This window comes from Eumetopias jubatus, unplaced genomic scaffold, assembly GCF_037043125.1.
Source record: "Eumetopias jubatus isolate StellerSeaLion01/CBP00866 unplaced genomic scaffold, mEumJub1_p1.0 scaffold_16, whole genome shotgun sequence".
NCBI lineage: Eukaryota > Metazoa > Chordata > Mammalia > Carnivora > Otariidae > Eumetopias > Eumetopias jubatus.
The window spans coordinates 84,555,681-84,614,650 of NW_028274822.1; the positions used below are offsets into that span (position 1 = coordinate 84,555,681).

Below are 58,970 nucleotides of genomic sequence, written 5' to 3' on the forward strand. Positions count from 1 at the left end.
TCCCTCATTAATTAATGAGTAAAGTTTTGACCTATCTTATTTTATATTTGTTCAGGAGTCATGTTTTTAACTTGTGAAAATCAGACTTCTGATGTACTTTTTGGAGTGTGTTGTTGGGGTCCAGAGCTGATGGCTAAGAAAGAATTCTCGAGAGGTCTTTGGTGCCAAAAAGGTGATTTTATTAAAGCATGGGGACAGAACCCCTGGGCAGAAAGAGCTGCTGCCCCGGGATTGTGAGGGGTGACTGATTATATACTTTGGGGTTGGGGAAAGCTAAGGGAAGTTCCAAAAGGATTTCATATGCTAAAGAAGACTCACAGTATCCTGGAAGTCTTGTTATGGTCAAGCTAAGGTAGGTCATCCCTCTAGCAAAGCATTAACGTTAAGACAGTTGGGAGTTTCCTGGAGGAAGGTCATACTCCGCCTGCCTCAAGTATTTGTCAGTGGGCTGCAGGTTATAAGGACATTTACTTTTTTTAAAAAAAAAATTATTGTTATGTTAATCACCATACATTACATTATTAGTTTTTGATGTAGTGTTCCATGATTCATTGTTTGCATATAACACCCAGTGCTCCATTCAGTACGTGCCCTCTTTAATACCCATCACCAGGCTAACCCATCCCCCCACCCCCCTCCCCTCTAGAACCCTCAGTTTGTTTTTCAGAGTCCATCGTCTCTCATAGTTCGTCTCCCCCTCTGATTCCCCCCCTTCATTCTTCCCTTCCTGCTATCTTCTTTTTTTTTTTTAACATATATTGTATTATTTGTTTCAGAGGTACAGATCTGTGACATTTACTTTTATCTACATTTCCTTCTGCCTTTGTTTCCCACATTATTCCCTCAGAACAGTTTTGACCCTTAAATCTTTAAGGTTGCTGAGGGTGGAAGGTCTTCTCTTCTGTAACTTCTTCCTGCTAAATAGGGGCGTAGAGATGTCTGTGCCTATGGGTCAACCTTGGTCAGTTGGGGAATTATTCTTTATAGGAGTTACCAAAGGCAGAGGCAGCCAGTCCAAGGTAGGCAATATATGTGAACCTCCTTGAGTAGAAAGGATCGTTTGTCAGCTGGAAGTTATGGCAGTGACAAAGTCTTGGCACCAGGCAGGGAGACACCAGAAAAGACAACAAAATAAGATTAATATTATAAAGAGAAAAGAAAAGCCTGAATAAAAGACCTTTGATAGTTGACCATAATTTTCCTCCCGTCCAGGAGTTTTAACCAACCACTAAAAGAAAGAGAGAGATCGTTTAAAGCGCCAATTTGAATATGCATGTCAGTTAGAAACCCAGAAATATTTTTGTGGTAATCTGGAATGTATGTGCAGCATTCTGTTTTTATGATAGCACCTTGTGCAACAGTTAAAACATCTAATGCCATTCTCTTTCATAGAATTGCTTTACACTTTGTGTCATTTCGGTATTTAATAGAGAAATGCTATTTTGAGTGTCATTTAGGGCTTTGACTGTGTACTTATGAAGAGTTTCCATGTGCCAAATGACATCCCCCAGACCTAAAGAAGGAATAAAGGTGGTTGCTAGGTGGTCATACCAAATGAACACAGAACGTGTCAACCATCATTTTAAATTTGGAAGGTTGGCTGGGTTGGTAAATGGCTTTAATAATGCGTCCGTGCATCCAAGGAAAACCCAGAGTACAGCGGCCTATCCATCCTGGGAAAAGCCATGGCCACAAGATAGAGCCGGTTGGATCCCGTTAGGAGCCAGTTGTCTAATTCTGGGCCTCCTTGAATTGCAGTCAGGATATCAAAGCTATTCGGTTTTGGAGGGCCACCTTTTGAATTTGTGCGTGAATGCATGGCAAGCTTAGTTAATGGTGGTCACTGTATGCTTTGCTAATGCCTCTACTGGCAATTTTACATCAGTAGAGGTGGCTTCTAAGATAAATATTACTAAGGAATAAAACCATCATGAAGCCCTCTTTGTTTGAAGTCTAGCCTTAACAATATCCTAATCACAAGGAATTCCTGGCAAGTGGGACAAAACTTGTCTCAGGAGTTAAGGGGATCCCCAAGTGCATCATCTAATCCAGTGATAGGGAAAATGGGGCCATCCATTATCTCCACAGGATAATAAGCACAAAGATTGTCTATACATGAGCTGTTGTGGCAGTTTCTCTTAAGTTTATCTCAAGTTGTCCAGTGTCCGTTTTTAGGACTTTTAGGAAAAAGGCAGTTTTAGTTTTTAATGACTTTTAAGTCAAGAGAATGGAGTTCCAAGTAGATTGGAAACCTTAGTTGGAGAGCTGTAGTCAAATGTTTGAGGAAACCAGAAGAATTCAGGATCTAATCTGGTTTATAAGAAATAGTATTAAAAGTTAATATTTACAGGGGCGCCTGAGTGGCTCAGTCGTTAAGCGTCTGCCTTCGGCTCAGGGCATGATCCCGGGGTCCTGGAATAGAGCCCTGCATCGGGCTCCCTGCTCGGTGGGAAGCCTGCTTCTCCCTCTCCCACTCCCCCTGCTTGTGTTCCCTCTTTCGCTGTGTCTCTCTCTGTCAAATAAATAAATAAAATCTTAAAAAAAAACAAAAAAGTTAATATTTACAAAGATGTGTTATTGAAACATTTTTTCTCTATAATAACCCTCATTTTTAATCAGTAGCAAATCAAGACTAAATTTATTTGAAAAACAAGTCCAGTTTATCACATCATGATCCCGGGGTCCTGGGATGAGCCATGCATAAGGTTCCCTGCTCAGTGGCGAGTCTATTTCTCCTCCTGGCCCTCCCCCTCCCCCTGCTCATGCTTGCATGCTCTCTCCCCCCCAAATAAATAAATAAAATCTTTAAAAAAGAAAAACAAGTCCAGTTTTAACAAACTTAACCTAATTATTTATATAAGCTCAGCAAGAATAGTGGATTGATCATATAGATCTTCCAAATTTGCTTTCCTGGAACTTTTTTTTTTTAAGATTTTATTTATTTGCTAGAGAGAGAGAGAGAGTGAGAGCACAAGCAGGGGGAGCGGCAGGCAGAGGGAGAGCAGGCTCCCCACCGAGCAAGGAGCCCGATGCGGGACTCAATCCCAGGACCCTGGGATCATGACCTGAGCCGAAGGCAGACACTTAACCGACTGAGCCATCCAGGCATCCCTTTGCTGGAACTTTTCATAAGGAATCTGGATTGAACAGATTCTTATTGAACTTATGCAAATGACTATAATTGCCATAGAAGAAAGACTACTTACCAAGACCTTTTGAATTTCAGAGGGTTCAGGTAGGGAGAAAAGTTAAAGGCTTCATTTTGTTCACAGAGGAATATTTTATCTTCTTTTTGTATATCATGGAATTCTTAAAAGAAACTTTCCTTAATCTGGAAGAGCAAACTTTAGGGAACCAATAGTGTTTCAAACAAAAATCACAAAAATTATAATCTTACTAAGTTTAGTTTAGTTATTTTAAAGATATCGAATACCTAGTTGTCAAAAGCCCTTTTTATGAATCTCCTTGAAGATGAAATACACTTCACAAGAGAATAACAACAATAACTATAGATGACAAAGAGACTCAAAAATGAACATGGTTAAAGATCTGATGAGGTTACAATATAGCCGGCAAGGAAATCCGGTTATTTTTGTGCCACACAACTCTTCAACAATCAGAATAGCAAGTGATGACCTTATACCAGAACATATTAAAACTTTAGGAATTGCATACAATCTCTAGAATAGTTATAGCATTTACCCAAATGGAACCTAAGGCTTAGTATTGTTTGTTTGACAGTGCTTTTCAAGTAACTTAACATACCAAATAAACAAGCCCCGTTGGTCAAAAAGACTCCATTTACAATTTAAATCTTGAGGAAGTTTGTTTAAATCCCTCAGGAAAGGGGCGCCTGGGTGGCTCAGTCGTTAAGCGTCTGCCTTCGGCTCAGGTCATGATCCTGGGGTCCTGGGGTCCTGGGGTCCTGGGATCGAGCCCCTCGTCAGGCTCCCTGCTCAGCGGGAAGCCTGCTTCTCCCTCTTCCACTCCCCCTGCTTGTGTTCCCTCTCTCACTGTCTCTGTCAAATAAATAAAATAAAATCTTTAAAAAAAAAAAAATTCCTCAGGAAATTTTACAGCACATGCCTAAATAGGATTACAGATCATTATAAAACTAAAAATTGGGGGCGCCTGGGTGGCTCAGATGGTTGAGCGTCTGCCTTCGGCTCAGGTCATGATCCCGGGGTCCTGGGATCGAGTCCCGCATCAGGCTCCCTGCTCCTTGGGAGCCTGCTTCTCCCTCTGCCTCTCTCTCTCTCTCTCTCTCTGTCTGTCTCTCATGAATAAATGAATAAAATCTTTAAAAAAAAATAAAAAAATAAAAATAAAAATTTATTTAACCAAGGTGACAGTAAGAGATTCCAAAGACACATATGTAGAGTTATATAGTTGTTAGCAAAATTTAGCTCTTTTAATATTGAGAAATTTTAAGTAATCAAAGACCTGAAAAAGACAAAACATAGAAACTGCTTTTTTTCTGGGCAGAAAAAAGGGGAAAAAAAAACCTCTGTTTACATTTTATTTTTGAGAGCAGACCAATAATCCAAGAAAACTTTGTTTTTTGAACAGAGAGAAAAGCAGACTTTTAATCTTATACCAGTGTACTTTTAAAAAAAGATTTATTCATTTGAGAGAGAGAGAGAGTGTGCATGAGCAGGGGGTTGGGGGTGGTGGAACAGGGGAAGGGAGAGACAGAAAACTTCAGACTCCCTGCTGAGCACTGAGCCTAAAGCAGGGCTCCATCATACAATGCTGTGATCATGACCATGACGGGAGCTGAAATCAGTAGCCAGCCACTCAACGGACTCAGCCACCTAGGCGGCCCCCCAGTGTACTTTTTAGAGTCCGTTAATTTTAACTTTAGTCCATCCTAAATACGTATAAAATTCCTTTCCAAAGATTTCCCTTCACAAACCTTCTACAACTTTCTTTTGTATTTAGATTTTGTCCCAAGCCATTTCTCTCCAAACAACCATTCTCATTTTAGGACAAAATTACCTTTTACCTTCAACAAAAAATGTATTCCCATTTCTTATATTTTTCTTACATATCTCCGGCTTTCCTTTTTTTTTTCCCCCAAGAACTTTCCTTTTTTTTTTTTTGTTAAAGATTTTATTTATTTATTTATTTGTCAGAGAGAGAGAGAGAGAGAGAGAGAGCGCGCGCACAAGCGGGGGGAGGGGCAGAGGGAGAAGCGGACTCCACGCTGAGCAAGGAGCCTGATGTGGGACTGATCCCCAGACCCTGGGATCATAACCTGAGCTGAAGGCGGACTGAGCCACCCAGGTGCCCCTCAGGCTTTCCTATATACAGAGTTGCTTCCCTTATTTGCATTAGTCTTAATTACATGTAGTAGAATTTTAACTCTTAGAAACCTTAGTCTCCAGTGAAAACTAAGTAGTAACCAATTATAAACTGTTACACCAGAATTCTTTAGATGGCAAATTTGTGAATCAGTTAAGCACAAAGCTTATTTTCCAACAGACTCAAATATTGTTTCTCTGCAATAAGTCAAAAGCACAAACCTATGCTCAGTAATGAAAGCTTTAGCACTTTATTCTATTTGAAAAAGACCTACATGTCCAACGAATTTAATCCCATTTGTCATCCAAGCAAAACTTTAAAGTTTCAGGTTACTAAAGACTTTGAAAGCTATCTTAACAATTATCCATGAAAACTTTGAGACAGACAAAATTAACCATTATTTCTTTTAAGATTTTTTTTTTTTTTAAAGATTTTATTTATTTATTCATGACAGACAGAGAGAGAGAAGCAGAGGGAGAAGCAGGCTCCCAGGGAGCAGGGAGCCCGATGCGGGACTCGATCCCAGGACCCTGGGATCATGACCTGAGCCGAAGGCAGACGCTTAACCATCTGAGCCACCCAGGTGCCCCTCTTTTAAGATTTTATTTGAGAGCGGGGCGCCTGGGTGGCTCAGTTGGTTAAGCGACTGCCTTCGGCTCAGGTCATGATCCTGGAGTCCCAGGATCGAGTCCCGCATCAGGCTCCCTGCTCGGCAGGGAGTCTGCTTCTCCCTCTGACCCTCTTCCCTCTCGTGCTCTCTATCTCTCATTCTCTCTCTCTCAAATAAATAAATAAAATCTTAAAAAAAAAAAAAGATTTTATTTGAGAGCACATGCACATGCGTGAGCACGTGCAGGGACGTGCTCACATGTGCAGTGGGGAGGACCAGAGGGAGAGGGAGAAGCAGATTCCCCACTGAGCAGGAACCCTGACATGGGGCTCAATCCCAGGACCCTGAGATCATGACCTGAGCTGAAAGGCAGATGCTTAACCGACTGAGCCACCCAGGCATCCCAAAAGTAACCATTATCTTAAGTCATCTTTTTGCTGACAAATTGCAACAGAGACAACACGAGCTTATTTGACCTTCAGTAAACCTTGGTAGAATAAAAGTTTCATATTTAATGCTGACAACTCTAAAGACATGTCTATCTTAATTAAACCAACAAACTTAAATTAGTTTAAATACTGAATTAGGTTCCACCTGGATCTTCTTTTAAAAGTCAGTCAGCTTATTTCCCATTGTCAATTTTTACCTGAGACACTGGTAGGGAAATCTGAAGTGGCCGGTGTTAGGTCCAGGGGCTCCTCTTCTTAGCTCCTTGACATCAAGGGTAGAAGGAGCCAGTGGTACCAGAGTCACCGAGGATGGTCTAAAAAGAAGCCAGTTATGCAGGCCGCACCCAAGGTGGGGGAGACAGGTGAAGTGCTGCCAGAAGGCAGAGACAGGGTTCCTGGTTCTAAACCCGGTCAGGTTGGGCAGATGAGCAGATGCCATGTGTTTTTTGTTGTTGTTTTTCCACCAAAGTGGAAATAAGCAGTCCATGTCAGCCTGGAGAAGACAGAATTTCCCTGAAACAAAGTTTTGGCAACTGTTTGGGAATATTCCTTAAAGTCCTGTCCCGAGGTGGGCTAACCACAATTGGCTCTAATTATAGCCATTAACCCCCGGGAAATGAGGGAGAAGCCCCCACATCTATTAGGATGAACAGTGAGAGAGAGTCAGTGTCCCCTTCATCAGGGATGGCCTGTGTTTCCTCCAGCAACCTGGGTTTATTCAGTGGCCTATTTAGATCATTATCATCCAGTATATCAGGAGGGAGTTCACATTCTGCAAGAGGCCCTTCGGTTGGGGTCCTGATGTGGAGCACCAAAGGACTGGACCTAGGAGGGCACCTCTGTCCATTTGCCCTGTTTCCTGCAGAAGAGACCTGATATGTCCTACTGAGGCCATGTAGTATTACAGGAGATCAATCCTCTTTTAAATTTTGCAATCGGAATGGTTTCCAGTGGGTTAAAAGGCATCCCAAGGGAGAATCCTTGGGGCCCTGAAGAAGCTCCCCTGCTCCTTGGGAACTGAAGAAGAGAGAAAGTCCATTACCAAAAAGGCTAACTCCCTGGGTGACGTCCCACACAGGATATGTCAGAGGCTCCAGGTGTCAAAAGTGAGTGGAGGCATCCCTCAAATGAAAATTGCTACCTGCCTTGTCATGAAGGCAGGCCTGCTATAAAAGGACCAGTAGGAGGGATGCTAGCATCCCACTTCTCCATTGCATTCTAGGCCTGGCATATGGACTGAGTAACCTGCCATTTTTTAACCCATGGAAATCATTAGAAAAGTTTTACAAGGGAAAATTACCCAATTTTGTAGTTTAGTTAGTAGAGAACATTGACAGAAAACAGTAAAGACAGAAATCCACCATGATCTAAGCAATATTCCAACACATGTAGTCTTTAAAGCCAACTTCTCTAGGAAGTGGTCCCCGGTTGGGTTTTAATTCAATTGGATACTGGTTTCAGCCAGCTCTGGGTGAAGGCCTCATGGCCAGAAGCAGCTAGACCAGAGTTGTGGAGGGGATCACAATAGACCAATGAGGAGGAAACCTCACACGGGAATCTTCGGATCGGCAGCTGTCTAGTCACTTAGGTGACTGTCCCGTGCCCTAGACAGACAACTCTGTATAAGGATAGGAATAAAGAGAAAGCATCAAGTTTCTGCGTCTTACTACAATCCTGGCCAGAGTACTAACTTCCAGCCAAAAGGCAGGCTTTTTTCCTCCCCGTTGAGTAGCCACAGGCTAGAGGACTGCAGCCTGAGTGAACCACATGGAAGTGTTCCAATAAGACCATACTGCTTGAAAAGCCCCTGAAATGAGAGTAAAGGAAGAGGAGAGAAAGTGCTCATCAAGTTAGCACCGAGGTTCAGAGTCCAGATGAAAAGACTCAAAGCCCCACATTGGGCACCCAATGATGTAGTTTCTGAGTAGTGTGGTGTTGGGATCCCGCCTGAGCCAACAGCCAAGAAAGAATTCTTGAGAGGTCTTTGGTGCAAAAACAGTGATGTTATTAAAGCATGGGGACAGAACCTCTGGGCGGAAAGAGCTGCTACCCCAGGATTGTGAAGGGCAACTGATTATATACTTTGGGGTTGGGGAAACTGAAGCTAAGGGACATTCCAAAAGGATTTTCCAATGCTGAAGAAGACTCACAGCATCCTGGAGGCCTTGCCATTGTCAAGCTAAGGTAGTTTTTCCCTCTAGCAAAGCATTAACGTTAAGACAGTTGGGAGTTTCCTGGAGGAACATATTCCACCTGCCTCAAGTATTTGTCAGGCTTCAGGTTAGAAGGTATTTAATTTTATCTACATTTCCTTCTGCCTTTTTGTCCTACATCGCTTTTACATGCCTTTATTATAGCTTCGGGTAAATATTAAGAAGATAGGAGTGGTACTCCCACTTACATAAGGGGCATAAGTTATAGGGAAATAACCCGGGTTCAAGACTTCAGGAACTGAACCTCTGGCAAGAAGCCTGGAAAATAAAAGACACATGAGTACCCTCTAGGGAGCCTTCTTCTGTGTCTGCAGTCAGCAGGGGCCCTTCTTGGCCTTCCATTATGCCATTACCTTATCACTGTCACTGCATGTGGCACCTATATTGTATTATAATCACCTCTTTTGAGAGTCTGACTTGCCTCACCAGATTCTGAGCTTCTGAAGGTATAAGTGTGCCTGATTCATCCTTGCATCACCAGTACCTAGCACTCAGTAACCTCCCAAGAAATATTTACAATGGATGAAGGTTAAGTGTGAAGGGGTGTGATCTTTTCCTCCAGCTGGCCAGCTAGGGCCAAGCATCCCCCTTTTCACACCCTCAGAACACCCTCTTCCTTTTTTTTTCTTTAAAATTTTTTATTGTATTGTTAATCACCATACATTACATCATTAGTTTGTGATGTAGTGTTCCATGATTCATTGCTTGTGCATAACACCCAGTGCTCCACGCAGAACGTGTCCTCCTTAATACCCATCACCAGGCTAACCCATCCCCCCACCCCCTCCCCTCTAGAACCCTCAGTTTGTTTTTCAGAGTCCATCGTCTCTCATGGTTCGTCTCCCCCTCTGATTTACCCCCCTTCATTCTTCCCCTCCTGCTATCTTTTTTTCTTAACATATATTGCATTATTTGTTTCAGAGGTACAGATCTGTGATTCAACAGTCTTACACAATTCACAGCGCTCACCATAGCACATACCCTCCCCAATGTCTATCACCCAGCCACCCCATCCTTCCCACCCCACCCCCACTCCAGCAACCCTGTTTGTTTAGAACACCCTCTTCCTTTTATGTCCCTGTTTACTGCCACTTCCCCCAGTAGATTGGGTATGTGTGCCCTGAGGACAGGGACAGCCAGGTTCCGCTGACCAGCCCATCCCAGCTGCAGTGGGCCACCCTCAGCCCAGAAGGCCACCAAGCAGGATGGGAGAACAGGGGCGGGTTCAAAGCTTTGCTAGCCTCATGTGTCCTGACACTGTTGTTGCTGGTTAGCATCAAAACTAAAATACAGAATCATTTTATTGGCAGTGAACCCCATCTCATCCTGAAGCAACGAGAAGGGGAATGTTTCTGCTCACTGGTCATAAAATCCTAGACTCCTCATTGTGGCACACTGATTTCAGGTATGAACAACTGTGGAATGAGTAGATTTATTTGTATACATAACAATATATGCATAATCTAAATGATTAAGTTTATTCGTATTTTCTTAAATTTAGTAACACTGTTTTGCTTTCTTCTTTTTTACGATGCCTTCTATTTATGGCAGTTAAATGCAGTTTTTTTATGTATGGCAATAAAGTGCTTAATTTTTTTATCTAAATAAGAGTCGATTTAAAGAAAAAATTAAATGATACAGGTATACGCATAAATGATAAAAATTATGAAATTTATTCAAATAAATCAGATTAGTCTTTAATGGAATAGGGATTGTTGACCAAGATGTGGCTTAGCCTGGGTGAAGTAAGCCAGGGGTCAGCCAGCGTGCTCCACAATCCCTGGACACTGTCTGCAAAAATGATACAGAAGGTGGATTTTCCCTAGGAGAGGATCAGACTTTTCCTCAAATTGTTAATCTGTGACCCAAACATGATCACGACCTTCACAAACTCCTACAGCTATTCAGCTTTTTGCTGATTCCATTGCTCACCAAGGAATCTTCAGATTCCTCATTTACTAATAATCCTTTTTTTAAAAAAGATTTTTATTTATTTGAGAGAGAGAGAATGAGAGAGAGCATGAGAGGGAAGAGGGTCAGAGGGAGAAGCAGACTCCCCGCCGAGCAGGGAGCCCGATGTGGGACTCGATCCCGGGACTCCAGGATCATGACCTGAGCCGAAGGCAGTCGCTTAACCAACTGAGCCACCCAGGCGCCCTACTAATAATCCTAATTACAGGTCCCTTAACTAAAATAAGGCAGTGTTCTGGACAGGAGATTCACCAGGTCTGGTTACAGGAATACAGACCTCACTTAAGATGAATAAATAGACAGCTGGTTTCCAAATTAATCTCATGAAATTCATCAGCATGAACCTGTCATCAGTCTGACCCAAGTTTTTTAACTTAAAACAAGAACAAACCTTGGACGTGAAGTGTGTCTTTCCTGGTTGACCGCCCCCTCTCTGAGGGCAGGGCCTGGGAGTCCTATTTTGGTGACTTCCCTAGGGCCTAGCATAGGGCCAGCCACAGGTAGATGGGACAGAGATAGGAAATGAAAGCTATTTCCCCACAGGACAGTAGCCACAGTGTGACACACACACACAGAGGGGACAACATCCCTATGTGGTGGTATTTCCTTGGGTTACTGAGATGGACAAAGAGTTAACCAAAAAGTGAACAGCAGCATTGTTTTTAATGAATTTTAGTCCAGAGTACAGAGGAAGGCGCCAGCTGTTGCTCTCACTTGTTGGTACAAGTGTAAAAAATGGCTTTTTGTTCCCCCATAAAGGCAAGTTACAGAGATCAGATGGAGAGGGTAAGACATTTGAATCTAATTTTGAAAAATCAGCCTGGAAGCTAGTACTGTTGGCATGTAAAAGGCTTTCCCAGTACCTTTGCTTCACACTCACCCCCATCTATCAATTAAAGTTCTGAGACTTTCTTTTTTTAAAAGATTTTATTTATTTATTTATTTATTGAGAGAGAGAGAGAGAGAGAGAGAGAGAGAGAGAGAGAGAATGGTAGAGAGAGAGCACGAGAGGGAAGAGGGTCAGAGGGAGAAGCAGACTCCCCGCTGAGCAGGGAGCCCGATGCGGGACTCGATCCCGGGACTCCGGGATCATGACCTGAGCCGAAGGCAGTCGCTTAACCAACTGAGCCACCCAGGAGCCCCTGAGACTTTCTTGATCAAGAGATTTTGTGAGAGAATTTCTCTTTCGAGACTTCTAGTGTACAAGTGTCATTTTTCTTGGTTTTGCTGCTGATGTCAACCTCCGCCAGGAGTCGGCACAGTTCTTCAGGAGTTCTTCTGAGGCACTTTGACCGTGACCTGTAAGAGGGGTGTAGAGCAGCTGTTAAATCTTCCTGCTTTCCTGCAATCTGTGGGCACTTTCAGCTGGGGTGCTGCCGAGTACGAGCACAAGGGCTTCCTTTACTGGCCAATCCCAGGGACACAGCTAGGGCCCTGTTCTGCATGAGAACATTCTCTGCCTCCCCTTAATCCAGTCATTTTTTACTGTCACGGGGCAGAAGAGGGCGGGATTGCTATGGCATCTAGTAGGTAGCAGGAATGCTGCTCACGGAACGTCCCACGCTGTACAGGACAAACCCCACAACAAAGAATTACACAACCCCAAATGTCAATAGTCTGAGCTTGAGAGACCCTGACCTACACCCATATTTTCCTCCGAAAGAATCAAAGTAAGGGAAAAAATAACATGCTGAAGCTTACAGGTGAGTCAGTGTGTCAAGTGGTAAGATTCCAGACTCAGATGGATTTGGAGTTAAATCCCAGCTTTACCCCCTACTGGGCAAGGACTTCACCTCTGTGTGCCTCACTTCCTCATCTGCAGGATGGGATAAAGACAGAATCTCCCTCCTGGGGTTGTTGTGAGCACTGATTGAGATAACCTGCATAAGGAAGTCTAGCAGATTCTGGCACAAAGTAAGCTCTCAGTAAAGATGAGTTCAAAAGAAGACATTTTCTCAGCAGTACCCCCTCTTTTGCAAACTTGATTTCTTTTCTGAAAAATTTTTAATCCTATTTTTGTTAGGATTATCACTCAAGTTCCCCAAACTCAACAGCTTACACTTGGATTCCTGCACGAACCACCCCAACTCAAGCCTCCTCTTCAGGCTCTCCCTCCCACTGCCCTCCAGGCGATCCGGATACTGGGACTCCTGGGCCTCAGTCCTAGCACTGCCCCCCCCCCACGCCTAAATAATCTCATCACTGTTTTGATGAACAGTTATAGGCCAGTGTCAGGTTCAAATCTGGGTCGTGCCTCTTGTATGGGACAATTTTATTTATTTTTTTAAAAAAGATTTTATTTATTTATTTGAGAGAGAGAGAGAGCACACGAGCAGGGGCAGAGGGAGGGGGAGAAACAGACCCCCTGCTGAGCAGGGAGCCTGACCCAGGGCTCTATCCCAGGATCCTGGGACCATGACCCGAGCGGAAGGCAGAGGCTTAACCAACTGAGCCACCCAGGTGCCCCTGGCACAATTTTAAATAAACAAGCAAACAGGTTTATTTTCTTCCAACGAGCTTCTTGAGAACACAGGTTATGGCTTAACACTGAGTACTGAATGAAGACCACGTCCACCCTTCTCACCCTGCTCCCCCTGGCTGGTTTGCGTGCCCTGAGCCTTCTCTTCCCCAATCCTGGGAAAGCCCAACTCAGCCCATTACTCTTTTCTTTAAATATCACTAGTGAGTTTGTTGCCTGGTTAAACTGTAATTAGTGTCCATTGTAGAGAAAATTCTTTTCACTTTGGTGTCCTTCTTTCCTGTCTTTTCCATAGTTATAAATAAAGGTACCTGAGTATACATATGTAGGTACAGCCTTTACATTGGGTTTATACTGCATGTATTACTTTGTATCCTGTCTTTTCACTTTAAAGGATGATTTTCCATGTCAAATATCCTACAAAAATATATTTTTAAATATTTATTTATTTATTTATTTATTTATTTATTTGAGAGAGGGAAAGAGCAGGCCCATGTGGGGGGGGGGGCGGAGGCGCAGAGGGAGAGAGACAATCCTCAAGCAGACTCTGCGCTGAGCATGCAGCCCAATAGTGGGGCTTGATCTCACAGCCCTGAGATCGTGACCTGAGCCAAAACCAAGAGTCAGATGCCCAACCGACTGCACCACCCCAGGCACCCCCTACAGAAATATTTTTTTTTTAAAGATTTTATTTATTTATTTGAGAGAGAGAATGAGATAGAGAGAGCACGAGAGGGAAGAGGGTCAGAGGGAGAAGCAGACTACCTGCTGAGCAGGGAGCCCGATGTGGGACTCGATCCCGAAACTTCAGGATCATGACTTGAGCCGAAGGCAGTTGCTTAACCAACTGAGCCACCCAGGCGCCCTACAGAAATATTTTTAATGGCTACTTAGTAAACCATGATTTGGGTGTTCCATAATTTATTGGGCATTTAGGTTACATTTGACTTTTTCATCTTTGAGAGATAATGCTGTGATGAATATTTATGGAATAATACTTTCTTTGTATTTCTGATTTGTCCTCCAGGCTATATTCCTTCCTATCACTGACATTAGGATATTGGTATATTTGTGGCCCTTGGTCTCTAATGCCTCATGGCTTGATTCTTATTAGGAGCTTTTCCCCACTGCTTCGGCCCACTAGGAACTTTCCTTCTTCTCAAGTCTTACAGAACTTGGCGTATAACAAAGCCTAGCAAAAGACTGTGTAGGCACAGTGGTGGCCAGGTCCCAAGTCATTTCTCATGAGACAGAGCAGAGACTGGGTCCTCGCCCTTTTCTGTAGATTCTGTGGCTTAAAACAAGAAACTAGTAATAAGTACTGATGGGGCCCCATGCGAAGGAAAGCTGAGAAGGCGCCCATACTCACGGTTTTCACTTCGGTGTATGCCTGCAGCCCATACTCTCCTAGCTCCCGACCACTCCCGGACATCTTGTAGCCACCGAATGGGGACTGGGCCCCAAACACATCATAGCAGTTGACCCTATAATATGAAACAAGATTCAGAAGTAACCTGTAGGAGATGTGTGTGTCATGCCCCTCCGGCCTCCTGAATGGCTCTAAAACATTACTGAGGATAGGTCGGACCATAGTTATAACCTGCCACGCAGGGGCCAAAAGCAAACTACATGAAATAAAGCCATCAGTCATCGCCCCTCATGATGTGGTCACAGATGACTGTTAGTAACAGGGTGCACCCCATCATAGCTTCCCATTTTAATGAATCGTTTTTGCTAACTAGGTACTTTTTTTGCAGTTCTTAAAAATTATTAAATTTTTTAAAAAATTTATTTGAGAGAGCGAGAGCGCGAGAGCACAGAGGGAGAGTGAGAAGAAGGAGACTCTCTGTTGAGCAGAGAGCCCGATGCGGGACTTGATCCCAGGTCCCTGAGATCATGACCTGAGCTGAAGGCAGACACTTAACCGACTGAGCCACCCAGGTGCCCCTAAAAATTATTAAATTTTAATTGAATTTAAAATTCACAACTTTCAGGTGCACAATTCAGTGGATGTAGCAGATTCACAGTGTGGTGCAATCATCACCTCCATCTAATTCCAGAACATTTCTATCACCCCATAAAGAACCCTGTACCCAATAAGCAGTTATTCCCCACTCCCCCCCACCTCTAGCCCCTGGAAGCCCCTAATCTACTTTCTGTCTTTATGGATTTGTCTATTCTGGACATTTTATATAAATGGAATCACACAGTATGTGGCCTTTTGTGTCTGGCTTCTTCCACTTGGTATCACATTTGTAAGGTTCATCTCTGTTTGTTGAATGCATCAGCACTTTCTTCCTTTTTATGGCTGAATGATATTCCATTGTGTGGAGAGACCACATTTTGTTGATCCATTCTTCAACTAATGGACATTTAGGTTGTCTCCACCTTTTGAATATTGTCAATAATCTGGTATGAACTTCAGGTACACTTTTTTGTGCAGATGTAGATTTTTATTTCTCTTGGAAATATATACCTAGGAGTAGAATTGCTGGGTCCTATGGTAATTCTACATTTAACTTGCTGAGGAGCTGCCATACTGTTTCCCATGATGGCTGCAACATTTTACATTCCCACCAGCAATATGCGAGGGTTCAAATTTCTCCACATCCTCATCAACACTTGGTGTTTTCTGTTTGTTTGTTTGTTTTTTAATTATAGCCATCCTAGTGTGTGTGAAGTAGGTGCTAAGCTCTGACGACCAGTATTACACAAGCTGTAGACCCTCAGCTCTGGTCTCCTGCTGTTGTTCACTTGGTAAGGAGCCCCCACCCCAGTAATCTGTTTGCCCGAGAACAAAGCTGCATGGGCATATGTGCTGGAGGGAAGTTTAATCGCCTAGAGGAGAAGGGATGGGAAATCTCTATTATACCACACCCTGACCCAAGAGGAACTAAGCCCAGCACCCCAAATTCTAGGGTGTGAGCACTAGATTCCAGAAGACCCTGGCTTGGGGATGCCTGCCTAGGCTGTGAGGGGTTGCCAGGAAGCTCTTACCACACAGTGCCAGCCTGGAGGGCTTGGGACAGATAATTGGCCTTGTCCAAGTCCTTGGTGAAGACAGCTGCAGCCAGCCCATAGTTGGAATTGTTGGCTCTCCCAATGACTTCCTCTATGGTCTTGAACTTCAGGATCTGCATCACTGGCCCAAAGATCTGGGGTAAGAGAGTGCACAGTTGGGAGGCTGTAGCAGACACAGGAACCACCTGCCATCCAGCTTTCACAGTGCAGAGCAGATCATTCCAGATCGAGCCCCCCAGACATACCCTAAGAGTTCCACAGGGAGACAAGAGCTCCCAAGTTCAATGAAACACAAAGGGAAGGAAGCTAATGGGGACCAATTACGTTCTATAGGCCACGTGCTTTATATAGCTGATCTTATTTCTGAACAATCCTGCAAGGTAGGGGTTTCCGGCATGTTACACGTAGATTTAGTTTCAAAGAATTTACATCAGTTTTTTCAGCAAGGCACACACTAAAAGCTGAAGAAGTAACTGAATGAAACAGGGTCTCTGCTCTCAAGACATCAGGGTTTATTTAGTACTTTCCCTGTCTTATTCCTGGCATGAGCCATTTCTTCAAGGAACCCTGGTTCTTTTTAGTGGAGAATGAGATTCAAAAGCCAAGTCACAGGGGCCAGATGTGCGGATGCTGTCAGGGTGTGGCCACTCTCAGCCCTGTCAAGGCACAGCCCTGAGGGGAATGCAGTGTTGGTGGTCCTGATGTAATCAGGGCATTAGAAGGAACCATTACAAGCTGTGTAATGAGTGATGGGAGCCCACAGGAGCTCCTGGACCAATGAGGGGAGAGAAGGGGTGAGGCTTTGCAGAAGTGACAGCCAAGCTGTGATACTGGCCAAGCCAGAGCGCAGGTGGGGAGCAGGGAGGAGGGAAACAGAGTTCTAGGCATAAACACACCCAGCACCCATCCTCATGAAATCCCACTCTCCCCTAAAGGGAAGCAGGACTTCTTGAAAAAATGGCTGATTCCAGGACTGCCTGGGGAGTGTCGAGGCAGAGGCGGGAGAAGAGTGCCAGAACTCATCATGGTTGCAGCAGGACCGTGGGGTGGGGTATCATGTGCTGCGGGCACTGGCAAAGCAGAGGCACCCCCCACCCCTCTGGAAAAGTGATATTTGAGATTTCAAAAAAAGCATCAAAGTAGTCATGATGGGGAAAGAGGCAGAACTCTGTTGGACTTTCTTCCCCTGATTTTGCATTTTCATATTATTTTATTTTGAATTATACATGAATGGGAAATATTTTCTGTGTATAAGGCTGCTAAAGGACTAATCCACTGGGGAAGGGTAGCGCATGTGGACCCCATGAGGGGAGGGAACACATCTTGCATACCTCTGGATCTCCAGGGTCTGTAGAGAGCCTGGCACATAGCAGGCATTCAGTAAGTATTTGTGAAATGAATGAATGAGTGAGCCAGAGCTGCTGTCCTGCATTCATAACGAGTGCTGAGAGGGAGAACATCAGGAACCTTGCCATGTGGGGAAGTCACAGCCCTTCGGTCTAGTCCAGTGTCCTGCTTATATGAAGATCATAAAAGGGCTGAGCAAAACCATTCCTTGACTCATGGCTCGCAGGGACCACAACACAAAGGGCCTGGAAACCGCACAAGGGAATTTGGAAGTTCTCCCCAACAGTGGGTAGCCATAAGGGGTGGAAGAGGGGAATGACCAGATCAGATAGAATTGTAAATAATTTGTCTTAGGCACAGAGCCAGGATTTGGCCCAAAGCCAAGGGTTTGGGTCATGGTATGAAGACGCCAAACTTAATTGTCCACTTCTCCTAAGAACATTCCCCAGAGTGCTGGCCCCATGCTAACCTCCTCCCTGGCGATAGTCATGCTGTCTTGCACATCTCCGAACACGGTGGGCTGGATGAAGTAGCCACGGTCAGCAGCCGCCCCTCCACCACACAGCAGCTTCGCCCCCTCCTCCTTCCCAGATTTGATATAACCAAGGATCTTCTTAAACTGAGTTTCATCCACCTGCAGGAAAAGAAGTCCCAAGTTTCTGAGATGCTAGAGCCAGACCTCTAGTCCTAGCTTTAGGCTTAGAACCACACAGGCAATGAATGAGATAACTGAGCAACCACTGAGGCTTAGAAATAAGCAGGGCTCAGAAAAGGAATTACAAAGGGCCAATAAACGTAAGTAAAGGGTCAACCAACCTCATTAGCCTTCAAAGAAATGCATATCAAACCCATTGTTATTTTCCAACTATGAAGAACTAAGAATTCAAAGTAGTGAGAAAATAAATGTGCTTGCTTCGGCAGCACACACACTAAAATTGGAACCATACAGATATTAGCATGGCCCCTGCCCAAGGATGACACAGATTCGTGAAGCATTCTAGATAAATAAAATAAAATAGTAATAAGAAAATACACTGATGGCAAGAGTATGTTACATACATTCTAATATTCATATGCTCTCAGAAGGACTAATACAATGTCATACGTCAGTTGTATCTTAATTTTAAAAAAAGGCCTATAAGCTGGTACAGCCCTTGTGGCAGTTACTTTATTAATATTGGTCAAAAAATGAAATACTCATACCCTTTGATCCAGGTATTTAACTTCTAGGAATTTATTCTACATGTCACAATGGGACCTAAACAAGGATATTTTGAGCTCTGGAACCTGGGGAGTGGACACCAGCAGCAGACACCCTCAGGAGGATGGAGCCTGTTGAGAGGCACCCATGGGTCCCAGAAGTGGGACTGGTGGGAGCTGGGAGCACCCCTGACCATGTGGACTCCTTTCTTCTTGAGGGGGTGGCTGGGGGAAGCCAGCATAGGACCCTGTGGAGAGAGAGTCCAGGATAGGCGGCATCTAAGAACAATGCTGGAGTAAGGCTCAGGACATGAGAGGAAACGGTGGGCAGAGACACTGTGTTTCTTCTTGTTGTAATTACTATTGACTGTTGTTTTGATTAAAATGAGTATGTGCTCATGGTAAGAAAAAAAAAATATATATATACACACACACATATATATATTTTTTATTTTTATTTTTAAAGATTTTATTTATTTGACAGAGAGAGACAGCGAGAGAAGGAACACAAGCAGGGGGAGTGGGAGAGGGAGAAACAGGTTCCCTGCTGAGCAGGGAGCCTGATGCGGGGCTCGATACCAGGACCCTGGGATCATGACCTGAGCCGAAGGCAGATGCTTAATGACTGAGCCACCCAGGTGCCCCTATCTATATTTTAAATCAAACATTTCAGAATAGCATAAAGTGAAGTAAAGTCCCTCTGCTACCCAGGCCATGGCCCTCTGCCCCACTCCCCAGAGATAACCATGGTTAACAGATATGTGTGTGTCCTTCTGGAAGATGCATTTTTATGGATGGCCAAGCTCCAGAAAGCACGCATTCCTTTCTACACAGATACTCCTAATATTTATTATGTGTATGAAATTTACAATCTGGTTTCCATTATTGATTTCCACTTCAAAGCTAGCCTGTGAGTTCAGGAAGGTGGTTATTACAGATGAGAGAAGAGTGGCTCAGAGAGGACATGTGGCTTCCCAGGAACACACAGCTGGCACATGGCAAAGCTGAGACTTGAAGCCAAGCCTGCCTGCCTCTGAGTCTGAGACCCCCTCTGCTTCTCCATGCTGGCTCTGGACACCCAGACCCATCTGCAGCAGCCGCGCTTACCTGCGGCCCCTGCTCAGTCTGGCTGTCAAAGGGGTTCCCGACCACACGAGACTTGGCCCGGGCAACGCTCCTCTCCACAAACTCGGCGTACACATCTTCTTGCACAAAGGTCCGGGAGCCCGCACAGCAGCACTGGCCCTGGTTGAAGAACAGGGCGAAGTGGGCCTGCTCCACAGCCCAGTTCACTGGGGAGGCAGAAAGGCAGCCATGAGAAGAAACGGAGGATGAGCCTGGCCCCAGTGTCTGCTTACCCTCTTAACCCGTTTATGCCACCAACAGTGCCGGCCAGGACAGACCTGGTCTCTCCCTTCTTGCGGTGTGGACACCCAGCAGACAGACACAAAGAGAGAGGAGGTCATGGCCCTCCGTGGTAACAGACACAAGGGTGGCAGCAGGATCCACCCAGCCAGCCCACAGCAGTCGGGAAAGGGCAAATCAGGGGGCGCCTTGGCAGGACCAGGAAAAGGGATATGAATATGAGGAGGAGGAGCAGTCTGCCCCGAGAGACAGCGTGCAGTATGGCTGGGCAGCTAAGTAGCACAGCCTGGCTGGATGGTGGGGAGCAAAGAGGAGAGAAGCCAGGGAGAGACCAGGTCATACAGGCTGGAGGGCCATGCTGTGGACTCTGACCTTTGTCCTGAGGCCCGGGGGGCAGACACTGAGTCCAGAGGTTGCTGAAGCTCACAGAAGTGAGTGGAGCCACAGTATGGACAGCTAGTGGCTGCCTTCGTCCCACACCTCCTCCCCGCAAAAACCTTACTATCTGCATCTGACATGATGATATTGGGGCTCTTTCCCCCCAGCTCCAGGGTCACTCTCTTGAGGTTACTGCTCCCTGCGGCAACCTGGACTAGGCGGCCAACCTGTGGGGAAGGAGAAATACAGACAAGCTCTCAGGAGGAGGAAAGAAGAACGAAATGCTCTTTTAGACACAGGACAGAGGACCCCACAACATGAGGGAGCAGCTGGATTACAAGAGAGCTGGAGAATTTCACCCAATCTAGCTATTCACTTACCACTGCTGCCCCAGCCCTCTGAGCTCCCAGGACGAGAGTGACCATAACCACATGAGCAACATGGCCTCTATATACCAGACACTGTGCCAAGTGCTTCGTGTTCATTTAGTTCAATCCTTGCAAAGACCTCAAAGATTGGCATGACTCTTTGCCTTGCTTTAGAAATGTGGGAGCTGCTGCTCAGAGTGGTCAAGTCACTTGCCCAAAGTCACACAGCTGGTGAATGTGGAATCAGAATTCACACGTGGGCAGCGTGAGTCCATCACCAGGTCAAACGACTATCCTGCCCCCTTCCCACAGTGTTGTGAGTGTGGTCCCCCAGCTCAGGGCACGCTCCGTGGGGGCAAGGGTGGGCTGCTCTTCACCTCTTTATTCCCAGAGCCTGGCACAAAGCTGCCTGGAACCTATCTGAACGAACACATCTGTCTCTGTCAGGAAACCATCCCCTCTGTGAGATTCTCAACATCACCTCGAGGCATTGATTTAGGCAGCAGCAAATCAAGGAAAGAGCTGGGACTGTGCTATCTTGGGCTCTGTTCCTGCCCTCCTGGAGCCGCCATCACGGTGCAAAGACCGGACGCTAGATGGTATCTATCTCCGGGGGAACGGCTTGAAGAGTTACCGTAGTCAGTGTGCTTTCTCTGGGGCCATGTGAGGAAGCCTCCCAACAACTGAAGGAGAGGAAAAGGTTACTCTTCAGAAGGAATTCTGTCCCTGCTTTGAAGGAGATGATGTTGAAGGAATCACCAGACATCTTACTTGTCCTTGTTCCTCCAGGGCCTGGCACATAGCAGCAGGATACTCCTCATTCATCGTTCATTCCCTCCCTGAGCACTTACTCTGAGCTAGACCTTTGCTGATCCCCCTCACTCCCTAATCTGTGAGGTGGGTGCACTTATCATCCCCATTTTACAAATAAGACAGAGGCTTTGGGAGCCTAAGTGACTTGCCCAGGATCGCAGAGCTAGTAAGTGCCACTGAAACAGTAAGACTCCAGAGCACCTGATCTTCCCACTACACCATGCCCACTGTCTCTACTACCTCCATATGGCCATCCTCATTTTAAAGACAACAAATGGAGGCCCGAAGATATTTGGTGAATCACCCCATGTCATAATAGCGAGGCTGGGATTTGAACTCATGTCTTTCTGAAGCCCATGCTCTATAACTGTCAGGGCACTGCTGGTCAAGGAGCCTGACACAGCCAAAGGGCTTTGACCCTGGGCAGGCGGTCAGCTCTAGACTTTTTTTTTTTTTAAGATTTTATTTATTTATTTTACAGAGAGAGTGAGAGAGCACAAGCAGAGGAGGAGCAGAAGGAGAGGGAGAAGCAGGCTCCTCGCCGAGCAAGGAGCCCGATGCGGGGCTCGATCCCAGGACCCTATCCCAGGACCCTGGGATCATGACCTGAGCCAAAGGCAAACACTTAACCGTCTGAGCCACCTAGGCGCCCCAGCTCTGGGCTTCTTGAGGTCTAGACGGTCTCAGCCTCTTTATTCCACGTGGGATGCTGGCCCCACAACAGCAGCCAGAGTGTCAAGCAACCCACAGATGGCTCCACCCGACAGCTACTGCCGGCACACGTGGGGCCCCTCACTCAAGCTCCTCAGAGGACCCTCCACACAGTACCCAGAGGCGAATCTTCAAAGCGTCATCCTTTGAGGACAGTGGGAACTTGGGCCAAATGTGCCACAAGCTTGAGGTCCTAGTGATGCCTTACCTCGGTGGAGCCTGTGAAGGCCACTTTGTCCACATCCTCATGGGAGGTGATGGCGGCCCCAGCTGTGGGACCAAATCCAGGAATAATATTGACCACGCCAGGAGGAAAGCCAGCCTGTGGGCAAACAGCCAGGGACACTGGGCATCATTCTCCTGCTCCAAAGGGCTTAGGCAGAAGAACACACACCCCTCCCGGAGAGGCTAAAGCAGCCTGCCCGGTACCCAGACAAGCCAACACCAGTCTGTGGGGCACTGCTCAGGGATTCCAAATGGCACAGCAGAGAACCTACTTTTCGGGGTTCCCTGGGGCTGTTGTCCCTCCCCAGTGGCATTCTTCAAAGGGGTCTGGCAGTGAAGCTCAGTGTAGAAAACAGGTAAGGAGGGTCATTTCGGCTGGTCTGTGATGATGTACGGGGGGTGTAGGGGAGGTTCAGTCCCTGCTCTACAAACACCTGCCCCACTTTGGGGCCCCCGAAGCCCCTCCTAAGAACCCCCAAGGAGCCAGCCTGTACAAGGGCATTCAGAGGTCAAGACTGACACAAACCACACACCTCCTTAATCAGGTTGGCCACATAGAGGGCAGTCAGTGGAGTCTGCTCAGCTACCTTCATCACAACCACATTTCCGGTCGCCAGGGCTGGGCCGAGTTTCCAGGCTTGCATCAGGAGCGGGAAGTTCCACTGCAATAAACAACAGCTGCTTCTGTAATCGAGCTGGAGCTGCGCCCACCCCGGGGAGGGGGGCCGCACCGACTTCTCCGAGCCCCTTGTGCTACTCCCACAACTTTGCTGTGAGTTGAAAACGGATGGACACGGCAGGTGGATGGGAGCAGGAGCGACTCAGGCTTCTTAGAGCTTTTCCCATACTAGGCTCCGTGCTATGTTGTTGCCTTGTATCACCCCTCCTGCCCTAAGACAGTGTTGTGTTCCCTTCTGCTTTTCAGATAAGGAAACCGAGTCTTACAGGGATCAATGATTTGCCCAAAGTCAGAGTCCACGCATGGCAGCACTGGATGGCTTTGTTAAAGTCTGTGTTCTCACCCACCACCCAGGCCGCCTTCCAACAGCAGCCCTCAGACCCTCCCACCTGTGCAATCTCCCTGTCCCAGATCGCTGCATCTCAAGGCACTCCTAATAAGCCTTCATCTGTTTATTAGGAGCCTACCACTCACCGGAATGATCTGCCCGCACACCCCGACGGGTTCATGGCGGGTATAGCTGAAGAAGTCCCCATCGATGGGAATAGTTTTCCCGTGGTACTTATCAGCCCAGCCAGCGTAATAACTTAAAAAAAAAAAAAAATCCAAGCTTAATCAGTGACTGTCAGGGACCCCTGTACACCCTGGCAGAAAGACAAGACTCAAACAGGCCCCTTGTAAGGCCCAAACAAGCCCAGTTGCCCTTGCCCTTGGCTTAGTCCCAGAAAGACTTCCTAGGGTCACAGTTCCACTCTGGGCAACTAAACTCTAAGCCTCAGAATCACCTGGGATGCTTGTAAATAACACCACATTTCAGGAGCCCACTTCCAATTTACTCAATCTGGAGCTCGGAGGCTGATCCCTAGGAATTGGTATTTTTCATAAACATTCAGATTTATTAAACTGTGACTGTTGAAGCAGGCCAGCACCACAGATTAGCATTTGAGAACCATGGGTCGGATCTGGTGAGGAAGCGAAAACCTCTCTAATGGCCAGCACTTTCTGTATGCAGACCTCAAAGTAAGACTGAGGGAACAGTCACCAGAAACAAATCCTCAAATGGCCCAACCCCTCATAAAGCCTCCCATCTAGACACACAGGGGACAGAAACGCCCAGCACCTTAGAGTGGGGGAGAAAAGAGCAGTGTGGGTTTCCAGCTTGTAATGGTGACATTTTCAGGGAAGCAGGAAAAATGAGAGAAGGGGAAAGATGGAAACGTGGGGTAAAAGGAAGAGTTCTGAAATGAGTGGGATGGCAACGCGAGTCTGAGCCCCACACTGACCTGGCTTCGAACACGGGTCTGTGAACAGCTAGGGAGTTGCCAGTCTCTAAAAGGGAAGGCAGCGCTGCTCCCTTCCTCCCAGGCTGTATGATGTGTGTTTTGCAGGCCCCAGAATGGTTACCTAATCAGCATAAAGGCATATTCCTAAAACTCAGGAGGGTATAGGACTAAGCCCAAGCTTCCCCAGGCTGCTCTCTCTAGGGTACCCTCACAGCGCATTCTAACCTTGGCACTACGGTCATATGAGGCTGGAAAATTCTTTGCTGTGTGGGTCATGCTGTGCACTGTAGGCTTTTTAGCAGCCTCCCTGGCCTCTAAGCACTAGATACCAGTAGCACCCTTCCTTCCCCCCCCTTCTGTGACAGCCAGAAGTGTCTCCAGACATTGCCAGCTGTCACCTGGGAGACGTGACTGACTACCCTGGTTGAGAACCCTTTATGTTGTCCAACCGCTACTTTTCTGGCAAGGCTTCTTCCCCTCCACCTCTGTCCACAGGGTCACAGGGGAGTACTCGTTATTTGCGCAATGATCCGTCCACCCAGACCACAGCTGGTCAGACTTGAGGCCAGCCAATCAGGGTGGCATCTGGCCCCTGAATCTGGCATTAAGACTTCGGCATTTGGCGCTAGGATAAGGGACTGCAGTGTAGTCAGTAGGATCCCGCATCCAGAAGCCAGCCCAGGTGTGGGCAGCCAGGTTCCAGCACACACACTGGCCCTGACAGCAGCCAGGGGGTAACTGAGAGAAGAATGAGGCAAGAGCGCTAAGATGGGCCACAGTGAGGCTCAGCGGCCTTCTGGATCTAAGACCCCCAACTCTGCAGTGCCCAAGTCAGGCTGAGGCTTCGTTACCTGCAACCCCAAAGACCCTAACAAAGCTCTTATTCTTAATCCTGTATTTTTTGGGCATTAAGATGTTTGATTAATCCCAAAGCCAGCAAGAAGGAAATGATAAAGACTAGAGCAGAGAGAGGAAAACAATAGAGGAAATCAACAAAACCAAAAGTGGGTTCTTTGAAAACTCACCAGATTGACAAACCTTTCACTAGACTAAGAAAAAAAGGCAGAAGACACAACTGAAAACCGAAATGAAAGCAGGGACATTACCACCGACCTTACAGAGATAAAAAGGCTTATAAAGAGAATATATGAACACCTGTAGCCAGCAAATGAGATGACATACATGAAATGGACAAATTCCATCTAACATAGAAATTACCAAAACTGCCCTGAGAAGAAAGAAAAATGCCTATGAGTAAATTACAACTTTGATATTGAGGGATTTTCTCCTAAGATGGAGTCTCATAGAACATGTTTCTACAACTCCTGTGATCCTGTTAAATTATTCTATTTCTGGGCGCCTGGGTGGCTCAGTTGTTAAGCGTCTGCCTTTGGCTCAGGTCATGGTCCCGTGGTCCTGGGATCGAGCCCCACATCAGACTCCCTGTTTCATGGGAAGCCTGCTTCTCCCTCTCCCACTCCCCCTGCTTGTGTTCCCTCTATCGCTGTGTCTCTCTCTGTTGAATAAATAAAATCTTTAAAAAAATTATTCTATTTCTGGCCCCCACAACACCTGCTCCCCTGGGGCATGGCCAGAACAAAGAGCCGGAAGCCTGAGCCCATACCGGAAGCATTTGAGAACCATGTCCAGATCCACCAGGTAGGAGATGACATAGGGCTTGCCGTTATCCAGGGTCTCCAAGGCCTGAGAAAAGAGAACAGTCAGCACTGACATGCAGGCACAGGACTGAATCAAAGCAATCGGTGACGACCAACGCTGACGCTTAGCACAGACCAAGAAGGGCTGATGGGCTACTTTGTGCCACTGAATGCCATGGCATGTCTGGCCCATCGCCCCTCCCTCTTCCCAAGACAGGAGAGTGAGGGGTGGGGAGAGGAACGGTGCACCAACTTCACGTGCATGTGTTTTCCAGGTTCTGCTCTAAGCCAAATCCAGGGGCTGGGGGTAAGAGACAAACATGGGGGCTGAGAGAGCAAAGCGCCAGTGACTAATGACATGTAGCCTCAGTCACAAATGTTAAGAGTGCTAGAAAGGAGAAGCCAGGCTGCCCAGCCCAGTCTGAGAAACACCCTCTAGCCTAAACCTGAAGGATATGTAGGAGGTAACTAGGCAAGGGGGAAGGTACAAATGATGACAAAATGAAAAGCACCCCAAGCAGAGAGAAGAGCATGTGCGAAGGCCCTGATGACTCAAAGAAGCCGGACAGTCAAGACGCTGAGGGAAGGCTGGTGAGCTGAGCGGTGTGTGTGAGGGCCATGGTCCAGCATTAGTTGGGAGACAGAGTCAGACCAGGTGGGGCCTTGTAGACAATGATGAGGGAACAGGACTTTACCCTAAGGAAATACAGGATGCCATGGAAGGCTTCAGAGTGGAGCACCATGGTATAATTTGCCTTCTAGAAGGTTCACTCTGGCTGCTATATGCAGATTGGACTGGGAAGAGGAGAGGGTATTGGCTCTTGGTTTCTTCTGCCTCTGGCAGCCAGTGAGAAGGCCCACCACACAGAGGGGCTCCGAGGGAGGTGTCCATCCTCGGCTCCCCATTGTGGCTCCCCTTCCCAACCTGTCTCCTCTTTCTTAGGGGACAATGAGAGGCTCCTCTGGTTGGTACAGGGGCATACCCCAAAAATGTCCAGCCTATACCTTTCTGACCAGTTACAGGTCAGCAATGCAGCCCCCTTTCCTGGCTGGCTGTGGGATGCTCTGAGCCTATTCACCACATGGGATGAGAGGTAGGGGGCTGAGAACTCACTGCTAGGTAGGTCCGGTCCCGCTCAATCAGATCAGCCAGGCGGTTCAGCAGGCGGCCCCTGTCAGACGCATCCATGCGGCGCCAGGGTGAGCCCAGCTGGAAGGCGGCCCGGGCAGCCTTTACTGCCCTGTCCACGTCTTCCTGGAAAACACCCACCAAGGCAGCTCAGGCCTTCTCAGCACTAACTGCCTCCAGTTACCACCCACCCCGCTGCCAAACACCCCCATGGGACTTCAGTCAACGCCTGTGTGGAAACTTGCCCCAAACAGCCCTTCCCCACCACGAAGGCCCTGCCTGTGGAGCTTCAGATTCTCCTTGCCCTCCTTTCACGGAGGGAGTGAGGATCCTGACTGTTAACGTTTCTTTATTTTCATTTCAGAATCCCCCAAAGAGTTTTGGAGGGAAACATTCAGGGCTCTGTGCTTAGAATTTAACCATTTTCCCCCTCTTCCTAAGAAAGCAAGCCCAGAGAACTTAAGCATTCCTTCTAAGATGACTGGCAGTCTCCACAAAATGCAGGTTTAACCAGCTTCCCTCTCCTTGGAGAAGCAGTAAAATCAACACAACTAGCAGTTTTCGTACAGGGAGAGGTGCGGCAGGAGGCTGGAAGCGTGGTTTTCATGGATATTAGACATATTTACCATCAGACTACCCTATAAGCCAGAAAAGTACTATATTCACATTTGCTTTTAGCAGAGGGAGCAGGGCTTTATACATGAATATAGAAAACTGTCTTAAAGCAGAGGGCAAGAGGCATTCTTAAAACATTTTCAATGCCTTTTCTTTTTTTAAGATTTATTTATTTTTTAAAAGATTTTATTTATTTATTTGACAGAGAGAGAGAGAGAGACACAGCGAGAGAGGGAACACAAGCAGGGGGAGTGGAGGAGGGAGAAGTAGGCTTCCTGCCGAGCAGGGAGCCCGATGCGGGGCTCGATCCCAGGACTCCGGGATCATGACCTGAGCTGGAGGCAGACGCTTAACGACTGAGCCATCCAGACGCCCCTCTTTTTTTTTACGATTTATTTATTTTAGAGAGAGAGTGAGCATGAGTGGGGGAGGGGTAGAGGGAGAAAGAGAGAATCCCCCACTGAGCGCGGGAGCCCGAGGTGGTGCTCAGTCAGTCTCACAACCCTGAGATCATGACCTGAGCCGAAACCAAGAGTCAGACGCTCAACCGACTGAGCCATCCAGGCACCTCTCAAGGCCTTTTCTTTAAAAAAAGAGAGAGAGAGAGAGAGAGAGAAGATAGTAGGAAGGGAAAATGAAGGGGGGGAAATTGGAGGGGGAAATGAACCATGAGAGACTATGGACTCTGAGAAACAAACTGAGGGTTCTCGGGAGGGGGGTGGGGGGATGGGTTAGTCTGGTGATGGGTATTAAAGAGGGCACGTTCTGCATGGAGCACTGGGTGTTATGCACAAACAATGAATCATGGAACACTGCCTCAAAAACTAATGATGTGGGGCGCCTGGGTGGCTCAGTTGGTTAAGCAACTGCCTTCGGCTCAGGTCATGATCCTGGAGTCCTAGGATCGAGTCCCACATCGGGCTCCCTGCTCAGCAGGGAGTCTGCTTCTCCCTCTGACCCTCTTCCCTCTCGTGCTCTCTATCTCTCATTCTCTCTCTCTCAAATAAATAAATTAAAAAAAAATCTTTAAAAAAAAACTAATGATGTAATGTATGGTGATTAACATAACATAATAAAATAAAATTTAAAAAATAAAAAAATGCTCCATAATTTGAAAAAAAATTTTTTTTACTAAAAGTCTAATTTTTAGTTGTAAAATTATTATTACTATTTTTATTGCAAGTATGTATAATTCCAACATAATGTAAATACACCACCAACACCAGACTAGATCTCAGAAGACCCAAATTCTAGTCCACGAGATTCCTCCATCTAGATGTACGCCTCCCTTCTCTGACCTTCAACTTCTAGGTCTAGAAAAGAGATTGGATTAGATGTTCCCAAATTTAGTTCCAAGTCTACAATTCCACCGCTGTGTGAATCACTGAACCCGGGTATAATCTAGCACCTTTGTCGGAAGGAAGAGTTTCTGTTGATTCATTTACTCAAAAGATATTCATTGGCATTTTTGAGTTATGAAAATAATACACACCTGGTAAAGTTTCAACCACATAAAAACATAATAAAGTACACAATGAAACCACCCTTGCCTGCTCCTGCCCTGAGGTAGGTCACCAGTTCTCACCTTGTCTCCTTCGGCTACCTGACAGATGACTTCTCCGGTGGATGGATTGATGGTGGGGAATGTTTTCTTGCTGACAGCATCATGCCACTCATTGTTTATGAAGATCTATGAGAAGGAAGAAAGTTCTCAACCCAACACTGACAACCAGCGATGTGGGAGGAAAAAAATCAGAACACATAGGAATTAGCCTCAGAGTGATGTGGTGTGAAGTTTCAAGCCCCAGCCCTGGAGACAACCAGGTTGGAATGCCCCCTCTGCCAAGCGACCTTGGGTAAGTCATTTGCCCTTGGTTTCTTTGATCTGAGAAATGAAGAGAATGTGTCTACCATAGCAGTTGTCCATACTGTTGTGCAACATGTCAAAACTCGGTGGCTTAAATAATCCATCATCCTCTCATAATTGTGTCCACTGATGGGACTTGGCTGCACAGGGCTTGGCTGGGCTGACTCATGGGATTGCAGAGCAAGGGTGCATGGGGCTGGATGTGCACGAGGGGTTCTGCACCACATATATGTCTGCTTGGGCCTCCTGATTGTATGGCAGACTCAGGCTCATCAGCCTTCTCCCATGACAGCTGGCTTCCCCAGACAGTGTGCCGAGACCCACACAGAAGCTGAAAGGCTTCCTAAGATCCAGCTTCTGAAGTCACACGGCCTCATTTCTGCCACCAAACTCCACTGGTCGGTGTGAGTCACAGGCCCAGTCCAGATCTCAGGGAGGGGAGAGAGCCTCCGCTACTCCTTGGGAGGAGCAGCAAAGAATTTGCAACCATCTCTACTCTACTCTAGCACACTACTGCACAGGTTTGTCGTGAGAACGGGATCAGATTATTCTTTGACCATTCAGTAAACATGCAGTGAACACCTGTGATGGGCCAGGCACTGTTCTAAGGCTGAGGACACAGCGGCAACCCAACCCAATAAAGACCTTTCTCGCTCATGGAGCTGGTGTTCTGGTGTAGAGAAGCAAGTAGAGAAGCAATACACAAGGCAACCTCAGATTGCAGTGGTAGGTACAAAGGAGGAAAACAGGACCCACAAAGAGTACTAAAGTGGGGGAAGACAGAGAACTTTAGATGGGATGGTCGGGAGGGTCTCTCTGATAAGCAGGTATTTCACTCGAGCCCTGACTGATGAAAAGGAGCCAGCCACAGGAAGAGCAGGAGGATAAGCACTCCAGGCAGCAGGAAGAGCAAGTGCAAAGGCCCTGGGGGTAGGATTTGAGAAAAAACAAAAGTGACCAGAGTTAACTGGCAAACCAAGAACGAAGTGCTAGGACATGGGATCAGAGAGCAGGGTAGGTCCTGTGAAGAAGCCCTCAGTTCAGCTCCTGGCAGCAATCATTGCTAATGCCATTGTGAGGATTAACAGCAACCACGTCTGGAGAGAGACCGTTCGCTGGTTTAATGAGGCCAATGTCAGGGGAGGATGGACGCCTCTTCACTCACTCAGAGAAAAGGTCCTTATCTAAAGCTGCCTAATCAAGTGCCAAAATTCACTCTCTGCTTCTAAGAGCCAGGCAATGGCCTCAAGGGAGACCAGGGAAAACTCTCCCAGCAAGCTGTTTCCCTTCCGGATGGGGAAGCTGGTGTGAGGGTCGGGGACACTTGGTCACTTCGCCAGGGCTGAGCAAAGGTCACAGTCAGGGTGAACATCAGTTCAAGGCCACTCTGCCTTCCTTCCTCAAGGGCTCTCCTTGGCCCTAGCATCCCAACATGGCCTGGCTCTGGCTCAGGACCCTGGAGGGTCATCTCCAGTTACTCTGGGCCAGAGTCTAGAACCACAAACAAGACCAAGCCACCAAGCAAAGCCGGGAGTTTGGCCAGGGCCAAAGATGTGGGGGCCAGCAGGGCCCAGGGAGGGCTGGCCTGGCTCTGTGGTCAAGAGCAGGGTCCGGACGAGCACCCGGATGAATCCAGGGCTCCTGTGATCCTAGTTGTGTCACATGGGGCACGGGACTTCACCTCACTCTGTAGTGAGAACCACCGCAGTACCCAGATGGCACGTGAGGACTCCAGGTGTATGCGCCGAGCTTCGCGGGGAGTAAGTGTGCAATGCTGTGGCGGTTCTCGTGGGACCAGGTGGCACAGGAAGGAGCTGGTTAGGAAAGGGTCTACCAGGGGTCACTTTCCCAGGCTCAAATCTGGTATTTTGGCACAATCCCCACCCCACCATCAGGGCGGAATCCACAGCTATACACCTCAGTAAAAGTTTAGCAGGAGCACGTAGGTAAATATCAGCCAGTCTTTGGAAGTATGTTTGTGTGGATTCACATTAGCTGGCTGTTCATTTATCTTGAGAGAAACAGACACCTTTGTTGCTGAGAAGCAGGCAATCAGTAGTTTCCAGTGGGGGGATAGGGTGTGGCAGAAAGAGGTCTGGCTCGAAGCCCAGTGGCCCTGAGTTCCAGTGGGCCAAGCCCTGTGCACGTGCTGAGAATTGGCTTCCCCCTCCTGGTGAACTCCAAGGCCTGTGCTCTTTAGCTGCTTCTCCTCCAGGTCCAGCCTCCAGTCAGAGCCCAGGTGTGCCTTCAAGGAGGTCAGATTGTTTCCTAATCTCCATCTTCATGGTTTACATACTGCCCAACTGCAGGTCTGATTTTGAGGTTTTATTCTGGGTAGTGTAAAAAGTAACCACCTCTAAGCCACACAGACCTGGGTTTGAATCTTGCCTCTGCCCCTCACTGGCTGGGGCCTTGGGCCAATCCCTCCACTTCCAGATGCTTCATCAATCCCTCAGGAGAATCTGTCTGGGGCTGATGTGAGGATTAAATATAACAGGGGTATAAAGCTCCTGAGCCAGGACTCTGCACACAGTGGCTCTTACCACAGCAGTCACTATGACAAAGCTCTGGATCCTGTGGCTCTCTCAAGTCAAAGATTTTTAGGAACAAAAGTCAGGCAGATCCGTATACCTTTGCCTGTGTTATTCCCTGTACCAACGCACACTAAATTAGTTTGTCCCGAAAACGTTTTCACTGTTATTTTGCAAAGATCAGGAAGTAAGAAGCAGAGAGGTAGGCCAGTCAGCCGAACCCCCAGTCCTCACCCCTTCCTCCCTGGGCAGGGCCCACGCTGTTTCCCTGATCTTAAGACTAGGACCGCTCCCTGGCACCTATTTGCCTTTCAAAGCCCTGAACTTGCTGGGTCACTCTCCATCGTTGAATTTTCAATAATCCATCCTTCTTTCTCGCTGATAAAATAAGCCTGAATTTGCCAAGCAGGAACCTAGACTCTTCCTTCTGTTTCTAGTTCCCATTTCCCTCCTCCTAGAGCCAGCCTTCAGTGGTCTTCCTGACTCGCCCTCGCTCAGGGATGGGGAGCAGGCTAGCAGTTGTTTTCATCCTGAGCCCCGGCCAAAGTTCTGCTTCGAGCGAGGAGAGTTTCACCACATCCACTTAAGTAAACACAAGGGCCAATATCAGGCCAAATGTTTCATAACCTCCTGGCCCGAAACCCAAAGCTTGACCTCCGTAACAGGCTTAACTCGGTCACCCTGGGTGGGCGTTCTCCCCACTCACACTTCTTCATATCCCAGTGACATCAGGAGCTTCACGCTCTGAATCTGGGGACTGCTGGCAAAATTCCTAGAGCTTTTCCATCAGCGTGCTGTGTTTTCTCCATATTTTAATAAATATGTCTCCCTTCGTTTTGCACAAGTTGGACTCACTCATCCATGCAGTCCCTCAGTTTTAACAGAGTGCCATGGCCATGCTGGGCACTGAGTGAGAAAGCAAAGTCCTGGCTCCTTGAGCTTAAGTCCTGGGGAGGAGAGACGCAATCAATAAGTAGACCAACAAAGCGAGAAGCAGAAACAAACCAGCAACAATGAGGAACAGGCCAGGGAGTCAAATGGCAACTGAGGGGGCACCTAAAGGAAGAGCTTGGGGACAGGAGGAAACCAAAGGGCCCGGTGGCTGCAGAGTAAGGGTGAGGGATAGAGAAGGGGGCTCTGGATCCCGCGCCTGCTGTGTGTGGGGGTACAGAGGGAATGGGACAGAGGCGGGAGCGTCTGCTCTGAGCAGGGATCGACTTTCTAATTTCTTCACTTGCTTTTCTCAGTAACAGTTTTTCTTGGACATTATTCCACAAGCAGATCGCCCCATTATTTTAAGCAACACAGCAGTCCTCAATATGAACAGACCACAGTTTATGTAAGCATTTCCTACATGTGCACTTTTAGGATGGATTTCACTGTTCCTGACAGCACTGCTGCAGCAAACAGCCTTGGATGCGCATCTCTGCGAACTTGGGACACATAACTGTATAAATACCAGAAAACTGCTGAGTTAGAGGCTAACGTAATCCTTGGGCTGCCTCCAGAAACCTGGGTGGTGTGGTGGGTGCCTAGAAGCTGCGGACCCCAGGGAGGAGGCCTAACCAAGGCGAGGACAGAGCAATATTCCAGTGCCACCCCCACCCCAAGGCACTGGACAGTCATCATCTGTGCAAGGTCTTCAAAAACAGGTTCAGTGGTGTTCAGTAGCTCCAATTTAGCAGACGGGATGCATTCTAGAAAGATTTTAATTCAAGCTTTGATGCATGAAAGAATTGGGGATTTGTGGGGCCCTGCGTAGCTCAGTTGGTCAAGCCTCTGCCTTAGGCTCAGTCATGATCCCAGGTCCTTGGGATCGAGCCCCACCTTCGGGCTCTCTGCTCAGCGGGGAGCCTGCTTCACCCTCACTCTCTGCTCCTCCCCCCTGCTCGTGTTCTGTCTCTCTCATGCTCTCTCCATCTCAAATAAATAAAATCTTCGAAAAAAGGGGGGGCGCCTGGGTGGCTCAGTCGTTAAGCGTCTGCCTTCGGCTCAGGTCATGATCTCGGGGTCCTGGGATAGAGTCCCTCATTGGGCTCCCTGCTCTGCGGGAAGCCTGCTTCTCCCTCTCCCACTCCCCCTGCTTGTGTTCCCTCTCTCGTTGTGTCTCTGTCAAATAAATAAATAAAATCTTTAAAAAAAAAAAGAATTGGGGATTTGTTACCTAGGAAATCTACATCCCTAGAATATGTTACTTTCCCCAAGGGTGAGGGAGCAAATGGGGCTGTTTTCTGTCTTGGGGAGATTCTTGCTGGCATTTGCTTTTTCTTTTTTTTTTTAAATGTTTTTTTTTTTATTTATTTATTCATGAGAGTCAGAGAGAGAGAGGCAGAGGCAGAGGGAGAAGTTTTACAGTACTCTGTATTTTTTCAGTGAGCAACTGTTACTTTTATGATCTCAAAAAATGTGATAAAGGAAAGAAGCTGCAGGAGACTGCACTCCTCTCCAACTCACATGCCCAGACTAAGTCTGGAGAGCAGGACTCACGCTATCTACAAGACACTTAACGTTTGGATGCCATTTCCTCACTTCCATGTGACCACAAAGGAGGAAGACCTTAATTAGATCTTGTGTCCACAAAGGCTTGGGGTGCTGACACCTTTCCCTTAAGGATATTTCTGTGTGATTTTTCTGATGTTCAAGTCTTCCAAACATGAACTCATTAAGCAGCCTACCAAAAGAACAACAGCGACTGCATTTGGGGCTTGTGTTACCCAAAGGAAATTTTATCTTTTGTTTTTATTCCCTCGCAAATGACCATTTGTAACTCCTTACAATCACAGATGTGCCTTTACCCACCACCTGTGTGCACATTTGCAGCCCAGCTCTGGGCCAGACAAGCAGGTCCACTGTTGAAAGTAGTCGGCCAGGGATCAGCTCTATGGCATCCTAAAAATCAGCAATTACCCCTCTATTCCAACCCTGAGTTGCATCAATAGCACAGAATGTTCTGGTTAGAGGCTTTCTCTTGGGAGTCTAGATGTGAACCCCAACTTTGCCACTGGCTTCAATCTTTGGACAACTCACGAAACCTCTCTGTAACTCAGGCTGTTCATCTATAATAATGGAGATGATCACAGTGCCCACCTCACTGGTCTGTTGTAAGGATGAAACAACAAAACAGAATGGTGCCAGGTGCACAGAGAATAGCTGTTATTGCTGTAAGTGCTCACCAAGTGTACCAGGCCCGGTGCTGACCCACTCACCCACTTCCTACTTTACAGAAGAAGAAATTGGAAGCTCACAGAAGGGCAATTTGTTGCACATACAAAACGAACTCTTTTCACAACGATTTCCTTCTCTGTGAATTCCAGCACCTTACCCAAACTCAAAGATCAAAAGAGAGACTATTCCAAAGTCCTGCTTGAGCAAGAAATTGGCCTCTGGGAATCGGTGTGATCCTGGAAAGCCCCTCCTTGGTTTGCTGGAAGAAAATCTGATCCTTGGAGGGCGCGGACACCATTTGCGGATGGCGCCCCGGAGGCGAAGGTCCCGCACCGTTTCCCCATTCCCAGCAGCGGACCCTGGGCGCTCCCGGCCGAGGGGCCTTGGCTTTTTCCTTAGCGAATGGGTGAACTTCAGCTGAGAAGGCCCCCTCCTTTTCTTGTTTTTCCTTTTGGACTTACTTGGACGTGGGCAAGAGTGGAGGGATAAGAAATGACCAAGGAAAAGACAGAAAAGGTCCCGCTAAGCCGGACTCGGATGGAAATGTCCTCTGGGTGGGTGATGGTGAAAGCCCTCTGCAGACACTGCGGCGACTAAGAGGCCGAGGGGCGGAGAATGGAACCCCGAGAGTTGGCGCAGGAAAACGGACGGCGGCCGGACGAGAACAAATAAGGGGCCCAAGTCACAGCTGGAGAATGGAACAGGGGTTGTCAGAGGCGGTGAAGGGGCCAAAATGCTCGCGGGAAGAAAGGGAAGGTGTGCGTAAAGCCCAAAGGCAGCAAACCTCTGGAGCCCCAACTGGGTAAACTGGAGCCCAAAGAGACCCAGGGCCTTCCCACCCGGCGGGCTCCTTATCCCCGAGAGAACAAAGCCCCGGGGCCGGCGGCCTCACCTGGTTGTAGAAGACTTCAGGCTGCTGGTTGGGGGCCGGCACCGCCTGGGTGGTGGCGGCCGACAGGAGACGGCGGCCCAGGCGGGGCCCGAGGCCAGCGGCGGCAAGCGCAGCGGCGCGCAACATGTTGCAGAGGGCGCGGGAGTGCAGGACGGTGTATGCCCGGCGGCGGGCTGGCGCTGCTGGGGCGGTGGAGGGTGGAGCGTGGGCGGCGCGTCACTGCGACCGCGACCTCTCCCCGCCCCTGGCGCGCCCGCCAATGGGCTGGCGCGGGGCGGGGCGCGGGGGGGGGTGTCCGCCACCTCCCCCGGGGTCTCGGGCGGAGCTGCCCGGCGGCCCCCCGCTGCGGCCCCCGGGCCCCGGGCTGATCCCCCTCGGCTCCCCTCTGTGCCCCGCTCCAGCCCCCCGCGTGGCGCACCGGGTATACGCAATAACCCGACCTCGAGAATTCTGTGTGTGCCTGAACCCTAATGTGGACAGGCCTGACCCGGAACAACCCTGGCCCTGACTTACGCGGGCTTACACTCTAGTGAGGGAGGCCGACCTTAAACTAAACAGGAGGTAATTTCGGAGAGTGGTAAGGAATGTGAAGATACCGAATAGGGTGAAGACACAGTTGGAGCAGAGAGCACTGCTTTTAAACCCTTTGGTCAGGAAGTGACAGGTGAGACCTGAATTGTCTTAGGAAGATCTTACACAGAGTGGTGAGGAGTTCACAGAAGGATGCCTTGCTTGATTTGCATCTTAAACTCACGGGTTTCTCATTCTGTGGCTAATGGACTACAAGAGAGCAGGGGTGGGGGCAAGGATCTTGCAAACTGTTTAATTCCGGGAACATCCTGGAGGTGGGCACTGGGGAGACAGGGAGGAATCAGCAGGTTCGCCTAGGAAGGGGGATGGATGCAAGGTCAGCTGTGTGCATTTCAACCAGACAATATCAGCAAAAGTCCGAGGAGGAGGTGAAGAAACTTGGCAGGGAAATCTGGGCCGGGTTTTGACGGAAGAGGAGCAGAGGAAAGGGGCAGATCTAGGCAGCAAGTGTATGGGCTGTTACTACTGAGGCTCCAGCCACGGGAGCTAAGGCTGAAGAGGTTGACCAATGCCGGGTGTTAAGTACCAGGCAAAGGTGTTCTAAGATCTGAAGGAGACACACATGGTTATGTGAGGTATGTGTGTGTGGGGGGTGTGTGTGTGTGTTTTGTTTTGCCTTAAAGAGCTAATGTGATAGCAAAAGGATAACAAAATAATTAACAGCTGCTATAGCAGATATGCCACCAAATTCCAGTGACTACATATAATAAAGTCCCTGCTCACGTTGTTTCTCACACAGATGTTCCCCTCCAGGGAGGAGCCCAGGGACCCAGGCTCTTTTCTGTGTATGACTCTGGGGTTAATACCTGATTCCCAAAGTCACGGTGGAGCTCAGTGTCATTTCAGACAACCAGAGGAAAAAAGAGCATTAAGGATGGCACAGGGGAAGTTTTTGCATCTGAGCCTGTTTCACTGGGTCTTCAGTCACTTGGCTGTTCCTCCATGTAAGGGAGTCTGGAAAATGAGATGTGTGCCCCGAAGAAGGGGCAATAGGTTTGGAGATCAGCTGCAGAGATAAACTGAAAAGTGAACCTCCCTCTTTTCTAAATGCAGCACTCAGCCCCCACTTCCCCTTCCCCAAGACATCTTGCTTTGTTCACTTAATAATGTGTCTGGGAGATGGTTCTGCACCAGCACACAGTAAAAGTGTCCCCATTCTCTTTAACTGTTACATAGAATTCCACTGGATTCCTGTACCATTTTTATTTAATGAATTTCCTGTGGATGGGCTTTTAGGTTGTTTCCAACCTTTTGCCATTATAAACAGTGCCAAAATGTCTATATCCTTGACTTACTTGGGAAACTCATAGAAACAGAGCTGCTAAATCAAAGGATACTGACAACATTAATTATACGTTGGCTCTTGAACAATACGGGTTTGAACTGTGCAGGTCCACTTCCTTGCAAGTTGTTTACAGGACTGTAAATATATTTTCTTTTCCTTATTTTCTTAACATTTTCATTTGTCCAGCCTACTTTATTGTACGAATGCAGTACATAATACATATAGCACACAAAATGTGTGTTAATTGACTGTTTATGCATGCAATTAGTAAGTCTTCTGGTTAACAATAAGCTATTAGTAGTTAAGTTTTGGGGGTCAAAAGTTGTATGTGGATTTTCGACTGCATGGGGGTATTTTGTATCCCCAGTGCCCCTAACCCCTGTGTTGTTCAAGGGTTAACTGTAGATATTGCTGTATTATCCTCCATAGAGGTTTAATTTACAATGCCTTCCCCCCACTGTCATATATGAGTTTCCTCACACCCTCACCAATACAATTTATCAAGTTTTTTTTTTAAAGATTTTATTTATTTATTTGAGAGAGAGAGAATGAGAGACTGAGAGCACGAGAGGAAAGAGGGTCAGAGGGAGAAGCAGACTCCCTGCTGAGCAGGGAACCCGATGCGGGACTCGATCCCAGGACTCCAGGATCATGCCCTGAGCTGAAGGCAGTCGCTCAACCAACTGAGCCACCCAGGCGCCCCTTATCAAGTTTTTTTAAGCTTTATTAATCAGATCGGTGAAAAATAGCATTTCACTATCACATCAATTTGCATTTCCCTTTTCAGGAGTGAGCTTGAACATCTTTGCTTATATGAAGTCATGTCTTCTTCCTCTGCTACACACTGTTGAGGTACCTTGCTCATTTTTCCATTGGTTTGTTGTTGGTTTCTTTAAAACTGATTTGATTTGTAGGTGCTTTATATATATATATATATATATATATATATATATATCAATGCAATTAACATTTGGTCATTTCATATATGGTGCAAATATTTTCTGCCAGTTGTCCTTGATCTTTTTACTTAGTTGATGCCTTTTTTTGGTTTTGTTTTTGTCTTCAGGGTTTTTTTGTTAGTGTTGTTTTCGGAAGGGGGGTTGTCCAGTGTTTTATTTTCTTAATTAATTAATTAATTAATTTATGTATGTATGTATGTAATCTCCACACCCATCATGGGGCTGGAACCCATGACCCCAAGATCAAGAGTTGCATGGTCTTCTGACTGAGCCAGCCAGGAGCCCCTGTTCACTGTTTTCTTCTTATGTCTCTGGCTTTTATGTCATGCCTAAAAAGCCTCTTCCTGGTTTCATTTCCTTTGGATATATACTCAGAAGTGGGATTACTGGACCATATGGTAGTTCTTTCTCTCTCTTTTTTTAAGATTTATTTATTTATTTATTTATTTTAGGGATGCCTGGGTGGCTCCGTTGGTTAAGTGTCTGCCTTCAGCTCAGGTCATGATCCTGGTAGTCCCTGGATCGAGTCCCGCATCGGGCTCCCTGCTCGGCCGGGAGTCTGCTTCTCCCTCTGACCCTCCCCCCTCTCATGTGTGCTCTCTCTCTCTCATTCTCTCTCTCTCAAATAAATAAATAAAATCTTAAAATATATATATATATATAAGATTTATTTATTTGAGAGGAGAGTGTGCACAGGAGGGAGGGGCAGAGGGAGAGAGAGAGAGAGAATCCTAAGCAGACTCCCCACTGAGCTCAGAGCCCCATGCAGGCTTACATCCCATAAGTCTGAGATCATGACCTGAGCCGAAATCAAGAGTTGGACACTGAACTGATTGAGCCACCCACGTGCTCCATGGCAGTTCTATTTTTAAATTTTTGAGGAAACTTCTTGTTGTTCTCCATAGTAGCTGCACCAATTTACATTCTCATCAACAGTGCACGGATTCCCTTTTCCCTGGGTACCCACCCACACTATCTCTTATCTTTTTGATGATAGCCATTCTAACAGGTGTGAGATGATATCTCATTGTGGTTTCGAATTGCATGTCCCTGATGATGAGTGATACTGAGCATCTTTCCATGTACTTGATGGCTATTTGTGTGTCTTCTTTGGGAAAATGTCTATTCAGTTCCTCTGTCCATATTTTTAATCGGATAGGGAATTTTTTTGTTGTTTTTTGTTTTGTTTTGTTTTGCCATTGAGTTGTGCGAGTTCTTTACATCTTTTGGATATTAACCCCTTAATAGATATATAATTTGCAAATATTTTCTCTCATTCCATTCCCTTTCATTTTGTTGATTCTTTCACAGTGCAGAAGCTTTTCAGTTTGATGTAATCCCACTTATTAATTTTTGCTTTTGGTGCTTGTGCTTTTGGAGTCATATGCAAAATAATCTTTGCCAATGGCTCCAGGTCTTATGTTTAAGTCTTTATTCTATTTCAAGTTCATTTTTGTGACCAATGTAAGATGGGGGTCCAATTTCATTCTTCTGCATCTGGTTATCTGGTTTTCCCAACACAATTTATTGAATGTTTACCTATTTATTTTCTAGTATTTTTATTGCTTGCATTTTAAACTCTAAAATGTGATTCTTTTATTAATTTTGGTAGAAGGAAAGATTTAGAGATCCAGTTCTTTTTTTTTTTTTTTAAATGCTTCTCAGGGTACCTAACACCACTTATTCAATAATTTGTCTTCCCCCACAACCAATATGAAAAGCCATCCTTTAGTATACTAAGTGCCCTTAAGTAGTTGAGTATTTCTGAACTATATTCTGTTTTCCTGAATCTGTCTCTTTATATGCCAGTATGATGCTGTTTTGATCACTGCGGTTTTCTTGTAAGTCTTGTACTATCATTTGTAGTATCATATTTTTTATTTTATTTTATTTATTTTTTTAAAGGTTTTATTTATTTATTCATGAAAGACAGAGAGATAGAGGCAGAGGGAGAAGCAGGCTCCCAAGGAGCAGGGAGCCTGATGCGGCACTCAATCCCAGGACCCTGGGATCATGACCTGAGCCGAAGGCAGACGCTTAACCATCTGAGCCACCCAGGCGCCCCTCATATTTTTTATTTTAAAGATTTTATGTATTTATTTATTTGATTGAGATAGAGAGAGTGAGATGTGGGGCTCGATCCCAGGACCCTGGGATCATGACCTGGGCCGAAGGCAGACGCTTAACTGACTGAGCTACCCGGGGCGCCCCTGTAGTATCATTTTTATCATTTCTCTTAACCAAGATATTTAAGCCTGGAAGTGACAAGTTTGCATATGTGCTTTGGGGGATCCTCTGGAGACGACATAGAATATTGGTTGTAGAGAGCAGACAAGCCAGTTGCAGAGATCTGACATGAGAGTTGACAAGGGCCTCAGTGAAAACAGTGGGGTTGGCTGGGAGGGAGCACGTAGAGGTAGAATTGATGGTTTGCTATGTGAGATCAAAGTGAAGGAGAGGTGGGGGGCGCCTGGGTGGCTCAGATGGTTGGGCGTCTGCCTTCGGCTCGGGTCATGATCCCAGGGTCCTGGGATCGAGTCCCGCATCGGGCTCCTTGCTCAGCGGGGAGTCTTCTCTCCCTCTCCCTCTGCCTCTCCCCCTGCTTGTTCTCTCTCTGTCTCTCTCGCAAATGAATGAATGGAATCTTCAAAAAAAAAAAAAAAAGTGAAGGAGAGGTGGAAGATGGTGCTGATGTTTCTACCCTGTGCTGTTCGCCAAGAAGGGGAAGCCATAAATTTAGTTGTGGGGAGAGGAAGGAGAAATTCCTTAGCTTACAGACATTCATATATGTTGAGAGAGTGGGCAGCGACGTGCTTGGGTCCCTGCCAGCATGCATGGTTGTGTGTCTTGGTATAGCGTACACGTTGGTTCACAGATTTATTTATTTTAGTTTGTTCATCTGTGGTGCTCACCAGCTCTCACCAGCAGCTTTCCTGCCCATGGTCTGTTCATCTTGGGGGCCCATCCTCCCCAGGTCCATCCTACCCAATCTGCTTAAAGAGATCTTACCTATCAAGATTCTGGCGAAATCCCATCCTCCAGGGAAGTCTTCCATATCCATATTAGCCTTTGTCAGCTGCTTTCAGACAGTCTTCAATTCCAAGTCATCCAAGCGCTGCAGACCAAAGTCAACTGGATGTGCTGAAACCCTGATATACTTGTGGCTCCATATGGCTCAGTCTGTCCAGAGCATTAACTAAAATTTAACTCTCCACCTAGATTTCTCCCTGACAGTGTGTGTCGGTCTTTTCTTTCTTTCAATTTGTTTTCTTGCTCTTAAGTCTTTGTTCTGATTAGAAAAAAAAAAATTATCTTTCTCTAGATTCATCTTTCTTTCTTGCTCTCCATTGCCCTTTGTCTGTGGACTCATTGCCAGGAATTGACCTGACAGAAGCAAAGTATCTTTAGAGGGCAGAAGAGTGAAGCAGGGGGAGGAAGGAAGCAAGCACAGTGATCTTTCTTTTTAGCACGATGCGGCAGGGAGAGATGTGCACACCTGGACGTGAATTAGTGTTGTCCTCCCACTGACCTGAGATCACTGGGAGAAGCAGCAAGTTGAGCAAGAATCCTTTCACTTGCTCTGAGAAGATAGGTACACTCTGAGCTTTGCAATACTCCGCAACATTTCCTGGTTAGAGCCCAATTGTGTGTTTTCATGTTGAAAATAATCTAGTTCCACCTGCTCTCTAAAACAGGCGGTAACCAAGGTGTCCTTTGGAGTCACTGAATGGTGAGATTTTAGATATTTGGTTAGTTAGTACCCATCCATCCTGGAACACTGACTCTATCTAATGAAAGCTTTTTCTTTTCCATCCAAACAATAGATGTGAGGTAGGCAATTCAAAGGAACATTTATTTATTTAGAGAGAGGGACAGCGGGGGGTGGGGGGGGGCAGAGGGAGAGAGAGAATCCCAAGTGGACTCCCTGTTGAATGTGGAACCTGACATGGCGCTCGATCCCAAGACCCTGAGATCGTAACCTGAGCAGAAATCAAGAGTCAGACGTTCAACCAACTGAGCCACCCAGGAGCCCCCAAAGCAACATTTAAACAGGAAGATACTCTGGGGTGCCTGGGTGGCTCATTTGGTTAAGCATCTGCCGTCGGCTCAGGTCATGATCCCAGGGTCCTGGCATCGAGTCCCACATCGGGCTCTTTGCTCAGCAGGGAGCCTGCTTCTCCCTCTCCCTCTGCCTGCCCCTCACCCTGCTTGTGCTCTCACTCTCTCTCTCTGTCAAATAAAAATAAAAACCTTTTAAAAAAATAAAAAATAAATAAACAGGAAGCTCTTCTGCCTCAGAAGCAGGAAGAAATGCAGTGCAGCCCTGGGCCCAGGCTGCCCTCCTTATTTGCAGATACAGCTAGCTCACCACACCACACATACAGCCAGGCTCACAGAGCAGACCCCTCCACTCCGTGCTGGTTGCCCCTGAAAGGTGGTGGTAAGGACATATTCCCCAAATTACCCAGCTTTGAAAGTAGAATCATTGGGAAAAATTCATATACTTTCTTTATGCCAGGACATGCTCCTCTTAGACTAGATGGGGCTTCCTTTTCCTCCTCCTCCGTTTCTAGGTGAGGCAATCAGCACCTCTCAGGAAGCCCCACAGAGATCATAAAAATCCATGCCTCACAGTGGAAAGAGCTCTGCAGTCCCCGGATTTAGGTTCGAATTCATTGACCTTAAACAAGTCTCTTTGAACCTCAGTCTCCTCACCTCTAAAATGGGCAGAGAAAAAGTAGCGGCCAATTATTGTCAGGGTTCAAATAATATATGGATGGTTCTTGCACCTAGTATGTACTGAATACCTGGTAGCTATTATTCTATCCACGTGGTGCAGCCTCACTCCCAGGGGTCAAGTGAGGGGAGTCTAGCCACATGCTTCACCTTTGCTTCTCCAGATGGGGTCCCCGAACAAGCAGCATTGTCAGACTTCCTGAATTACACTCTGCATTTTAACCAGATCCCCAGGTGATTCCTTTGGACGTTACAGTCTGAGAAATGTTGCAGTCTTAGCTGGTCCCAGCTGGGCCTTGACCCTGGAGCCCCTGCAGGCCTAAATCAACTGAAGTGCAGTCTGCTCTTTAGCCCCCTCTGGACTCCAGCCACAGACGAAACACACTTAGCCCCCTCTGGACTCCAGCCACAGACGAAACACACACATATACCACAGGCTTCTTACAAGCTGTGCAGTGCATCATCGCATCTAATCCCCCAACAGTCCTGGAGGGGAAGTGCTGTTCTCCCCATTTCTCAGATGAGGAAACCAACTCTACCAGATGAAAAATGGCGTTCCAACATCGCCCAGCTAGTCTGTCACGGATCCAGAATTCAAACCCAGGGCCATTATTTAAATCCAGATCCGTAGCTGGCAAAGTTTCTGTCTTTAACCAAACTCTGCCCGGCTCCTCTGAGCTTTCTTCTTGAGTGGCTCTCAAACTTGGCCTCTAAAAACTGCAGACTCTCAGCACAAAAGATTTATTTAGCCTACCCTCCACCCCCACACCACCACATCAAAAGATTTGAACACACAGCAACACAGTTTCTAGCAACTCAAGGCTACATCCCTACAATGACCTCAGCCCCGAGGAGAGTGCTGCCTGAGACAATTCAAGGCTGCTCCAAAAAAGGTATGCTGTTGCAGCCAACACCCCAAGAAACGGCACTTGTCTCCCAGTCTCTGGGAGGCTTGAGCCCAACTTCAATAAGCAAGTGTCAGTTAGCAAACCCAAACAGGCTTCACATGGACCAGCCCCCACTTCCTACTTTTGGTAGATCAGCAGGAAATTCCCTGCACAACCCCCACCACCCCTCCTTCCCTGGAAAATGCTCACTATAAAAATGGAGGTTGAGGTCAGTTTATGCTGAGGCCTCTGCCCTATTGCAATAGTACATTATTGATTAATGTCTGTCCTTCCCAATGTAATTAGCGTCTGCCTTTCTCTTTGACAGCTCTTTACCCTGTGTTATCTATCTAGTGCTGATAGGTTACAGAATTCCCAGAAGCCATTTCTCTACTCAGCCATCTTGGTTAAAAGACATCCAGGGTACTTGTCCAACAGACAGACGATCACAGATTTGGACCCCAGGTTGCTGGAGTCTGAGATGCCTCCCTCCCTGCGCTCTGCACTCACACACATTAGCGAGGCTGACATAGGGCACAAGTCTGTAGCCATCTGGCAGCACAGAAGGCAGTCTAAACACCAACTAACATGTCTGCGAGATGTTCAACCATTGTTTCAGCCCTGGGCTGACACAAAGTTTCACTATGACTGCAGAAGGGCAGGCTGTGTTCCTGGCCTGCCCGGGTTATCCCTGGGGAGCTCTGCAGCCCTGGGTGCTGACAGGCAATGGGCATCTCTGAGCTATCAGTGGAAACTCTGAGATGGGGGTATGTGGTGGAGAATGTTCTTTGGGATCATTTCCGGCTGTTGCCTTGAGGGAGCCCCAGCCAGGCAAGGTGTCTGGGATTCAGTCTTTCTTTCAGCCTCTATAGGATTATTCTGGAAGTATCTGATAGTATCTGAAATCAGGGCTGAGGGGAGCATGGGCAGCTTGCGGATGCCATGCCCACGAGTTGCTGCAGGGAGAATGAGGAGCTGGGAGAACGGGAAGGGCTGAAAGCCCCTGCCAGAGTCCTCACTCCTGGTGGAACCCTGTGGACGTTTGACTGTCACAGGATCACTGGGGAGGGTTCAGCCCTACAGAAATCCAGCCTCCGATGCTTGTCAAGAGAGGAATGGAGGAATGTGCGAACGTTCAGTTGCTTTGGGATAGAATATTCCTGTGAGAAGGAAAAATCGTTGGCATGTTCTGATCACATGTTGCTCCCTTTCCCACAGCTAAGAAGAAGACAGGTTGGTCCAGCCACGTAAGGATGGTAGCAAGATGTTTAGTGTTTCACAAATAACTGGTTAGGCAAGATCATTACCACGAAGCTTGTTCATGCCCAAGCGTGTACCCGCAACCACACCTGACTCGCATTCTAGAGAAGCACAATGCTGAGAGCATCATCCCATTTGTTAACACATTTGGCTTATCAGAAACATCAACTGTTTGTTGGAGGTGGAAAAAACATCAGATTAGGACCAGATTAGATCTCCTATATTCTCCGGATCCTTGGCTCTGTAGCTTCTTAAGGCTCTGCCCCCACTTCCTTTTCTTTTCTCTCTCTCTCTTTTTTTAATTTCACAGGTGGTTCTTTTAGAGCCATGTACAATGTTAGGGAACTTTAAGCCAGCTGTAATCCTCCTTTATTCTTCTTTCATTCTGGTGAACTTTGGAGAACAGAAAGATCTTTTTAAAACTCAAGTCATATCACACCACTTTCTAAACTCATCAGTTTTTTATGTTATTATTATTATTTTTTAAAGATTTTATTTATTTATTTATTTGAGAGAAAGTGAATGAGTGAGTGAGAGAGAGGGGAGGGTCAGAGGGAGAAGCAGACTCCCTGCTGAGCAGGGAGCCCTATTCGGGACTCGATCCCGGGACTCCAGGATCATGACCTGAGCCGAAGGCAGTTGCTTAACCAACTGAGCCACCCAGGCATCCCTATGTTATTATTTTTTTAAGATTTTATTTATTTATTTGACAGAGAGAGAGTGCGCGTGCGCAAGCGGGGAGGGGGGAGCAGCAGAGAGAGAGGGAGAAACAGGTTCCCTGCTGAGCAAGGAGCCCGATGTGGGGCTCGATCCCAGGACCCTGGGATCATGACCTGAGCTGAAGGCAAACACTTAACTGACTTTGCTACCCAGGTGCCCCTCTTATGTTTAGAATCAACACCAACTCTTGACCAAAGCCCCTGAGGCCCCGCATGACCTGGCATCTCTTCTGTCTCTGCTCCTCGCCCCAGACCTACTGGGCTGTTCACCAGGGTCTTTCCTGTTCTTGTCATACACTAATGGCTCAAAGGCGTCTTCTGGAAAGAGTCCCATAAGCTCCCGCCCCAGACCTACTGGGCTGCTCACCAGGGCCTTTCCTGTTCTTGTCATGCACCAATGGCTCAAAGACGTCTTCTGGAAAGAGTCCCATAAGCTCCCAAGCACCCAACCCTCTACCTGCCCAGCAGCGCATACCACGTCACCCACCATTGTCACCCACCTACTCACTGCCATCCCCTAGTGAGATGTGAGCTCCCGTTTTGCTTACCTGAACATTCCCCAATGCCTAGACTGTGCCAGGCCCAGAGTTGGCCTCTGGACATTCTAACGGAGAACATCAGACACCAGTGGCTTCATGATTTGGGTTCATTACATTTTCCTGGGAGCGCTCTGGCCCTGGATCCTTAGGCTTTGGCCAGTTGTGGCTGGGGAGGCCCCTAAGGAGTAGGAAGTCTGTGGGTTTGGGAGCAAGCACAGGGCTCCTAATATGCATCCAGATTCCCACAGCCTTTACACCCCACAGCCAGAGAGGAAGGAGGCATGGGCTGCCCAGGCTGGAAACCAGCTTTCCAGGCTCTGTACACAACACATTCAGCTCTCAGCTCACCCCCTTCCTCCTTGCCTGAAACAGCAAACTCACGGAAACGTCTTCTGTGGAGCCCCAAGAAGGTTGAGTTCGCAGTGACCATCCCAGGATAGAGCTGCCGGGCAGGGTGCAAGAATCACACATACCACCCCTTTCAGAGCACATGGCTTACCATTTGGGGCCCTGCAGGCCCAGCGGGGACATTCCAGCGCCCGCCGTACTCCAGCTCCATCTTGGCCACGGCTGCCCGGCAAAGTGCAGGCAGGGGCCCAGGCAAAGAACCGAGCCATGAGGTAATTGCTGCTCAGCCCTGCTGCTCTGAAGGTCTGGAAGACACAAGGTGGAAAAGGAGGAAGTCCTGGGTGAGCCCCTAGCCCCGAGGGCCCCAGCAGCGAGTGCCTGGTTCAGAATGGCTCAGAATGGCTCTCTTCCTGGGGATGTCCCGACAGCTGTGTGATAACGAAGGTTCTGGAAGACTTCAGCTGGAACCATACCTGCTGTCTACTCTGCTAGGTGACTTCTGCCACCAGGAGATCTCTAGGTTAAGATTTGGGAAGGAGGCATGATTGAATGGTTAGGAGGCCACGCTCTGGTGTCTTAAGGACCTAGATTTCCTAAAACTCCGAGATCAGATATTGCAGGCTGAGTGAACTTAAACAAGTCACTTCTTGTTCTTTTCTGGGCCCCTGTTTCCTCATATTCAAAATGGGGTGGGAATGGGGCCCCCTTAAAGGATTGATTTGAGGAGGAAATGGAAAATCACATGGTGGTAATTGGGCAACAACAGGCAGCTGCTTGAGTTTACAGGAGGTTGGGCAGCTGAAGGCAAGTGTAGTTATGAGCCAGCAGTCCACAGCCTGTGCTCACCTGAATAACGCCATCGGTCGTCTGGGAGACCATGGACGGGGCCACCGTTCTCACCCTGGCAATATCTAAAGCTGCAGCCTGCAAGGACGAGGAGGAGACGTGGTTAGAAGGGCACACCCGATGGCAGACTGCTCCGAAGAACCATCAGTTTCACCAGGAGGAGTGGAAACAGCAGCTCAGAACAGAGACCCAAGGTCCGGCTGGACCACAAGCTCTGTCAGCAGCTCCTGTCTGGGGCGTGGGCTGTGCCCAGCACCTAGTGAGATGGCGTGGAGGACTCGGTGGTGGTGACTACAAGGGTGACCCTGGATGTTGTGTGAGCAAGTGCCGGGCCAAGGACACACTCAGAAACATGGGAACACGGACTCCCAGATGACGGGGAGCATCAGCACACACGCCACAGAACGAGGAGTGGCTTGTACCCCACTCAGGGTCACAGCCAGCCCTGTCTCCAACGTGACAAGGGACCAAGGCCAGCCAGGACTCTGGGAAATCGAACTGCAAGGATCTGCCCTGGGTCAGGCATTCGAGGGAGGCCCCTGCAAGCCTCCCCTGTATCTGGCACTACAGTGCCAATGAACCGGGACCTTGAGCCTGTGTGGCCTTCCCATTACTGAGATTCTCAGCTGAGGGGTGGAGGCTGCCGGCAGAAAACAGGGGTCGCTGTGGGCATCGTGCCTGCCCACGAGGGGTACTCAGAAAGAGCCGCTTAAGGGATCATGTCACACGTGAAAATAAATCTCTTTTGGTTAGTTCCTTTGCTTCCTCAGTTTGCTTGATACCTGCACCCCGCGGGGCATAGCTAAGGCCGGGGAACTGTGTGGGCCCCATCGCTCTGCTGGCTTGGACAGAAGTTCACCAGGCCCACAGACGGAAAGTTCAGAACTCTTTTATTGTCCCTTTTCCAGTTTTGAAAAGCTGCCCAAATACTTCCAAGCAGAAGTAAAGCAAAGTTATTAACGTCAAGGAGCCAAGCTCTTTCTCCATGATTTGCTGCACGGGGGAGGAAGCATCAGTGTCTCTAGAGGCCCAGGCTGGAGTCCCTCACCTCGACCTCACAACCTGTCATCCCTGGGGCCCCTCAGCCTCCCATCCAATTTGCTGCCACGCCTATGAGGTAGGCAGCTTCCTGCACCAGCAGAAAGCCGCTCCATCTCCACGGCCACTGGGCGATGGATGTCTGCCGGGGCTTCCTGAAGGCCCCATGGGACTTCACTTTGGACACAGGAGAGGCAGCCAGAGGGGCGACACTGGTGGCCCACAGAGGAGGGGGGTGGAAGCACACACGGGAGAAGACAGGACACAAAAGGGAGCAAAGCAGGAACCTGCCACATATCTGCAGTTTGTCAGCCCTGTAGCCACAGGCGATTTCCAGGGAGAAGATCCAGACACAGACAACATTGACGTGCACTGTGGAGCTCGTCACCATGGTGGCTGCAAATTACTTCCAGGAATGCCTCTCCTTCCATGATTCAGCCCCCTCTGGGCAGGCCTGGCTGCCAGACAGAGATCTGAGCTGGCCACTGGCCCATAGCTTCTGGAAATGAGGTAGTGACTGTGGGCTCCTCACAGGCTGGCCCGGCTTCACATCCTCAGAGCGCCTGGGAGCAAGGCTGGAGCCCCCTTGTGGGCAATGGTTAGTGCAGTGGGGATGCTAGAGTCTCTGAAACTCACAAGCAATCAGAAAAGGTTATAAGGGATTCTTGTATCTTTTCCACTTTTTTTTTTAACTAAAAACAATTATACAAATAATATATTTCATGGCAGAAAAGGTATACATTTTCAGATTTAAAAAGGGGAGAACGTAGGGGTGCCTGACTGGCTCAGTCGAAAGAGCCTGTGACTCTTGATCTTGGGGAGGTGAGTTCGAGCCCCACGGTGGGTATAGAGATCACTTAAATGAATAAATAAAAACTTTTTTTTTTTTTTTAAAGGGAGACAGGGACTCCTGGGTGGCTCAGTCAGCTGAGCATCTGACTCTTGCTTTCAGCTCAGGTCATGATCTCAGGTTCATGACATCGGAGTCAGCTGGACATTCTCTCTTTCCTTCTGCCTCTGCTCCTACTCTCCCCCCTCAAATAATTAAATAAATAAATAAAATCTAAAAAAGAAAGAGTATATGGTGAACATCTACGTTAAGAAATAGATTTCTCCAGCATCATTTTATTTTTTTTTAAAGATTTTATTTATTTATTTGACAGAGAGAGACACAGCGAGAGAGGGAACACAAGCAGGGGGAGTGGGAGAGGGAGAAGCAGGCTTCCCGCAGAACAGGGAGCCCGATGCGAGGCCTGATCCCAGGACCCTGGGATCATGACCTGAGCCGAAGGTAGACGCTTAACGATTGAGCCACCCAGGCATCCCTCTCCAGCATCATTTTAGAGTTTCACTGTAGCTCATACCTGGATTTAGCTGACCAGGCTCCTTATAGGTTATCCTTATAAGTTGTTCCCAAAATGTTGCTGTTACAATCAGTGTTGCAGTGAACTGCCTAGTATCAAACCTTTTGTTGACTCCTATCTACTCCCGTGTGACCAAGTCCCATGAGTGGAACTGCCACATTGATGCTGTGTACCTTCTGAAGACTTCTGACCTGGATGGTCAAACAGCTCCCCAGGAAGGCTGGTCCGAGTTTCAGCACAGGATGGGGCTGAAGTACCATACCTGAACCTTTAGAGAGGAGCACTTTCTTTTCTTTGTTTTTTAATTTTATTAAGTTTTTAATTTTAATTCCAGTGTAGTTAACATACAGTATTATATTAGTTTCAGGTGTACAATATAGTGATTCAGCACTTCCATACATTACTCAGTGCCTATCCTGATTAAGTGTACTTTTTTTTTTTAAGTGGGCTCCATGTTTAACGTGGGGCTTGAGCTCACGATCTCGAGATTGAGAGTTTCACGCTCTACCGGCTGAGCCAACCAGACACCCCTTGAAAGTGTACTCTTTAATCCCCATCACCTATTTCACCCATCTGCCCACCCCTCCCCTCTAGTGACCATCAGTGTGTTCTCTGCTGTTCAGAGTCTGTTTCTTCGTTTGCTTCTCTCTCTTTTTCTCCCCCTTTTGTTCATTTGTTTTTTTAATTCCACTTATGAGTGAAATCATGTGATATTTGTCTTTCTCTGACTTATTTCACTCTAGCTCTGTCCATGTCATTGCAAGTGGCAAGATTTCATTCTTTTTTATGGCTGGATAGTATTCCATTGTACGTATATACCACATCTTCTTTATCCATTCATCTATCGACGTACATTTGGCTTGCTTCCATTACCTTGGCTTGTGTAAATAGTGCTGCAATGAACATAGAGTGCATGTATCCTTTAGAATTAGTGCTTTTGTATTCTTTGGGTAAATACCCAGTAATGCGATTACTGGATCATAGGGTAGTTCCATTTTTAATTTTTTGAAGAACATCCATACTGTTTTCCGCAGTGGCTGCACCAGTTTGAATTCCCACCAACAGTGTTAGAGGGTTCCCCTTTCTCCACATCCTCACCAACGCCTGTTGTTTCTTGTCTTGCTGATTTTAGCCCTTCTGACAGATGTGAGGTGATATCTCATTGTGGTTTTGATTTGCATTTTCCTGATGATGAGTGGTGTTGAACATCTTTTCACGTGTCTGTTGGCCATCTGGAGGTCTTTGGAGAAATGTCAGTTCATGTCTTCTGCCCATTTTTAATTGGATTATTTATGTGGGTTTTTTGGTGTTGAATTGTGAGGAGCACTTTCTTTTTAAAGAAAAAAGGACTAGTCAGTCTCAGCTCAAGCAGGTGTGAATCATAGAAGGTTCGCTTGGTAATCCAAACACATTGGACCACCTTTGTTCTTGGTACAGAGATTCTTGTGAAACATTTGTTTGGTTTCAAGGGTTTGCTTCATTTTTGTGAAATCAATGGCACTGATTTGAATTACCATTCCCAGCAATAGCTCTCTTTTGCAAGGGCTTCCAACCTTTCAGGGGATCAAAGAATAAAGTCTTCTGTGGACATGCTGGGGGAGGAGGGTGGTATAGGGCTAGACTCTAGAACCCCAGGTACAAAAGCCACCAATGTGGGTTCTCTCTGGTAGCTGATGTTTAAAGATGAGCTAGTGGGGCGCCTGGGTGGCTCAGCTGGTTGAGCGACTGCCTTCGGCTCAGGTCATGATCCTGGAGTCCTGGGATCGAGTCCCGCATCGGGCTCCCTGCTCGGCAGGGAGTCTGCTTCTCCCTCTGACCCTCTTCCCTCTCGTGCTCTCTATCTCCCATTCTCTCTCTCTCTCTCTCTCTCTCAAATAAATAAATAAATAAAATCTTAAAAAAAAAAAAGCTATAAAGATGAGCTAGTAGCAGAAGTGGTCCTCAGCAGCCCATGGCCTTTTGGACCTTGGAAATTTGCCCCCTCCTGCCATAGAGGCTGGCTTTTTCCTTCTGATCACCTCGACAGAGGGAGACTCATTCTGCTCTGAATTTCACACTTCACCAAAGTAACAGATGCAAAGCAAAGACAGGGACACAGCTTCTTGGCAAGAGTATCATCTTGCTTCACCTGCTAAGTGCTTTCAGAAAATGGTTAGGATTTGCGGTCCAAAGGCAAAACAGACGTGTGGCTCCAGGTCAGAGCAGGCACAAGGAGAAGCACTCAGCAGGCTTTCCGAGCACCAGGACCCTCCCTGACGATCCAGTCAGCCATATGCATTGGTGGATCCTGCTGGGATCCAGTCTGCCCTGGGCGATCTTGAAGCCTCGGCCAGGAACCCAGACCATGTTCTCCTCGAGCACACCTATCTGCTCAAATAGGACTTCACCAGGGCTGCTGAAACACCCAAAAGATTCCCACTGAGTAGTCTGTCAACCTGTTTCCCTTGGATGTGTTTATCCCTTGCAACAGTTCAGGTCACCTGCTGCCAATATTCCTGCCGTTTACTCAGCCTTCTGTCTGGGACATGATTGATGGGGAAGGGAGGGCAGGAAGGAGCCTATTAAAGATGAAAAATAAATCACTGATTTGCTGTGTTAAATGAATATTTTCCCATTCGTTTTCTAAAACATGATGACTCTACCTTGAACTGAAACTCCTTGGTGGGATGTGACTCTAACACCGTAGTGATCCTCTGGAAACACTGAAAATAAAAATGTGAGCGCTGTTAGCAGAGAGAAAGAGCCTGTGTGGGAGGGGCTCCAAGCCTGGAAGTCAGCTGTGTACTGGGATCTAGAAGAGAAAGTTTGCAGTGCACGTCCCGCCTCCTGCTTCTGTCTTGCGTGGCCTCCTCCTCTCACAGATTCTTGCTTATCTTCTAAGTTCAGAAGAGAAAAAAGAAAGTATAAAAATACCTGTCTGAAATTTGCCTTGTGGTTGATACTCATGTATGGAAATCAAATGCAGGAGAATGTGGCCCTCCCAATGTCATCATATTCATGGAGGTTTTGCGCCCCGATCCAGAACAAGGGCTGCCCAGACCACTTGCCCAGGCCCAGAGCCACACACAGAGGTGAGCCGCTCCTGGGATGCTAACCCGGAGCATCCTCCAGCCCATCCGCTGTCACAGCCTGGATGATTTTCATCCCTGGAGTATCCATGGGAACCAAGAGCATGATGCTGCCAGTGGCTTGGGGCCTGTGGGTCTGTTTTTCCCCTAAACACACCAAGCTGGCAGCGAGGATCCGGGATGGAGAGGAAAGGAGAGAGACAGGCCCTCTCATCTGCCGCCGGAGCCATGAACTCTCTTCACAGACGCAGTCGGGCCCAGGAAAGCCACAGCCAGCAGGCAGATAGAGCTAAGACCTCACATAATCAGATGAGTGCACGTGGGCTCCTGACTAGAAATGAGAGCTGCTGGTTTTTGTCCCCGTGAGGAATGAATCCAACATCATAAGAGCAATTGTTTTAAAAAAGCACCACGTAGAGCTGAAAATATAATATAGAGACAAGAGGCTGAAAACTGCTACATTATCACTGGCAGCCCGTTCTGCTCTTCCCACAGGCACCGTCAACGTAAGGGGCACAGGCTTCAGAATCAGGCCAACCCTGCATTCTCGGTTCCCTACGTGTGGGCAGGGGCTAACACCTTAGGCAAGTGACTCAAGTCGCTTCTCGGTCCTAGTTTCCTGCTCTGTCAGATGGGGGTGATAATCCGTGCCCCCTGCGGAGGTGATGTCCACAGAGCATTTAGGGAGGGTCCTGCAGAGTGAATGTAGGATGGAGGGCAGGGTTCTCACGGGTCCCCTGTGCTGTTGCACATGTGATCTCACAGGAGGGGGAAGCCACTGACAGGTGACCTTCTGCCTTTCCAGCGGGGGTGCCCGGGGCCCACCGAAGACAGTGGGACAGGGAAGGAGAGGTTTCCAGCACGTCACATGTGTGATGCATCTGGTGACCCACGTTACCTCCGGTTCTCCTGGGCTCTGCTGCCTCTGTTGGGAGCACGGAGACAGAATCTTCTCTGCATCCTGTTTCCCAGGCAACAGCAGGGCAGAGAGAGAGACATGCTTATCAACACAGACCCAGGGAAGTGTCATGGAAAAATGAATGTCAGGCCAAATGCCTGAGATCCACCCCTGGTGACTGTGATGTAGAAGCTCTTCTCTCAGATGGAAGACTCAGGTTGGTGGCAACTGATGAGGCGACCTGAGTGAGATCACATCGGCCTAGAGCTGGCCAGAGCCCCTCACTCCCGGCTCCCTTGCCCAGCAGAGCCTGGAAGGGCCCCACAGGGGTCTGGCCTGATGAGGAGGAGTTCCGGTGGGTGGTGCCCCAAGCAAGATGCGGGGGGGCTGGGTCCTAGCAGAATGGGAGCTGGCCTCTCCCTCCGGCAACAGAATCAGCCAGTGGGCCTTTTGCTCCTGGGCCGTATTGCACCAGAAGCTTCGTGTTCCCCAAATCTGGAGCAGAACAATTAAAGATCTGAAAAGGAGAGAAGGCATTACAGTGACTCCCGTGTCCATATTCAAAATTTCAAATACCCTGAAAGCCTGAGCCGGAGCTCCTTCCAAGTCACATTGCCTTCTGACACCTTCCTGAAGGTTCTTCCCGAAGCCCAGCCATGAACCTCCTTTGTTGAAAGAAAACCAACTGGAACTGGGGGGCCAAAGACTCACAGAAGCCAGCCAGGCCCATGACTTGCATGGCTCCCATCTTTTCTGGAAGACTCCCATCCTGAGCTGCTTTCTTGCTTTGGCTCCAGCCAGCTGCTGGAAGCCGTCCTCCCTCATAAGCAGTTGGAGTTCGGATGTGTTCCTGCAGCCAGTGAAGCCAGAGGGAAACCCAAAACATCGGAGGGGGACTGGTGTTCTTGCAGAGAACTAGAATATCCTCGCACGCTCAGGAGAATTGTAAAGGAGGAAGCTCGGGAGCATACAGACATGCCCGGGAGTTCACACAAATGTGCACACTCACTGTTGGTCAGTCCTGCTCCGTATTTTTTTCTCAGAATCCGTCTCCAAGGGTAGGAAAGGCTTCCAAAGTCTTTCAGCCTTGGCTTTCCCCAGGAAAAATAAGTCAGGGAACTACAGTGGATGATTTTTTTATTTTGGCCTATGGAAAATCATGAAAGGGATTGAAAGGAGGAAAGTAGAGAGCCAGAAATGAAGTGTGTGCCAAAAATAATGATGTGAGTCAGCATCATCGGGCTGGAGAGAAAGCCTGCAGATTTGTGGGCGGGGTGAGCACGAGGAGGCCTGGGGTGCGGGGTCCTAGCTGTGATGGTGGCTGTCGGTTCACTCCCTGCAGTCTCCATATCCCAGACACCCCACGTACCCCACCCTCCACCGTTGTTAGCATTATTAGGGTTGTAATGAATCTTCTAGAACATGTACCGTGAACACAGGAGACTGAAGGATCCATTAGCGTGCCTGATAGGAACCAGGCCCAGTACATGTGGCGGCAGCCTCAGCTGCTTTGATATGGTGCATAAGCACACCCCTGAACCAGCTTCCCTGATGAGGGGACAAGTAACCCCCGATTTCTAAATGTAGCTCCTAGCCAGGTAACTAGGAAGTCTAGCCTGAGGGTCAGGAACTCGGGCCTTCAGTCAGATTACCCAGTTTAGCGCCATTCCTGCCATACCTGCCGGGCAAGATATTTGATCAGTTTCTTCATCTGTGAGACGGGACATTACCCATCCATCAGTCAGGACTACTGAGTTGTAGCAGTGAACACCAAGTGTCGCTAACTAACGGGGAAAAAAGGAACTGAATGGAAAGGTTCTCAGGAGCTCAGGTTAGAGAATGAGGCTCTGAAACAGACACCCTAGAGGATCACAGCCACAGGATGCTCAGTAGTCCTCCTGGGGAATGAGTGAATGCCAGTGTTTCTTCTTGAAATACCGTTCACTCTCCCAATTCCAGAGAGTCTGGCTGGCCTCGCTTGGTGCCTGTGCCCACCTCTTGGCCAAGGAGGGCTGGACTGGCACCCTGACAATTCGGCCACTGTATCCAAAGGGGGGAAAGGAGTGCCCCCAAATGAAACTGGAATGCTGCCGCCGAGAAAGGGGACTGAACCCTAGGCAGCCGAAACCGAAGCAGGGTCGACAACGCCCACCTGACTGGGCTGTTTTAAGGGTTAAATGAGATGACACAGGAATATAAAGTGTCTGACACAGAAGCTGACGGCTGCACTAAATGTTAGCGATTATGAATATGATCACCGTCACTACTTCTTACGGGGAGGGGGCCGGCTAGCCTGACTTTTACACCGATATTGGGCCTGGTCTAATGATGTATTTCCAGTATCAGTACATGCACTGGTCTCACCATTTGTGTTAAGCTCAGTAGCTCTGAGTGCAATGACCAAGGAGCGAAAGGGCAGATTAACTGGAACGAATAAAGTAGGCTGGGGGGTGGGGAGTAAGAAGCAAGGGAGTTCTGAGGAGGCAGAATTAAGGAAATGGATCTAATCATGTCCTTGTGTATGTGTGGGGAACCCACAGAATTTGAACCCGGGAGCTCTGGACAGGAATCCAGACACTGGTGTTCCTAGCTGGACAAATCCCTGGACAAATCCATTTCTCTTCCTTTAAATTGAGGTTAACAAGGCATACCTCACAGCATTCGTGAAATGCACCAGAAATGGCCAAATTCATCTTTCTATTTATGGGAGTAATGACACTTGGGATAAAAGCCATGAGCTACAGTTTCACCCCTTTACCCACAAATCTTACTTACCATCATGTTCCCATCCAGGTATGACTGGAAGTAGAGGGATCCCTACTCTAGGTTTTGCCGCAGCATTCCTTTTAGAGTCTGGAGGTGTTTGCATGAGTGTTTCCTTTTCTAGTGCTTCGGTGCCCTTCACGGGCTTACATGACATGCCCGAGGATGAAGTATGCTGGCGGGACGCAGTGGTGGGAAGAGCAATTCATGCATTACTGATGGGGGCATAAAGTAGTAAGCACCTTCCTGATCAAAACTTGGCAATATTTGGGCACCTGGCTGGCTCAGTTGGAGTGTGTGACTCCTGATCTCAGGGTTGTGAGTTTGAGCCCCAGGTTGGGTGTAGAGATTACTTAAAAGTTTAAAAATCTTTTAAAAACCTTGGCAATATTTATTAAAACATTAAATGATCTCATTCTTGGACCAGTATTTTTACTTAAAAGAATTTATCCTGTCATAGAAACAGTAAATGTACATAGAAGTGCGTAAGAGCATTCGATGCACCTTACTTGCACAGGACCCAGACCACCTTCTTCTTTTTCTTTCTCTTTCTTTCTTAGTAGGCTCCATGCCCAGCGTGGAGCCCAACTCAGAGCTTGAACTCACGACCCTGAGATCAAGACCTGAGCTGAGATCATGAGTCGGACGCTTAACCAACTAAGCCACCCAGGCGCCCCAAATCACCTTCTTATTCTGGAGGACCCCCTCACTATATAAATTTTGATGGGATCAAGGCAGTCTCCTACTGCAGGTGAAGGGGGCCAGACCTGCCCTCCTTCTCCCTGCTTCGTGGCAATGAAGGCGTGGCCTTGGGACCTACTCCCCGGACCCCCTGCCCTCTGAAAATTCCCATCTCAAACTCCAGAGTCCTCAGGAAGCTTCCCAAAGAACCTCCCAGCCGGCTGCTCTTGTGACAGCCTTGGCCACAGTCCCTGTGGCCTGTCTTTGCTTGACTTCTAAAGGTGGGTCTTCAGCCTCCCTGTCCATGTCAGCAGCTAGCTAATGTCCTTTGCTGCTTAAGTGATCGAGAATGACGTAGCCTGCCAAATGAGATACCCTCGGTGTCCCTCAGCCAAGGGGAGGATAGACAAATTACATACACCCCTACTGCGAAAACCCTGGACGGTCCATCTCCAGGGGCTGATGTGTCATTAAATTCACTAAGCAAGTGGGAGATGCAAATGTGTACAACAATCCCATTACAACATAGGAATATGTTAGTATGTAATAGAGAAAAGCAGCTGGGAGCCTAATAGGCCAAGCTGTTGACAGTAATTATCTTCAGAGAGCAGAGAATTTTAGAGAAGTCTTTCTCTGTCATGAACTCTTTTTACTCGTGTCATGTTTGAGCTTTGGTTATTTTGCAATTGGCTTATAACCAGAAAAAAAGTGATA

The 58,970-nt window shown here is 47.7% G+C and overlaps 1 protein-coding gene and 1 non-coding gene across 5 annotated transcripts; one reads left to right on the top strand and one right to left on the bottom strand.

The window, feature by feature from the left end:
• Positions 1-11,475: 11,475 nt before the first annotated feature.
• Positions 11,476-36,451, bottom strand: ALDH2 (aldehyde dehydrogenase 2 family member). 4 transcript variants are annotated; one of them, XM_028116511.2, is made up of 13 exons: positions 36,274-36,451; positions 29,404-29,508; positions 27,189-27,329; positions 26,041-26,120; positions 23,608-23,719; positions 22,988-23,116; positions 22,438-22,551; positions 20,462-20,564; positions 19,702-19,886; positions 17,864-18,028; positions 16,024-16,181; positions 14,396-14,510; positions 11,476-11,846 (listed from the first exon to the last, which is right to left on the bottom strand). In XM_028116511.2, the coding sequence occupies exons 1-13, from the start codon at positions 36,397-36,399 to the stop codon at positions 11,814-11,816; spliced, it is 1,566 nt and encodes a 521-aa protein (XP_027972312.1). In that variant the 5' UTR covers positions 36,400-36,451; the 3' UTR covers positions 11,476-11,813. The 4 variants fall into 4 exon arrangements, with proteins under 4 accessions (XP_027972312.1, XP_087875607.1, XP_087875608.1 ...); XM_088019481.1 differs by lacking the exon at positions 29,404-29,508; XM_088019482.1 differs by lacking the exon at positions 27,189-27,329.
• On the top strand, positions 18,300-18,401 carry LOC114219228 (U6 spliceosomal RNA). The gene has a single exon (XR_003611347.1). It is a non-coding gene; the product is annotated as a U6 spliceosomal RNA (small nuclear RNA).
• Positions 36,452-58,970: the final 22,519 nt, after the last annotated feature.

What these genes read in the sequence shown, in the direction of transcription:
- ALDH2 (XM_028116511.2), bottom strand. Translation starts at nt 36,399, where the DNA reads ATGTTGCGCGCCGCTGCGCTTGCCGCCGCTGGCCTCGGGCCCCGCCTG. An exon ending in GGGACCGGACCTACCTAGCA is followed by an intron (nt 26,121 to 27,188) that starts GTGAGTTCTCAG and finishes CTCTTTTCTCAG; the next exon opens with GCCTTGGAGACCCTGGATAA. An exon ending in TGGCCAACCTGATTAAGGAG is followed by an intron (nt 22,552 to 22,987) that starts GTGTGTGGTTTG and finishes GTTTGCCCACAG; the next exon opens with GCTGGCTTTCCTCCTGGCGT.